This window comes from Rattus rattus, chromosome 8 (assembly GCF_011064425.1).
Source record: "Rattus rattus isolate New Zealand chromosome 8, Rrattus_CSIRO_v1, whole genome shotgun sequence".
NCBI lineage: Eukaryota > Metazoa > Chordata > Mammalia > Rodentia > Muridae > Rattus > Rattus rattus.
Window position 1 is genome coordinate 33,650,736 of NC_046161.1, and position 69,392 is coordinate 33,720,127.

Genomic DNA, 69,392 nt, shown 5'->3' on the forward strand with positions numbered 1-69,392 from the left:
TCCCAGAGGACCCAGGCTTTGTTATTGGCACCTATGTCAGACAGCTCATAACTACACATAACTCCAGCTCCAGAGAGCCCCTGGGATCTACATGGTGGACAGAGAGAACAAGTTGCCCTCTGACTTCTGCACAAGCACTGTAATCTCATGCTCCCCCCTTCAATAAATAAAAAAAATATTAAAAAAATAAATCGATTCTTCCCTGTGTGCTGGTGGAATGCCTAGCGAAAGAGTATGTTGGAATTGCTGCTCAATAATTTGATGTATGTGTGTCATGCTGTGCTCTACTATTTATCACCTACCCATTGGATTTGTGTCGTTTAAGTGGCACAAAGATAATACTTTTTTCTGACAAAATGTTTATCTTCGTTAGCAGTTGAAGAAACACAAATGAAGTAACGAAACACTATTTCTAACCTTTCAATTTGCAAATAATTTAAAATGATAGCAGCGTAAGCGTGAATTCTCTTTATTATTCAGCAAATAAAAGAAGAGATTTCCATTTCTAAAACATTTCATTATACTGATTTGACAATGCTAACTCAGAAATAAAAGGTAATGAACTCCCTGGAGGTGGTGGCAAGAGACTGACAAGGGGGTTGTGGGATTGGTATATTTCTCCGCAATGCTAAATGGGATGTAAACTGGAAGAAAATGTCTATAGAAAAAATTTGACAAATATCAAAATCTTCAAAAACATAAGAACCCGACATTCTTCTTCTAAAAATGTGTACTAGGAAAAGATCACACTGGAAGATTTAGTTACGAGATGTCTAATCCTACATGAACAAGGTTGCCTTCTGCATAATTATTACCATATTGCGTTCTGGAAAAGGCAATCTATGGAGACAGAGAAGGCTGGTGAGGTGGTAAAAGTGCTTGCTGTCAAGCCTGAGGACCTCAGTTCCATCCCTGGGTACACCTGTGGATGTTTGAGGACAAGTCGTCAAAATCATTTCTCTCTTTCCACCGTACAGATCTCCAGGATTGAACTCAAGTCATTAGGCTAGACAGCAAGTGCTTTTACTCACTGAACCAACTTGCTGGCCCCAGAACAGCTTACAAACAGTAGTTCTACGGAGGTAGAACTAGCACACAAGGAGCTGAAACTATTTAAAGTTTGTAATTGGGGCTGGGGAGATGGTTCAGAGGTTAAGAGCACTGTCTGCTCTTCCAGAGGTCCTGAGTTCAATTCCCAGCAACCACATGGTGGCTCACAACCATCTATAATCAGGTCTGGTGCCCTCTTCTGGCCTGCAGGCATACATGCAGGCAGAAAGCTGTGTGATGTATACATAATAAATAAATAAATGTTAAAAAAAAATACAGATAAAGTTTGTAATGTGAACATTTCTTTAAATGTCTGTGCCCATGAGTAGAGGTGTGCTCACCCCTCTCTGGGTGCCCCATGCTTGCCTTTTGAGTGGGCTAAAAATTTCATTCTATCTTCTAGCACAATGAAGCCCCGTCATCAGGGAGGAAGTCTCTAGCTCAGTTCCAGCTTGAATTCTCTATATCCTGCAAACCAAGCCTGTGTTGTTTTAAGCAGTAGTGTCTGACCGTCTAGTTCTGGTGGACAGCCAGCAGCAATAGCAAGTCTGAACTATTTTCAAGGTTTCTGGACCTCCTGCCCAATAACTCCTAGGGATGTAGACCAATCTTGGCACAGACTTCATTCAGTAACCTAAGGCTTTGGGCAGGAATTGGGGGGAGGGGGTGAGTGGGTGAGTGGGTGGGGTAGGGGTGGACTGACAGGGATGGGACCACATGATACTGGATGACCAGACTCTTTATCAACAAAGATAGGTTGAAAATGTATTACGTAACAAAGCTGACCTTACATTGAGCTCTTGCCTCTTCTGCCTCTGTCTCCTACGTGCTGGGCTTATAGGCATTTCCTACCACACCACACTGCATACTACTGAGACACCAAATCTTCTAAGTTCAGATTCCATTTTAGAGAACCTGACCTGAATTCAGGTAAACTAACAGGCTGGTACCTAGCATTAGTCTCCAAGTAACCTCCCAACAAAGCCAGAGCCTAGCTCCAGTCTCTAGGCTAACCCCCAAGAAGACCATCATCTCCAGGTTATTCCCGCCACAAATCTGCACCCCCCAGGTTACAAGCCCTTCCCCTGCTTAACAACCACCAATGCATAGGGAAGGAGAAATTAAGTTTATGATATGACTCCCAGCACCGGCCAATGCTAAAGGCCATGGTAGCTCTCCAATTAGATGCACACGTACCTTCCCCACCTCCCCTCCCCCACTTGTAGCTTTCTATGAAGTCTTGCCTCAATGGATATTCAGTGTTCCTTACCACCAAAACTGTCCTTGGTGATGACAGTCCGCCGAGAGGCCCAAGCTAGCTCGAATAAAATAGAAAGGCCTTATTGCGATTGCACCGGATTGGCTCTGTCTGTTTTTTGCGGGATCACTAATATTTTTCTGGCACAACACTATCACGTTGTATATGAGAGACCTGAGTGTACTGTGGAGGTCCTAGAATCAATGCCCCATGGTTGTTCAGGGAAGATTGTTATAAGAAGAGGTAGGTTGTATTAGATGAAGGACTTCTGTCCAACTTTTGCTTCAGGAAAGTCTTTGTCGTTTACACTTAAGAAAAGATGTGCCTATGCTCCTGTGTGAACAACCTGGTGTCATGGCGAATAACCCGAGGGAGTCGATTATCTCCTTCTACTTGTTGGTCTGGGAGGTCAACCTCAGGTGGTCAGCCTAGGCAACAAGTACCTTTACCTGTTGGATTATCTCACCAGCCTGAGGAAGTCTTTAGGAAAGACTGGTAAAGGCTGGATAGATCACGCAGCAGTTAAGAGCATTTGCTGCTCTTGCAGAGGACCTGGGATCAGTTGCCAACACCCATAGGGCAACTTACAACCTCTAGAATTCCAGTTGCAGGTATTCAAGGCTCTTTTGGGTTCCCAGGGCACCAGACACATGCAGGGCACACATCCATGAAATATTTATCTCTTTAAATTGTTGGATATTTCCACCAAAAGACATGGGAGGTGGGAACTGAGGTAAAAGCCTGCTCATAATAAAGTGAGGTAACTTTATTTTCCTAGTTATATACAAAATATCTATTTACAGGCCAGATTCTACAACTAGCTCTTTAGAAATCTCTATCTGTGTCATTGTGCTGAGGTAGCCCACAGTTCTCTTGAGCTCCTCCAAAGCCAAGAGGGCTCCCCAGCTCTCTTTCCTAGAATACTATTTTACTTGTGTCCTGTTCGCTGCTTCTCTGTTGTTGCTGCAAGCCCAAAGAGGAAAGTCCCTATCTTCTGCTCTGGGCTCAATCCATAAGGCTCTTCTAAGCTAAAAGACAAGAGCTCTCAAAAGTCCAGGCAGGGGCCATAAAAGAAGTTTCTATAGGCTGAACCACGTCACTGTAATGGTGGTGAGACTCTAAGCCAAGTCCGTAGGGATAGAACCATTTCACCTTAAAGGTGGTGCAGCTCAAGGCCATCCATCTGACTTTGCCTCCGGTCATAAGGCAAAGACCACAAGAACTGTCCTAAGCAATCTGCCTTAAAATTGACAGGAACCTCACATTCTCTAGCTTTAACTAAGGAAGCTTTTAGAGGCACACCCAAACTCCCTCTCTACAGGACACACCTCAATGCCTCTGACAAATGCATTATCCTTCTAAGCTTGGATATTTTGCAATTAGGTCTTCTATGAACAATCATTAAATATCCTGTAACATACATATAGGAAAGCACTCACACATATACACAAAATAAAAGCAAATTAATATTTAAATTCAGGAAAACATCTGACACAAATTCGGAAGGAAGTGACTGAAAGAATAAAGGGGTAGTCTAAATTAAAGAAAGTAGTCGGATAATGTATATTGTTTTATACTTTTTAAAATTTCATATACTGCCTTACAAGTAGATGTTTATTTACTTACAACTATCATTTGGAGTCACAGTTTTACTTCTTAAGATGCTACTGGAATTTTAATCTTGCTATAGCTTTTTCTTGTTAGGTAGGCTCAAAGGTATGGGAAGGAAGAGGAATAAAACAGAAATAAATAGTAACTGAAGTCTGTGAGAGGGGAGCCCTCTCAGTCTGCTTTACCTAGAAAGGCTTCCTGAGTGAGTGAGACTTGATTTGAGAATCATCCAGAATTAGGCAATAGGAGAAGGGTGGACTGTTGTCTGGCTTACACAGAGAGAAAAATAAATCAGTAATTTAAAAGATCTTTGGATTTTCTCATTTTGTACATGATTTAAGAATGACTCTTCCTTTTTTAAAAAAAAAATATTTACAGATGGTTGTGAGCCACCATATGGTTGCTGGGATTTGAACTCAGGACCTCTGGAAGGGCAGTCAGTGCTGAGCCATCTCTCCTTTCATGTATGCTCAGTACTTTGTATTAAAAACAAAAACCTGGGTCTCACACAATGTTTTCTGTGATCTGATCACTATTTTAAGGTTCTTCCTACATTTACTCATTTAATTCTTAAATAATGCTGTGAGATCTGCCTCACTTCTTAGATGAAGAAATTGTTGCAGGTCACAGAAGTGGAATTTGAAGCCCGGCATTCAGACTTCAGAATCCTTAGCCTTATCCAAGATAGTTGTCTTGCTTTTAGATGAAAGGGAACCACTAGTACAGGAAAGGCGGGGCCAGGCAGATCAGGAATTCAAGGTCATCTTTGGCTATAGTGGAACTTGCCCACTCTGTAACGGTTCTTAGACTTCTTTATACAGCAAACTTAACAAACTATAGTGGGTCTCATTTTGTAGCTCTGGCCTGGAACTATGTAAGACCAGGCTGGTTTTGAACTCACAGAATTTCATCTGCTTTTGCCTCCTGAGCACTGGGATTAGAGCCTGCTACGATGGCATTTTACTGCAACAGATGACGATAGTTCTAATTTTATTACTTAAAGCATAATCCTTTGGCTTTTCAACAACCACATCCATTTTGCAACTGGCTGACTTTATCCTTTTCTTTTCCTTTTAAAACCTCAACATACATTTGTTAGTTAAAAACACTGACAGAGAGAGAGAGACTGCATAATTTATTCATAATATCATTCACTGGTCACCTGCCTCAGTTACAAGACTGCTTTAAAAACAAACAAACAAACAAAATCCTTAAACATCTTTTTGTTTTGTTTTGTTTTTTTAATTATCTTGTGTAGGGGCTGGAGAGATTGCCCAAGAGACCAGAACCGGTGGATGGCTTGCAAGTCTTGTAATCCAGTTCCAAGGGATCTATCTGATGCCCTTTGCTGACTTTTACCAGCACCAGGCAGGCCCCTACACACACACACACACACACACACACAGGCAAACGTTTATACACATAAAACTAAACGAACACATTTTAAAATGAAGTTTAATTTTGTGTGTGTGTAAACGTGGGGACATGGGTGAAGGTCAAAGCACCACACGTGCGAAGGTCAAAGAACAAGTAATGGGAGTTGGCTGTCTTTGGACATCAGGCTTGGCAGCAAACGCCTGTACCTGTTGAGCCATCTCTCCGGTTTCTACTGAGGTTGTAAAGTTAATGAACCAAGATAAACAGGTAGGATTTACAGCTTTAAAGAATATGGAAATTGGGGTTGGGGATCTGGCTCAGTGGTAGAGCCGCCTGCCTAGCGCAAGGTCCTGGGTTCGGTCCCCAGCTCCGAAAAAAAAAAAAAAAAAAAAAAAAGGAAAAAAAAAAAAAGAATATGGAAATTGACCAGGTGATGATGGCAGCACTGGTCTTTAATCCCAATATTCCAGAGGCAGAGGCAGGCGGGAGTTTGAGGCCAGCATGGTCTATAGATCTAGTTCCAGGACAGCCAGGGTTATAGAGAAACCTTGTGTCAAAAAAACAAAATAAAACCATACAAACAAGGATATATCTTATAGCTATATGCCATTTCAGTGTTCGAGACTTTATGGAATTATTCAGGAGTGACCGAGGAGTGCTAACTTATTACTAGGTCACAAGAGCGGCTTCATTTCTTTGCACTTGACTGGAAGATTTTAAACCACTTCCAAATCGCAGCGGATTGAGATACTGGAGTATTCTGCTGGACTCTGCGGCCCTTTCATGCTCCATTATAATCCTGTATAAAAGCAAGAAAGACATCTATTTACTCTGTCGTTGGCAACACCTACTCGGAATAACAGGAAAACAAACCAAGCAAGAAACAGAGGGCTTGTGGGTGTGGCTCAGTGACAGGGTGTTTGCCTAGCAGAACACGCGTGCAATCAGAGTTGCTATAACGGATGAATTTCTTGAAAAGCTAAAGCGTGCAAACTCTAGCTCATATTTGTTCTTGAAAGCCTTGTCCAGAACTACTGTCTGCAGCTTTCGCGCCTTTCTGTCCTCCACATACCCTTTGCAGGGTTTCCTAGTCTCCAACCTGAACACTGGTCTCCGTACCTAAAGGCGGGTTTAGAAGGAGGATAGGCTCAGGGGAGGAGACAGGAAAACAGAAATTGCTAATTCGTCCAAAATTCGATCCCCTCGCGGGCCTCGCCCCTGCTGAGATTGGAGAGGAAGTGGGAAGGCTCCAATCAGTCCCTCACTCCCGCGCCCTCATGCCCCCACCCTTCTCAGCCCGGAGCTCCGGTGCGTCGGGTCCCAGCTTCTCGCCTCCGGAGGGGAGCGGCCAGAGCCAACATGCTGGAGGGGAAAGGCAAAAATTTGCCGGCCGCTTGAGCCAGCCAGACACATCCACCGAGCACTCAGCTTGCTGCGAGCCACTCAGCCCCGAGCCAGGCCCTAGGGTAGCCCCGGAGACCGTGGTGGCCGGATGCGGGGGTGCGTCACTTCCGGGCGGTGCAGCGGCGGCGGCTTGGAAGATGGCTGCGCCCTGTGGCTCGGAGCTGCCCGCCAACTCGCCGCTAAAAATTCCGAAGATGGAGGTGCTCTCCCCGGCTTCTCCTGGCGACCTGAGCGACGGGAACCCATCACTGTCCGACCCTTCCACGCCTCGGGGAGCCTCACCTCTCGGGCCGGGCAGCGCGGCGGGCTCGGGGGCCGCGGCGTCCGGGGGTCTTGGGCTGGGGCTGGGGGGCCGCAGCGCTGCCTCGTCCTCGGTCTCCTTCTCGCCCGGCGGCGGCAGTGGCGGGGCTGCGGCGGCCGCTGCCGCCGCCTGCCGGGGCATGTCGTGGACGCCGGCAGAGACGAACGCGCTCATCGCTGTGTGGGGCAACGAGCGGCTGGTGGAGGCGCGGTACCAGCAGCTGGAGGGAGCCGGCACGGTATTCGGCAGCAAGGCCCCTGGGCCGGCCATGTACGAGCGCGTGTCCCGGGCCCTGGCCGAGCTGGGCTACGAGCGGACCCCGTCCCAATGCCGGGAGCGCATCAAGGTAACCGGCCGCTCTGCCCGGGGCAGCGAACCAGAGGCAGAGAAGGCGGGGAAGCGGGCCTGGGGGCGGGGGCCGGGCCGAGCACGGGGCTCCCCTCCCGGGCCCCGGGTACCCCTTGTGTCTGCTCCGCCTCTTTCTTCTCTCCCTGGGAAGGGGCGCTTCTTTCCAGATGGCCGCCAGCCCGTAGGTTTCCTGAGTTTGAAGTTGGGCGTGTCTGCCGCCGCCCCTCTTTCTTGCCAATTGAGGATGTCCCTGCGCTCTGAAGTTGGTAGTTTCTCTTTTTGTGCGCGGGGCCGCACTGTCGCGGGTGCTATCGCCCGCACTGCTTTGTTCCCAGATAGAGGGGCTCCCAGGCTGAAGCTTTCCAGCTGGGATGAAATTGAGGAAGGGCAGCAGGGGGCCGGATGAGCGCCCAGTGTAAGATTTTTCTTTTAAGTGCTGGAGTTTTTAAGACAAGAGCATTGGGACGGCTGGCCTTTTGTGCCAGTCGCATTGCTTGTCAGTTGAGGTGGTAAAAGGACTAGCAAGATTTGAGGTGCTTTTGGAGAGTTGTAAAGGCTTAATGACAGAAAGGTCGTGTATTGTTATCGTGGAGGTAGAAGACAGTAGAGGACACCTTGAACGTTAGTCTGCTTGAGGGTTCTTTTGGAATGTGGACTGGATATCTTTTCAGAGTTAGGTTGCCTTGAGAGTCAGGAGGCTTCTATTTCTGAGGAAGCCCTTTCTTGACACCCAGTATTTATTTATTTATTTATTTATTTATTTATTTATTTATTTATTTATTTATTCTGCTTCAAGATGCCGGATGTGGACAAGTACAGCCAAGTGTGCATCTGGCCGTCCTTATGCATCTGCATGTTTAAATGCGGAGGCTTAATTTTACTATCAGCCTGCATATCGGTTTACGGTTTCTAATGATTTGTCTAGGCGTTCGTATCTGCCTTTGCCGACTAGGTGCTGTACTTAGTTAAGTTCTGTCCTCTTTCTAGTGTCTGCTCAAAGTTTCTCCCAGTTTTCATTGAAAACTTTACATTGTGTTCACAAGTGTTCATTTCTGATAGTGAAGAGTACTTTTTCTGGGGAGTGGAAAACTACTAAGGACTAACTGACAATGTCACATTAGCTAACAACCATAAAATTTAGTAAGAACAGTTGTTTAAGTAAGGGTGATCACACTGAGTTGGGGGAGATTGTGACAGAGTTCATGAGACCTTGGCTCCAAAGATGTTCATTTGGAGACATTGTTACTTAGAAAATTTGGTTCAGAAACGCTTATTACCAACTGTTTGATTAATTTAACACCCATTGGAAAGCTAACTTAGGTTATTTGATTATGTGTATTTGATGATTCTTACTGAATTCCTTTGTTAAGAATGTCACTGAAATAATATGTAACAGTGAAAAACTACTGTTCTTTGGGTTTCATTCATTGTTCTATTCAGGGTCCTTCATATTAAATTTGGGGCAGTTTCTTTGAGATGTCCTGGATAGCATCCACCCACAGACTTTTCTGGAGTTCTGAGAGTGCCTTAGGCATTTGTAAATTATGCCTGTTTTCTTGATTTTTATTCATAGGATTTTCAAACTGTGCTATCAAAACCTTGCTGAATGTAAATCTCTCCATAAAATTGTTTCTCAAACAACCAGGGAATATCTAGTTGGAATGCTTCATTGTCCAGTTTTGAGAAGGAAATCTAAAGCAAAGAAAGGAGATTGAGCCTCTGAAGAATTTAGAGGATCAGTTTACCTGTTTTCAGACAGGTAAGACCAAGTTGACCTCAAACTTTTAGTCTTTTGAGATTATGAGATGATGGTGGGTTCTCTGATACACCTTAGAGGCTAACAGACAAGGAGGGCTATAAATGTTTGCTTTTGTGAAATGCTTGGCTCAGAATGATCTGGATCAAGAAACTTGACTCTTGTTAATGCTACTTCCTGCCAGAATTAAAAAGTAAGGACAAGTTCTGGTCTGTCTTGTCCCTAGACAAATCGGCATTCAGTAGGCACTAAATAAATACTTCGTTCATCTAAGAAAGTTTAGAAAGAATTTTGGAAGTTATCCTTTTTTCTTTTTCACTTTTTGTTGCTGTGATAAAACACTGACCAAGGCCAGTGTGGAGAGGAAAGGGTTTGTTCGGCTAACAGCTTATAGCCTATTATTTAGGGAAGCCACATATCTTAGTTTACTACTGCTGGGAAGAGACACCATGACCGAGGCAACTATTAAAGACAGCATTCAATTGCAGGCTTGTTTACAGTTTCAGAGGGTGAGCCTTGGAACAAGACCATCATGCTGGTCCAAGCCTAGGGCAGGCATGGTGCTGGAGCAGTAGCAAAGAGTCCTCGAACCTGATTCTCAAGCAGGATGCAGAGAGGAAGAGATTGAGCTTTTGAAATCTCAAAGTTTAACCCCCGAGGGATACATCTCATTCCTCAAGGCCATACATACTTTCTAATCCTTTCCCAAACACCAACTAGGGACCAAGCATTTAAATATATGAGTCTGTGAAGGCCATTTTAATTCAAACAGTCTCACCAGGCGGGAGTTCAAGGAAGGAATCTGTAGGTAGGAACTGAAGCAGAGACCACATAGGAACACCACATACTGGCTTGCTTGCCTTGGCTTGCTCTGCTACCGTTCTTTCATACTCCAGGCATGCTCCCAGGGATGGACCCGGGCCCGCTTATATCGATTAGCAATTAAGAGAATGCCTTACTGTCCAGGCCACGACTAGTCTGATAGAGGCATTTCCTCTACTGTTTTCCTCTTCCCAGGTATGTATCTAGGGTTTGTGTCAAGTTGATACAAACTGTGACTGAATGTATAAAAGTTTATAGTAGTGTTATTAAAAATTAAAAAAAATAAAGACTTTGGGACCCAAGTTCAAAAATACTGCTTTAAAGCTAAGTCTCAGAAGGCTGTGGAGCTAGCTCTGTGGTAGAGTGCTTGCCTGTTTTCTATAAGGCCTTGGAGTCAATCCCCAGCACTGGGGACAAATAAAAAAAAAAAAACCATGTTAATGACAATTTCCCCAGCTCTGTCCTTTTAGAAAACTGTAAATGTGATCTTTAGCACAGAAGCAAGTGCAGTCACTGAAAACAGAGTCATGAGGTAGCTGCCCAGGGAATAGAGATTATACTCAGGAAAAGTACAACCTTAAGTTGTTACAACCTTTGACCTAAAAGCAAATCTTTAGGTCCCAGTTTTTAGAAGTGGCAGCTTAGAACAGTAATTTGGAAGCCTCATGTCACCATTGATGAGAAATGCAAAAAAGAAATTCGGGGCTGGAGAGCCAACTCAGAGGGCAGTTTACAGCTGCCTGCAATTCCACCTCCAGGGAATCTAATGCCTTTTCTGACTTCTAGATACCCATAGAAACATAGAAGGCTGGTGTACACATGTACATCATAGGCCTGCACTCATGCACATGTATAAAGCAAATCTGAAGAAAAAATCAGTCAGAATGAAGACCAGAAAGTTGTTTGTTTTTTTTTTTAATAAAGATTTTTCTATCTTTTTCGGGGGTGGAAGTGGGAGGTTTGGAGACGGGGTTTCTCTGTGTAGCCCTGTCTGTTCTGGAACTTGTTCGATAGACCAGACTAGTTTTGAACTCAGAGATCTGCTTGCCTCTGCTTCCAGAATGCTGGGATGAAAGGATGGGATTAAAGCCGTCGCCACCTGGCTGTTTTGGCTATTTATTTTATCTTAAGTGAGTGTTTTGCCTACAAGTGTGTGAGTACACCATGCGGGTGTCTGGTGCATGCAGAGGTCAGATGAAAGCATTTGATCCCCTGGACCTGGAGTGCTGGATGATTGTGAGCTATCAAGTGGGTGGGTGCTGGGAACTGAACCCTGGGTCCACAGCAAGAGCAGCAAGTGCTTATTACTGTCATCTTACTACTTACCATCTCTCCAGTCCCCAAGCCAGGACATGCTTGTGTAGAGCAGTGTAGCTTATTTAAATATATGCTCAGGGATAGGATGTCAGTGTTAAGCATGTGGTCAGTATATGGAATTGCCCTGGGTTCAATTCTCAGCATTGTAGAGCAAACCAAACACCTTAACAGGATGTAGGCAGTACTGCATATACTGCCCAATCTATTGCTAATGTGCAGTGTTCATTCATAGTATCCACATGTAGGCTCACAAACTTCTCATTCCAGGAAATCTGGTGTCCTCTGACTCCCCGGGCACCAGCTACACAGTGATAATAGGGCATATATACATGCAGGCAAAATACATGGACATGTTAAACAGGGGTGTGGGGTGTAGATAGAGACACATACCAGTACACTTTTCACTTTTTTGAGTTAGGGTTTCATGTAGTATAGGCTGGCTTTGAACTTGATACGCAGTTGAGGCTGGTCATAAACTTCTGACAAGGTACAAGAGGTTGTACCTTGTGAGTACTGGCATTATAGGAAAGTGCCACCATGCTCACCTCTAAAATTAATTTTGTCTTGATTTGAAAAGATGAGTAGTGATGAGTTTTTCCATTTAGATGGTCTCTAAAATGGAGTGAGTGGCCTTCCTCCTAAGGCACTGGAAAGCTGACTCCTGTCAGCCCCTCACCCAACCGCCTGTCTTAAAGCACATCACTTCTCTGGACTGTACTTGTTACTTATAAAACAAAATATTAAGATTATTAGTATTAATAACGCTTGGGTTTTGTTACCGAAGTTCAACTTTTTAATATTGTTCGTAACTATGTTTCTAAGCTACAATGTTTTACTTGAAAATCAGACACAAATATTGTTTAGAGTTTCATTTGGTATCTGCCATGATGCTGGCATTTGTTCTGTCTTTGGGATAAATAGATGTGTTTAAAACTGCTGTACCACACAGATTGTTTATTCTGAAATTTTCTTGTGTTTTTGTTTGCCAGAAGAAAATGTGTTTGCTAACTGTTCCAGCTCAACTTTGGAGTCAGATAAACAAAGAAAGAGGGGCTATCCCCCTTTTTCTTTTTGTGTTGTTTTGTGTACATCATATGATTTTTTTTCCTTATGAAACTTTTCTTCACAAGTTCACCTACCAAGTGAACCGTGAGTGCTTGTTATTTGTGGGGCTGTCTGCTAGACAGACGATGGTAGAATGCAAACCCCTCTTCAGTATGGACCCTGTAATGTTGCAAACCCCTGTTCAATCAGGACCCTGTAATGTTGTGAGCGCCTTTACTCAGCTGCAGCTCGTACGCACGGGAGAGTTGAGAAGAGTATGAGACAACTCCAGTGATCGTATGCAGCGCAGTACTTGATAAAGTGGCATAGGCGTAAAGCAGATTGTAAGTGATAACTTCAAAGGGGAGCCCTCAGTAGCTGAACGATCTGTCTTGATTTAGGATTCATGAAAGCATTCACTTCTGAGCCAGATGCCACATTCACACTTCAGTCAGTTAATCTGATGCACTGAAAACTTCATTCTCAAGTCACATATTTATGGGTATTTGCCAAAAATTTGCCTCTTGAGAGTTGGCTTTATGTCTCTGAACAGATGTATATGTCTAGCTTTGCCTGAAGTTGAAGGGCAAGGTATTGTGTGTGACCTAACAAACTTGCCTTCACTGTGTCTGTCCCATGCTGGTTAGCTATCAGCATCTGTCTAGCACACAGAACGATTTTGTTGGGACACTGCTTACATTTGGTCATCAGGTGTCATTATGTTGGAATTACATTTGTCATTTAGCACCCACATTACAGCACAATGTATTTATTTTAGCTGTGCTTTCTGTTTGTGAGAACCAATAGATCTGAAATAGTTTGGAACCAAAAGATGCCTTTCTCCTTGTACAAACCTTTTAATGGACTGCCCATCCTTGAGGATTTTCCTTTGGTGTTTGTAGATAATACTTTTCTTCTTTGTGTTGAAATGTTGTAAGCCACACAAGTAGACCAGTGAGGTCTTTCTCACTTGTTACATATTCCGGTTCTCTTGTCTTCATCTTACTGTCACTGGAGAGCATGTTTGTTACTTGAAAGTTACGTGCTTGGCGTTGGGAGTGTGATTAACACTTACAGCATTGTAAGGCCTTGTTACAGCACTGTTAGAAACAAAAACAACCCATAAAATCTGTGTTCTTTCAGTAGAGTATGGTGGCAAAAACCAATAATCCCAACATTAGGGAGATTGAGCAAAAGGTTAAAAGCCAGCCTGGCTCTATCAGAGGTCAAGGTTATCCTGGTTATCAGAGCTGTCTCATGGAACTTACACTTGGCTTTCAGCTTTAAACATACAAGAAGCTCCCACTAGAACTGTGAGTGAATGAGACTCTCAATTGTTTCTTCGCTTTTTTTTTTTTTTTTTTTTTATTTAAAGTTACTGAAGAATGTATCTGGGTCTGGTGGCTTACATTTGTAATTCCAGCACTCATGAGGCAGAGGCAGGAGGAGTGCAAATTCAAGGTTGGCATGTGCTGCATTGAAAAGTGCCAAGCAAATATGGGATACAAAGAGAGACTCTGTATTACTGTTTCTCTTGCTGTAACAAAATGTTGTACAAATCAGCTTGTGGAAGGAAGGGTATGTGTTGGCCACAGTTTGCAGATGCAGTCCATGTGTCAGGGACGTCATGGCAGCAGGCGCTGCAGGCAGCTGTGAAGGAAGAAGATACTGTCTTCACAATAAGGGAGCAGAGAGAGGAATGCTGTTGTTCAGCTTACCATCTGGCTTTTCTTCAGCCTGAGACCTCATCCCATTGGAGAACAGCATGTAGCATGTAGCATGTAGCATGTAGTTGACCTCAGACCTCTTTGGAAACACTCTTGCAGATACATCTATAGTTGTGTTTCTATCAGTGAGTCTAAATTTGGTCTTAACCATCACAAAATACAAATAAGAAAAGGAAGAGAAAAACATTTAGAAAGTGTAAGGATATAGCTGGGCATGTAGCTGTGGTAGAAATACTTGCCCGTCATGGGTAAGCATTGGGTTCCTTCCCCAGGACAGCAGAGGGCAGGGTAGAACAGTAGAGTCTCAACAATTGGGAGGTGGGGGCAGGACGATCAGGAGCTCAAGGTCACTTATTCTTGGCCATATAGAGAAGTTGGCTTGGGTTACATCAGTGCCTGTCTAAAAACCCAAAAAAGGAAAAATACGAAACAAGCCATGTAGTATAAACATTGCCATCCAATAAAATTTATGTGATGATGGGAATGTTTGTAACTCTTAGTTCAGTGTGATTGCTACCAGGTACATGTGACTACTAGCCCTCAGAATGTGACTAGTGTGCCCAAGCAACTGCATTTTAAGTTATATTTAGTTCCAATTAAGTTACTTCAAACTTTTAAATAGCCACTTTAAAATGGCTACTATGTTGAATGTTGTGGAGTATTAAAGCACTCTTTAAAACGATTCTTTTGGCCAAGCTCAAGACCTCTAAGGGAGGTCAGAATTCTTTTCATTTGTCATACCATTCTATTTCTCTACAGGGACAGCTTTGAAGTGGTTCTCTGGTCGAAGTGGTGGAGAGTTTAGGCCAAGAACTAAAAGTATTCTAAGCTGACTGGGACAAGTATTAAGTTCTTGGTTTTTTTTTTTTTTGGCACATAAGGTCCAGGAGGCCTTTCTGTGACGTAATAGGAAGGCTTTGTATCTGCACAGCCACAGGTGCTGTGAGTAACTGGAATGGTACCAGAGGGACTACAGCTGGTTGTTTTAATTTAACTTAAAGTGGATAGCTGCATGTCTCTGTGCTGTTATATTGGCCAGAGCAACTCTGAAATTAATGGTCTTCAAGCTTTTCTGCTGTGTAGTCCCCAGAGACTTTGGACTTCATGTACCCTCTAAAACATTTTTAGGTAAGTAGTAAAAATGTAAATTCGGGGCTGGGGAAATGGCTCAGCAGTTAGGAACATTTGTTGTGCTAATAAAGGACCTCGGATTAGTTTCCAGCAACACCATAGTGGCTCACAGCTATTCTGTAGCTCCAGTTTCAGGGATTTTGATACCCTCTCTGACTCCATGGGCACTGGGTAAGAACGTGGTGCACATACATAAATAAATCTAAAAACATTTACAGTTTTATACGAATTACTAGGATATATAAAATACCCTGGTTTGGGATGAGTAAGACAAAAATGGGTGTAAAATTTATGAATAATGTACTCTGAATCTGAGACTCCTTGTAATATCCTTGTTGGTGTTGGCTGACTTAGGGAGTAGGAGATAATTCTCATTACATTTGAAGGGAGCAATGTCTCGGACCCATCGTTGCTTTGGTCATTCCAAATTCACAGGTTAAACTTGATTCCTAAAAAATAGGGTGGATTACCCCAATCTTCAAGGATTTTAGGTCCCTGATCAGTCAGCAGAGGAAATACATAGCCCTGGTTATCTTTTGGATATCTTTCTTACCTAATACACTGGGACTCAATCCTTGAGATCCAGGCTTTCTTTAAGTAATAAGGTCTGAAATAGAGACGTTAAAGCTTCATTACTTACAGTAGTTGAGAGGTACAGTGGTGAGCCTTTACCTGAAGGAGATAGACGCTGTAGAACTTGTTGCTCTGTAGTGAAGTTTGTGTGGTTGTGTTGCTGTTGATACCAAGTTCATTGGGCACTATGGTTGTGCTTCAAGAGCATGTTACCCTCGGCTTCCAGGCTTTACCTGAGGGTAGCATGTTTAGTTGGGCAGAAGGCAGTAGAGCAGATGAGTTGTTGGTGTGGAGCTCAGGAGCAGTGTAACCCGGATTCTTCTAAATAGTGAAATTGTTCCAAAAATTTTAAGTGATTTAAAAAGCAGTGCCTTTTAATTGAACAATTTGCTGTGTAGTATATGGTGAAGGTGTGGTTTAGAATCGGTGAATGATTGCTTGGTAGTGTCATAGAGAACCATCTGAGCGTAAACTGGTAGTTTCAGGATGGCATTTGAGTGAGTGTGCCAGTTCTAGGTTACGGTTTTGATTATTAGCATATTTTTGTATTGAATTGTAGTTGTGTAAATATCTATAATGCATTGCATTCTTTAATTTTGATTTTAAGAAAACCCAGTTGTACGTTTTTATTTGGCTATCACACACAAGAATATATTTTACTTTGGGGACTAGGACATTACTATAACATGTACATATAATAGAAATAAATTTTACCAAATAATAACGATAGCTTGCACTAGGTAATGTAGCATCGAGCACATGCCACAGACTGTTCCATGTGCTTTACAGACACTAACTTGCTGACACTGCACTTTACTCCAGTAGGTTCTCTCCTGTTTGAATATGGGCAGGCCAGCTTTGGAACCTCTTTAACGCTATGGATGTGGAAACTCCTAACACAGACTTATACCCTCTTTGTTGTCCCTGGCATCACACCCATTTTCCTTCTTCCCAGTCTTTGCCAGTGTTGCTTCCCCAGTAAGCCCCCCTGAGGCACCACTTACCCTTCTTGTCTGTAGCTCAGTCTCAGTGGTCTCCAGACATTCTGCACCTAAAACTGGTATAGGGAACTGAGAGGAAGGAGGACACATAACTGAGGGTCACATTGTCCCTACATTGCTATTCTCAGGGGATGGCAGAATAGAAGAGCTATAGGAACAGAGGAAGGGAAGACAGCTTAAAGCTCACTCGAGGAACTCATCCTCGATGTTCCACTTCCCAAGGTTTACATTTGGAGGAGATGCTTGCCCGACTTCCCTGTTTCTGTGAGTGCTTCTCACTAAGGGTTTGTGGCTGTGGTTCTTTGCTCTTTTGCACATTGATAGAGCAGCAATAGGTGGTAATCTTCACCTTGGAAAGTCTTCAGTAGCAGGGAGCCATTACCGGGGTCATGAAGTAGGCCAGAGATACTTGAGGCCCCTTTGATAAGTTTTGCTATAGGGTAGCACTGTAGGGGCCAGGATAGCTCCTGTTACTCAGTGCCCATAGGCTCAGCCCTTCTTCTTCTCAGACTTGGTCTTCTTCATGTGTCCCTTACTTGACATCCATCCTTCTGACCTAAGCTAGCTCCTGTTCAACCATCTTACCAGGCACCCTCTTGCATCACTAGGACCCCCTCCCTCCATGTTCCTCTTCTACCCCCACCCTCAGCCCCTTGTTGCTCCTGTTTCAGGCAGGGAGACAAGGTTTTGCTTTGTAGCTTAGACTGACTTAGAACTAACTATGTGGCTCAGGTTGGTCCTGAACTCATGATCTTCCTGCCTCAGCAACCTGTAATGCTGAGACTACAGCCTGGTACCAGTGATGTCCTTACTAGGGCAGTTTTTATTTTCCAGTGGGCGATGTCTCTTTAGTTCCTATGTGGGCAGTTGTCACAGGCACTAAAATTGACTTCTGAACCCATCTTTAATTAGATATAAGTTGACTGAGCTGAGCTAATAGAGGTAGGAAGATTACCCTGGCCTACATGACTGAGACCCCATCTCACCTGCCCCTGCCCCTCCCCCAAAGAAAAAGACCTGGGTGATACAGAGGTAATATCAGAATTTCTCAATCTGCTCTTTTTGAAAATTTTATTAATTTATTTATTGTGTTATGGTGTCTATGTGTGTATTTTCTTGGGTATTCGAGTGCAAGTCAGTACAACAGCTTTGGGGGATTGGTTTTTTTCCTTTTACCAGTTGGACCTCAGAGATTGAACTCAGGTCTGTCAGGTTTGGTGGCAAACACCTTTACTTTACACTCTCAGCTTTGTGCTCGTGTTAAAAGTTTTTATTTTATATTTAAAATTGTTTATTTTCTATGTATGGGCATCTTGCCTGCATTACATCTGTGCATCATGTGTGTGCCTGGTGGCTGTAGAGGCCAGAAGATGGTGTGTTTCAAGGATCAGACTTAGGTCAGCTGACCCAGAAACAAGAGCCATCGCCTGCCTACTCTACACTCCTGTAGAGTTATTCCAAGATGGCCTGAAATTCCAGATTCTTCAGTGGAACACCTGGTAGAGCGAAGGGTCAAGGAGAGTAGGTAGAAAGACGAAAGGAGACTACTGACAATCAGGAGGGGAGTGGGGCTTTATCCTTAGCCAGCAAAGCATTTTAAGTCACCAAGAGGCATGGTTAGTCTTCATTTTATAGCAGTCACTGGTGGTGGTGTGGATGAATAGGAAGGGTAAGAGTGGAGGCACGGAGGCCATTTTAAAATCATTCTTGCAGTGAGTTGGGCAGACAGTGAGAGCAGCTGCAGTGGCAGCTTGGGAGAGAATAGTCCATGCATACCTGGCACAGTTCCTGAGGGACTCATTTGTTGGTCTTAACTTGTTCTGGAATGGCCTATCTACCCTTGACATTTTTTTGCTGTGATCACAGATGACCTTTATGGGACTTCATGGCTAAGTGTTAGGCTTCATTATTCACAACCCAGTGAGGTAGACATAGAACACCATGTTAGGACATCCCTGCACTATGGCCTGGAAGATACATTCTCTTAGTCTCTAGTCTGTCCAGTTTGGACAGATGTGGACAGAAGTGATTATCCTGCCTTCTTCTCTAGCTCTTTTTCTTTGCCAGAGGATAAGAACTAAAATTCAGATCTAAGATTTCAGTTAAAAAAAAAATTAAAGTATTTTGAGACAAGATAGTCCTGGCAGGTCTAGTCCTCACCAGGTAGATTGGGTTAGCTGTGAAGTTGTCCTCCTGTCTCCACCTATGGAAGGCTTAGATTATAAGACTATGCTGCCATGTTGGGCCAGATTTTATATGTTATCATACAAGTGTGCTTTTATCACTAGGCTAAGATATATTAGCACAGTGGTTCTCAACCTAGGGTCAGGACCCCTTTGGAGGTAGAATGACCATTTCTCACACATCACATATCAGATACTTACATCACAAGTCATAACAGTAACAAAACTAGTTACGAAGTAGCAACAAAATAATATTATGGTCTGGAGTTATCCTAACATGAGGAGCTATATTAAAGGGTCACAGTATTAGGAAGGTTGTGACCACTGCATTAGCAGTATTTTCCCTTGGTGGGAAAGGACACCCCTCAGCCCCTGCCACTATGGAAAACAATGTTTAGAAAATGAAATAAAATGGGAAAGAGCTCAAAGTTACAAAAACAGCCAGCAAGTACTATTAATGCAATTCATTCATCTATCCATTCATTCATTTATGAGTGATTCTGAGGCAGTGTCTCACTGTGTAGTCCTGTCTGTCCTGGAACTCACTCTGTAGACCAGGTGGGCCTCAAACTCACAGAGACCCACCTGGCTCTGCTTCCCAAGTGCTGAGGTTAAAGTCATGCACCAACAAACCTGGCAATGTTTTAGATTTTAAGCAATTTTTATGGTCATAGGGATAAGAACGTACTTCTTAACTTTTTCATCATGGGGGGGGTTATGTATCATGCTTTTATTCTGCCTGCTTTTGGCATTACAGACATTTCTGAATGTATTTAAAATGGATGTTTAATGAACCAGAACCTCTTATGCATATGCCACAGTTACCTGGAATTTATGATCTGTGCTGAGCCTCTCCACTGTTCTGAGTACTGGATGAATGATGTTGGCACTTGGAAAAAGACATGTATTTAACTCTTTGTAGTTACCACGTGTTTGTGGTTTAGAGTTCCTGAGAGCCTGTGGAACACTTCTGTGTTCCTTGGCGCTAATCACTTAGCTCACTTAGGATGTGCTGTTAAGCCTTACTGAAATAAAGACCTGTGTCTGTTCTCAGGAATTCTAGGACAGCAGTCATCACTTTGGTTTTCTTTCTGTGTTCTCAGCTGCGTTAATGAAAATCGTATTTTGAATTAGCAAATATTATTGATTCGCTGTATTTGATAGAGTAGATAGGAAGTTGTGTACTTCTGTGTTGCTAGTTGCAGTTCCTCTGTGAGACTGTTTCGCTGTAATAGCTCAAACTTTTGAAACTTACAGTACCTTTTCTTTTTAGATGACTTCATTTATTTGAATAAGCCAATTATGTTTGTAAGTTGATATTAATTAAAAATAAAAGTTCATATAATCAAAACCTGCTTTTATTATTTATTTAATTTATAAATATTATTCTCTACATGGAAAGAAAGATTGGGTTGTAACTTATAAAGAAGAATGTGTTAAGTCAACCTTGTATGTGGTATCTGAACTGCCCAGACATAATGTTAAAGAATTTTTAATCACTCACCCATCAAAAATTTGTGACTCCGTTTTCATATGCCAGGCATTGAAGGGGATATATCAATGAAAAGAAACTTTAAGACAGCATCTCCAGCTCAGTTTGTCCTCACTGTGTAACTCACTATGTAACTGACGGCTATGAACTTCTATTGGCCCACCCTTGTCTCTCAGATTCTAGGATTACAGGTCTGCATGATCACACCTGCCTACAAAACTGATTCAAAACAAAGCAAAACCATAGATCCAATATTTTGATAGAAAATAATGATATTTATGTTCGTATAATGTTGAGGATTGAGCCTGGTAGGCACCCTCTCATGTTCTCACATGAGAAAATAGGTATATTTAAATAGCTAATTCAAACTGTGTTTTACTCCTGTAATTCCAGCACCTGACAGCAGGAGGCAGAAGAGTTTGAGCCCAGCTTGGCTGTATAGTGGTAACTTGCTTCAAAATAAGAACAGTTAGCTCAGGACAAAAGCACCTCATTTGTGGTATCTCTGATAGAAGCTTATTGGCCTCAGTTTGAAAACCATACTCTGCATCTTTATTTACATAAGGAATGGGGTGATTGGCTTTTGTTTTTGTTGAGAATATTTTTCATGCTTTCTAAAAATTCTTTTACATTGTGCACATCCAAGTGATGCCTTCCTAAGCAGCAACAAAGTGCTGTTACTGTTGTCAGTGCTTAGCTCAGAGCACCCCTCTCCTCCTGATGCAGCTTGAGCAGTCCTGAGCCAAAGTACTTAATTTTCTTCTCTTGCTGAAATTAGGAAACAGCACTTGGGCTCACTGAGGTCAGTGTTGTGCTCATTTCATTTTTCCTTTAAGTAATGTATCCATATTACTACACTCAGAAAATGGAAGAAGTTTTAAGTTCTTTACTCAAGCATAACCACATATCCCCAAAATGTTTCTATTTCAACAAGACTGCTAAACCTGCTTGTAATTTCAGTACATTTCCATGAGGCAAAACTAGGAACTAGATGGCTTTCTTTATTCTACCAAACTCCAAGAAAATGTGTGGGTCATTCATGCACCTAATTTCATTGTTGGTATTAAGTTTTCACTTGCACTGGCTTCTTGTGAATAGGTTGCCAGTGAGTGGGGCTTAGTTCTCTGGGTAGGAGCAAGACTGTTTTTCCTTCTTTGTTTATATGTCAGTATGTTAATTACATGTTACAGTCATGCTAAGCCTAAAATTGTTGGACTCAGTTGACAAAGCTAGATGTTTCCAAAATTTGATTCTGGGTAAAAGATAACAGAAATGTCACAAACCTTCATCTAGGTATGAAGTCCTATTGTGTGTTGAGCTTATGTTACCAAACAAAATCATCTTAAAATCATAAATACTAAATGGGAGAAAGTCAAGGTAGCCTTTCTGTAACATGTTGAATGGTGTGGGTTAGTTGAGACTCTTGATCGTTTTTTCCCTACATGACTTCTTTGTTTGGGGTTTTGGGTTTTTTTTTGGGGGGGGTTGTTTTGTTTTGTTTGTTGTTGTTAGGGTTTTGTTGTTGTTGTTTCTTGAGACAGGATTTCTCTGTATAGTCCTGGCTGTCCAGAAATTCATTCTGTAGACCAGGCTAGCCTCAATCTCAGCTCTGCCTGGCTCTGCCTCCCTGCCTCCTAGTGCTGGAGTTAAAGGCGTCCACTAGTGCTGCCCATGTTGATTGCTGCAGTAAGGGTCTTTTATAGAGATAGGTGGAGGTGTGTTGTAATTGAGTCTTTGATGTAGTCCTGACATAGGTTCATTTGAAGGTGTCATTCACACTTTATGCTCACTGCGTGCCTTTGATATAACACTTTAATTTCCTGCTTTGCTCTACTCCAGCTTACCTTTATCCATGAGCCTTTCAGTGCACACACACACCGTGCTTGTGTCATTTTGTAACAGTCATAATAGCTAACATTTACTGAATGAAAGCAGTTAGGTATATCACTTTAAATGTTCTACTTCCCATTTAATACTCACAACAGATCTGTGTTGGGAGCACTGTCCTTAACGCTGCTTTACAGATGGAAAAGTTAAGGCACAGAGAGATTAATTTGGATAATGTCACAAAGCTAGCAGGTGGTGACAATAGAGAAGCATTCTTGTTCCAGATCCTGTGTTTATAACAACTTGGTTTATTTCCTCCTACAGATCACCAGCCCACTTTCTTTAAATTTTGACAACTGCAGTAATGTTTTTGGATCATAAAGCATAAATGTAATACCAAAACCATGTAGTAGGATCCAGATGGACCCACCACTATACATACATATTTTTTCTTCTGTTTTTTCATTTCTGTCTGTTCCCCTACCCCCTACATAGGGTCTCACTTAGCCCAGGCTGGCTTCACACTCAATATATGGCTGAGGAGGATGGCTTTGAACTTCTGATCTTTCTGTCTCTTTAGTGTTGGTATTACAGACATTTGCCACCACGCCTCATTTACGTAATCCTGGGGATCAGACCTAGGACTTACATGCATGCTAGGCAAGCACTCTACCAGCTGAACTCTGTGTTCGGCCCTCTTACTATTCCCCCCACCCCACTCCACTCCACCCTCTCTGTCTCTCTGTCTGTCTCTCTCTGTGTGTGTGTGTGTGTGTGTGTATGATTAAGCTCTGTTCCTTTTATATACTGGACAAATGTATATTTTTCTCAGAGTTAATTTTCTTCATTCAATTTATGGGATCTAACAGCTTGCTGTATTCTTATTTTGATGCTAAGTCATCTGTCTCAGTTGAAATTATCTATTGATTGCAAATGTTGTATGCTTGAACAGAGAATACAGTTACGGTTACCGCTTTAGACTCATTTGGTTTTGAGTTCCTCAAAAACTCTTGTAAAATGAAAACTGGCACCACATTGCTAGGGAATGTTTGAATCTAAGACTGCTTTTTGGAAAGCTGTCACAGTTGGACATTAAAGTCACAAAGTGTTTACAACGAAACCTGTAAAGATTGAATGTGACAAAACACTGCCTGGTGTATTGAACATCCGTCTATAGAGAGACATCAGCTGCAGATGTGTCAGGACAGATGTGTCCAAGCCTTAAGAAAGGGGCACATTCTATCTATCACATGGAAAGTGGACTGCTGAGCCATTACATCCCAGTTTCTCATCACTCATGCTTTCAAACCATCAACTTAAACATTTTATTTTATGAATATTTTACCTGCACATATCTTTCTGTGCATCATATGTATGCAGTGCTAGAGGAGACCAGAAGGTGGCATCAGATCCTCTGGAACTTAAGGACTATTGGGAGTTGCCATGTGGATGCTGGGAATTGAACCTGGGTCCTCTGGAAGAACAGCCAGTGCTCTTAACAGCTAAGCCATCTTCCCAGACCTCCATAAACTTTTTATTTTTAGGTCCATCCTTATTATCAATATATTCCTTCTCACAGTGAACATTGAGCTTTGCGTTATAAAAGAGGACTTAACAAAAAACACCAGTTCTGCTTTGGAAAGTTTTAAGGAAGAGTTTAAAACACATGTGAAGATACAATTTATTGTACACGATTCATTGGCATTCGTTCACATCTCCAGTAGATGGTGGTGGTTCTTAGGCTGTCAACCCCTCTTAAAGAGGGTGACCTTGAATTAAAGCAGAAGAAACATCTTCGAGGCACAATTATTTTTCGACAGTAAAAACAGGTAAGTATGGGGCTTACTTGCCAAGAGATGTTATAGATTATGGCCATTCCCTCGTGTTTCTATTACTTACTGCATGAGTAAAGGGTCAGGGACTTTGCCACCTTAGAGATAACAGCAGGGATGATGAATACAAGTTGTGTTGCACACGATGGAATTTTTGTGAATAATGAACCTGTACAAAGGCAGTCGTGTCATTCCCTCTTTCTTTAGTACATATGGCCAAAAGCAATCTGAGGAGGGAAGGGTTTACTTCATTTTTTACAGCTTGCAGTCCATCATGAAGAGAAGTCAGGGCCTGGACTCATTTAGGAACCTGAAGGCAAGGCCTGGACAGAGACCATGGAGGAGGAACACTGCTTACTGGCTTGCTCCCTCTGGCTTTCTCAGCTTGCTTTATTATACCACTCAGGACCACCTGTCCAGCTGTGATGCCAACCATAGTGGTCATTAATCAAGAAGATGCCCCATAGACTTGCCCACAGACCATTTGATACAGACTTTCCCTCCCCCCAATTTAGGTTCCCTCTTGCCAAATGACTCTAGCTTATGGCCAGTTGACAAAAAGTAACAGGGAAGACTGATAAAGGAGGATTTCCATGAGTTTCAGGATAGCCTGAGGTACAGAGCGAGACTGTCTAACAAAACACGAAGCAGCAATAGGAAAAAGTCACACAGTGGCACATGTAAGTGTGGACGGTGCATGTATAACACTTGAAGGTGACAGCGAGTTGCTGCTGGTAGTTTAGGTGCTTACCTGTCATTAGTACATAGTGTATCGACTTAAGTCATTACTGTAATCGGAATGCTTTGCTACGGTGGCTGCCCTGCTTACACTGGTTAAGAAGCCACGAATGTGCAATGACACACTCATACCGATTAAGTTTGGGCCAATGCAGTATAATTTCTGCTTGTGACAAAACTCAATAACACATTTTCCCCCTGAGATGGAATCTCATGTACCTCAGGCTGCCTTGAAACTGACTGTGTAACAGGATTATGGTGGATGAATGATGTCCCAGCCTCTGCCCCCCAGTGCTGGGATTATAGGGGTATACCCACTCTGTCCTATCCTGATCATCTACATTTTCTTCCAACGTCCTAAACAAGTTTAGGTTTCTTTAAGGCCGAGACTTAGAGTAAACTTAAAGTTGCTTACCACTTAAGTTTTCATAAAAACTGTAAGAGAGCTTATACAGTTGTGGCTTATACTTTATACCATGTAAATGCAAAAAATACTTTACATTTTTAGAACTAGCTAAATCTTTTTTTTTAAAGATGTATTTATTATATATAAGTCGCTGTCTTCAAACACACCAGAAGAGGGCATCAGATCCCATTACAGATGGTTGTGAGCCACCATGTGGTTGCTGGGATTTGAACTCAGGACCTCTGGAAGAGCAGTCGGTGCTCTTAACCACTGAGCCATCTCTCCAGCCCAGAACTAGCTAGATCTTGATTCAATGTTTGGACCTAGAATTTTTTTTTCCTTGAATGAATGTTTTGGCTGTATGTATGTCTGCACCACGTATGTGCTGGTTGTCTTCAGAGGTCAGAAGACATCAGATCTCGGGGATTAGAATTATAAACAGTAGTAAACCGCCTTGTGGGTGCTGGGAATTGAACTAGGGTCCTCTACAAGGTCACCCAGTGCCCTTCACTGCTGAGCCATTGCTCATGGAGGGTTTCTAGTAGCTTTAGTTTTCAGATGAGCTATTGTGGATGTCAGGATTGATCTCCTAAATGCAAAGGTTACGAATGAAAACACTCGGTGTGCTCGATGCTAGTTTACAGCAAGAAAACTAGTACAAACTAAGATAGTCACATGGCCAGCATATGACAGGGATAAAGTGGCCTGCTATTTAGGTTCCTTTTTAAAAATTATCTCAGAGGCGTGCCCCACAGTGTGTGTGTGGATGCCAGAGGCCGTCTTTGTGCAGTCGTCTCTCTACCCACCACTGTAAGGGTTCTAGGGCCCTCAGGTCGCCAGCCCATTCAGCAAGCTCCTCTACCCACCGAACCTTCTCTCTGACCCACTTGTTTCACTTTTAAACTGTGAATGATTTGGATTTCAGCAGCAAGGTAATGTTATCACTATAAAAGCCTGTCAGGGTTTTCGTTGTTACTTGGGCATTGTTGTTAGGGGAGTGGTCTCAATTTGGGGGCATGATTGATTGTGAAATAATTAGTTCATAGTTTGTATGGGGACTTATTTTTTAAATAACTTGTTATTACTCATGTGTGTCTGTCTGTCTGTCTGTCTGATGAAGTCAAATGGGTGTCTGATCCCTTGCAGCTGGAGGAGTTACAGCTTTCTGATGTGGGTGCTGAGAATTGAACTCAGGTCCTCTTCAAAAACAACCAACACATGGTCTTAACGTGGAGCCATCTCTTCAGTCCCATGCAGGGACTTTTAAAAGGGGAGGAATGGCCCCCTCTGCCATTGCCAGAAGTATATTTGTGTATGCGCTTTTCCCCTCGTTATCACCTTTTAATAAATTAATGACAATGTTATCTGACTAACACTTGGAGTCAGAGCCCCAAAGTGTGAAGTAGTGAGAAAACAAAAACAAGACCAGACAAAAGCCTGGAAAAGATGCTGACAGACAACCTTAAAGGGGTGCTTTTTCTGCAATACCATCCTGTATGGAAATCACCCTGTTGAACATTTCCGCCCACGTTGGGCTCTGTTGTAAGTGTGTCCCCAGCATGCCTAGGGTCCATTTTCAGTTTGTCGTTTGTATCACTTGCCAAACATTTCCATGGTACCTGCCACTTTCGTTGGAGTCATTCTGTTTTGTTTTGAAACGGGGTAGCCCAGAATGAAGTTTTTAAATATTGCTATTGTCGCTTCAGAAAAAAACAGTTTTTTTTAATCACATAAAAAACATGCTCTTTGTGTGGTAGTGCACATCTTTAATCCCAGCACTCAGGAGATAGAGGCAGGTAGATCTCTTGAGTTTGAGGCCAGCCTGGTCTACAGGGTGAGTTCCAGGACAGCCAGGGCTACACAGAGAAACCATGTCCATAACAAAATAAATATATAAATAAGCAGTTTATAAGGATTATTTATGGTGCCTTTACCTGCTAAGCCATCTTGCTGGCCCTCATTGGGCCAGGCTTTAGAACCTTGTCTGAAGTCTGTCATACAAATTAAGTCTACCTATCTTAGATTTCCGAATACAGCTCTCATTCTTTCCTGGAGAGAGGCCTCTGTGCCACAGAGCAGGCTTTAGAACAGATGGCTGCTCAGGGAGATTGAGGAGTTTGTGATGTGTGCCTTTTTCCCAGGAAGGGGTCCATGGTCGTCACAGGTGTGGACTTCTGCATAAGGAGAGGAAAAGCAAAATGTCTAGAATTAGATTTTTGCTCTTCTCTAACATGCAGAGCCAGGCGAGTGTGAAATAAACTCCTGTATTTTTTTCTTTGTCTTTTCTTTTTCTTTCTTTTTCCTTTTAGTTGGTTTTAGAGGATTTAGTCTGTTTACCAGAAAACCCAGTATGATAATACTAAGAGTTTTGCCCAGTTGGTTTTGTTTTAGGTACTTTCTACCCCAGAGTTACAGTTATATGTCAAAAGATGTGAATTTATGCAGTTTTATTTTTCTTTTTTGAGTCAGACCTCTTTATTTAGCTGTGGCTGTCTTGGAACTCTAGTAGATCAGGCTGACTTGGAGTTCACAGAAATCCTCCTACCTCTGCCGCCCAGTGTTGGGATTACAGACATGCGCCACCTGCTGTTAGCGTGTTAGGAAAGCACTCTACTAATTGAGCCATAGCCTCAGGCTGTGTTTGGGGGGCTGGGGGGCTGGGGAGGAGGGGGAGGTGTTACTTAAGATTGTACCCAGGGCCTACTACTAGGCAAGCATTGCACTGAGCTGTGTCCTCAGACCTTTTCAGTTTTTCTTAAACTTATTTTGTTGCCTCAGGTAATAACTGTAATAGGAGTTTAAAGGAAAAGGATCTATTCTGCAGAGACTACTCATTTGTCTTAGTCAGAGGTATTTGTTTAGTGGGGTTATTTGTTTTCTAGAGACAAGGCCTCACCAGGCCGGCCTTAAACTTGCAGCAGTCTTTCTGCACGGTGTTCTGGTATTACAGAACTGAACCGCCATGTCCAGCTTGAGGTGTTATTTGGGCACTTCTGTAAGAAAAATAGTTACTGGAGATTTATATCCTGATTGCCCCACTTTCTTGGTGGAGTACATGATTTTTGAAAACTTGCCTTACTTAGTCATTTGAGTGAGAGGACTTTTGGTTTTGTCGCATTCAGTTGGCTGCTGGGGTAAACATGCATGTTTAGTGTGGCCAGTTTATAACAGCTCCATCTGAAACGCTGTGTTACTGTTTTTTCTTATAACATTGTTTCCTGCTATTATACCTAAGCTGTCCTCCCCTCAGGGTCACTTCACTTCTCATCTGACATCTTAGACCAGTGAAGCCAGTGTTTTCTAAGCCGCACGTTTACATAGCTGTTACGCCTTATTTCTGCTCCTCCTCATTGTATGCTCTGTCCACTTGTTGCCAATTTTGTTAAAGCCGTGGTTTTGTCATGGTGACTGTTGTATTATACGGAGTGGGTAAGTTGCCAGTCGCAGTTTTCTTGGCCTATGCCTACATGAGCTATTTAGTTTGCCTCCTGTCTTCCCAAACCAGGGAAGAACTAACTAGCTCTTCCCGCCTTCCAAACGCAAGAGCAGGAATTGGAGGACTGTGAAGAGAAAAGCCTAAATCTCACCCTTAGAGAACTTAACAATGTCAGAAAGGCCTTTGAGATCACTGGCCCTGCTTTGTAGACCTTATTTTCCAAGCCTTTCATTATTTTATTTGCCCTTTTCTGAACTCTACAATTTCCCTCTCTTGTAGCTGGTTCGATGCCCAGACCTGAATGCTGTGCTCCAGCTGTGGCCTCACCGGTGCTGAATAGAGAGGAAGAGCCACCTTCATAGCTTACATGTGATTCCTCTGCTTACACAACCCAATACTGGATTTACTTACTTTGGCAAGATAGCTGCATTGTGCACTGTATTTAATGTTACGTGTACTGTAACCCTGGGTCTTTCTCTGCATTGCTGCCGTCAAGCCCTCAATCCTGCCAATCTAAACCTCCTGCCTTTGTTTACCTGCCCTCCTCCCTTAGACTCCCTATGCATTCATGCACAATGAATGTCATCTTTTTATCCTCTGATTCCCTTACTTTATTCTTAAACTCTGGCAAGACTTTCACTCTGTCCTATAGATTTTCAATGGTCAGCCAACCCTCCGCCCCCTGCTTTGGTAAGGGAGCATCCCTCAAGCCTTTTCTCGGGTTCTTTTCCATTCGTAGCCCAGAAGCCTAAGCACTTGGTGTGGTGGATTGAGTAAGCATTCACCTGGCATTTCTGAAACACCACAACTCTGGTTCGGCCCCTTAAAGTTGTTACCTTGCTCAGCTGAACCTAGTTCAGTTTAGATTTCCTTGACTCTTTATGACCTCTGTCTTGGTGGATAGTTTAGTCCTACAGCCCCTCCTCCAGGGAGGCGAAAATGTACCATCAACATCAGTGTACCGGAGAGATTTCTCACAGTAAGGAAGTTAACTGTTATCTTCAGAAGAGTAGCCGTTAGTACTCGTAGAGTTCTCCAGTTGGAGGTGAGCTCGCTGGATGTTTCTGAGGTGAGTGAGGTGAGTGAAGCAAGGCTGGCTGCTCAAGTGGAGTGCACATCACCAAGCAAGCCAGCTGGTGGGCCTTGTCGGATTTCGTAGCTGACTCAAATGGGAGCTGCAGCCTCATCTTTCCTGGACTCGGGAGCATCGTGATCTCTGATTTAGAGAGGGTTTTAGTTGGTTTGTTTAGGATTGTTGATACAGCCGCCCAGTCTTTTAATGATATGCTTTGATTAAGCATTCGGAGGCTAATGTATTGTACAATCTTTTCTGTGGGTGGTAAGAATTGGAAGGTCTCCAGTGTCCTTTTTATCTACGTGTAAGCTCTCTAGTGAATCCTAGTGGGTCTAAGAGTAGCAGTTAAGCCGGTGTTTGAGCACCCCGCCCCCATCTTAGTGGATATATGTGCCCTGTATACAGACTGCCCTTGAATTTGTGGTATTTATTAGACCTACAAAGTACTGCTTACGTGTATTTCTATCTTGAAGGAGAGAAAGGCGGTTTGGAAATCTTTTTAATGCAATTTCAGTATATCAAGTTAGACATTACCGAACACCTGGTAGATGTCAGCACGTTGTGCTAATTTTAAACATGTGTTACAGGTGTATACTTCAAGTAAAAGGTGTTTATAGCTGTCAGAGATGGCTGGTTTCAGTATTCACAGTTACATAACCAAAGAAAATTGTAAGCTCAATTTGGTGGCTTTGAAAAAAATGTCTTTTCTCTGGTTTCTCCCTATGTATATTATAAGAACTTGGTGAACCTATTTTTCATGAGAATAAATGTTTGCAAATGTAGGAAGAAAATGGTAGAGTTGCTGTGCCCTGGTCACTTTCTTGTAAGGATGACACCCTTCTTGGAAGGGAATGTTAGTTTGGTTCCTTGGCTTCTGGGGTAACTCTCAGTGACCGAACTGAGTGGACTTTGCTGTTGTAGGAAGCCAATGAGTGGCGAGAAGGGCGATGGTTTCCATCTCCATTTATGGTCTCAGGAGGGGAAATGGTCAGGGCTGGGACTCTGTATTTACAGTCTTGGAGGAGTCAGGAGTGGTTGGGGTGTTCTTGGAGGCAGAAACTAGACATCGTAAGATAAAAATAAATTGTCAGAGGCTGTTTGCAATTCAAATTCCGATCTCTGAGGAGGGGGAAGGGCGCTGGGAGAGGGGAGTTCGAAGTCAAATGATATTTGCAGCGCTTGTCTCTTTCCATTGGGAGATTTGACCGTGACACATATTTCCCAAGTTTTTGTTTCTGATTGTTTAAGAAAAGTTTTGTCCTATGGGGTCAAAATTCTCTGTTACAAAAGAAAGCCGAGATGAGTTTTAGAGAGTTTATGCGAAGCCTCAGTTTTCTGTAAGGATTGTTTGAGGTGGTGGGAGAGATTCTGTGAAAGGGAAGGTGGGTAGGTGCTCCTGTGGGGGTCCAAGCTGCAGGTGGGTGACTGTGTCAGGAGACCTTGTGGCTCATGCTCTTATTATTCTGTTTGCCTATTTGGATTTCAGGCCTCAGGGAACAGAGTTTTAAAGAGTCCTTGAGGAAGTGTCTTGTAGATTGTCAGTTGTGATTTAAAGATCCTGCACCTCACGGAGATCCGTAAAGTTCCAGACTTGTTTTAGTTTGGTGAGAATAGGTCATATGTTGGCTGATGGAAGGTAATCTCTCCTTTAGGAAAGTCTTATAGTCTTGACAATGCTTATACATTAGGTTACAGATAAACTAGTTTTAGCAGCTAAATTAGAAAATATTTAGGAGCCATTAGGGAAAGGGGGTTTTGTCTCAAGCAAATTGTCAGTGAAACCGTGTGATGGGGAAGAGTGATTAGAAGGAAAGGAAAGCAAACAGGCAGACATCGCACAGCCTGAATGTGGCTGGGTTCAAGTTGAGACTGAGTCCTTGGTGTCCTTTTGATGTATCTGGTAAGATAGCATGAGGTGTACTATTAATTTCAGGAACTGGGCCAGTCCGAAATACATAGTAGAAATAAAGACCATAGAAAACAAGAGAGAGGAACAAGGCAGAAGTTACCCAGGTTTTGTTTAAGCTTGTATAATGCATTTACCTGCTGTGCCGGGTGATGAGATGGCTCCCTTCCTCACCCACCCTGAGAAGGACGTCAGCCTTGTTGGTTGGTTTGTTGATTTGTTTAGCTGGCGTGTGAGTTGGTAGATTAGTAAAATGTAGGTATTAGTGTGCTATTATTGGTCATTGTGTCTGAGACTAGGGGCTTGTGACAGGCATTTGGTTTGATTGCTGCTCCAGTTGTAGACGTGTTTGCCATGACAGAGTAGTTAGTAAGGAACAGACTCTGTAAGTGATCTGTTTCGTTAGCTACTTGGTCTAGACAGCTATTTTCCCCTGTTCTTAACTAAGACTAAGGACGATGTTTTCCACTTGGGGAAATTCTTCTTTCTGTCCTCTTTCCCTCACGTTTTCCAAATTCTGGGCACCATAGCAGCTCTCTCTCCTGTGGCAGGTGTGCATCCTATTGGCTGGCTGGTGTTTCTTTTTTTCCTCCCCCTTATCCTTTTTAAATGGGGGAGGGGGCATAAAATATGTATATTGGGTACATGCAATAATGTTGTAATGTTTCTTGTTGTTTTAATTGATAATTGCAAAATAATTGTTTGAATTATAACATGTTTGAGTAAATGCTAAACTAGTATTTTTCTAATATAATAATGAATTTGAAATAGCATTCCTGTAACAATGTGTCTGTTTGTCTGTCTGTGTCTGTCTGATAGTAATTAATATCTGTGGTCCGTATCTGGAGGAGGAAGTACAGCTTTAAAGGAATAACAAAAGACTTTGTGTCTTAGACCCTTCGCAGGTGTTACAGTCGGGTGAAAGAACATGGTGTTGGGAAAAGAAAGAGCAGTTACACATTTGAACAGTTGGAACAGGTGTTTGGTCAGGGAGGATGGGATGCTCAGCCCTGCCAGCCTGTACTTATTAACAGTAGTGGCTTGTACCAGGAGCTGGAGTCAGACGGCAGCACTATGGAGGACTATTCACAGGAGGACTGGGGAAACCACAGTCAGGATCTCCATGGCTATCCAACAGATCAGGAATTGGGTAAGAAAACACTGTGTGTGTGTGTGTGTGTGTGTGTGTGTGTGTGTGTGTGTGTGTGTGTGTGTGTGTGTGTCTGTCTGTCTGTCTGTCTGTCTGTCTGTCTGTCTGTCTACCTGGTAGTGCAATGGTATTTACCATCTGTAATGACTTCTAGTGCTATCAGCACAAGGCATATTGCCAAACTGTTTGAGTCAACATGAGCATCCTTGGTTTAGCATCAAACCATTAAGTTGTGCTTGCTATTGGCTACTTGGTGACTTGGGTACTGTTAATTTCCCCAAAGATAGAAGACTTCCTAACCTAAGTCACAGAAGGAGGTTCACTGTCAGAACTTTACGAAATTCAAAATACCCCTGCTCTTTGTAGCACTAAGACTTCCTGCTAAGAGCACTGACTCTTGGCCCAACTACTTTAAGTCTACATGTATGTGGTCCAGTTAAGAGGCTACATGCAGTTTTTGTTTGCGTGTATCACTGTATGTCAGGTGCTCCGGGTTTGACTTTCGTATTTGGGAACTGATCAGGTTTTAGCTATAGCCTGTGTACATCGGCAGCTAGTTGTGTAATGAGTGTGTTAGTAGGAAATGCCCTTCTGCCGAGGGAAGTGCTCAGGTGACTCTGAGAAAGTGCAGGCAGGGTTGGCAGTATAAATTTGTTTCCCTTGCTTAAGGAAAAAAAAAAACAAAAAAACAGAAATCTTGATGATGATAGAGAAATAAAGGAAAGGAGTGAACTATTGTTGTGTTTTCTATTGATGCAATTTTAATTTCTCCCAAATGTTGGAAGGGAAAAAGGAAAGAGGCTCCAAATTGTTAAGATTATTAGCCATATGTAAAAGAATGTGAAGATCTGAAGACTATGAATGGATGTTAAATGATCTTGTCTCTTCATCTCACAAGAACAATAAGGCCTGAGCCACTGCAGCATATCATAACCCTGTTTGCTGTGAAGAGTTAAGTCACCAGGCCCCAAGGAGTGCAGACTATGCTGATCCTCGTATTGGGGGATAATTACTTACCCTGTAAAACCTACACAGAAAACCTAAATAGAGCAGAGTCATTTCCATTCTTGTTCTTTTAAAATCATGTTGGCAGCAAAATTAAGCTTTAAGCTCCTTGCTTGAAATCTACTGGTGACCTTGAGGAGCTTTATGCGTGTGGAGCCTGGTTTCTGATCTTGCATATAAATGTTCGCATCTCATTATATAAAGTTACATTTTTAAATCTGGTGTGGGACAGTGTTAGACTCCAGGATAAAGAAAGTACAGAACAGGCAGTAAACAGAGCTACTTAACTCACGTAAATGTATACCACTACTCAGGAAAATATAATTTGCTTTAAAATTCTTTGTTTTTTAGATGATATGCCAGTTTCAAAGAGAACGTTAAAAATAAAACAAGAGTCTTCTGAAGAGGCACAGTAAGTAGATGCTTCATTTTTTTTTTTTTTTAACCAATGTGTTGTGTAAGTTTAGTGACCTGGGAGGATCATGGGTACCTAGGCATGGTACAGACCACGACAGCTTCTACTCATTCATTCCTCAGTCTACCGCTGGGGACCTGAACTGACGGATTTTCTGTGCAGGAAGAAGAAACAATTGTCACATGCATTTTTCCGTGTGTAGTTGTGCATTTCACATGCTTACTAAGAGCCACAGGGACTGATTTCAAATGGGGCTGAGTGAAATGGTAGGAGGGCTGAGGGGACATTTAAATTCTTTCATTACAGTTTGAGAATCAGAAAGAAAGCTCTTAGGTGACCTACTTACACATGTAGAAAACAGCGCTTGGAGGACAGACTGAGAAGGTTCAGGATAGAGCCTGTCACTGGCCCAACTGTTCTCCCTCCAAGAGTTAACACCATCTGTTAAATTCACAGTTCTTTTTAGTGGCTTTAAATGAGTTCCTTATCAACAAAAAAATAAAGTTCGGGACTAAATGAAGAGCGCCACTCGTTTTCTTCCTGGTAACACTGAATTCATAGCAGCCATGGCTTGTGTGAAGCACCCCACATTGTGATCTTGAAATCTGATAGAAACGCGAGTCAGCAGCTCAGCCAGCCCCCCACGTGCAGTTGTTAGACTGACAGAGTCCCCAGTGCTCTCTGATTGACTGTGCCTGGGGAAGGGTGAGCGAGCATTCAGGAATTTGAGTCTCCCCCAGTCCTCTTCAGGAGCAGGATGACACACTAATCCGGAAACCCAAGCCATCTCCTACTGAGAAGTGGTTACCTTTCTGAGATCATAACATCTAAGTAGAAAGAGAGAAAACTGTTAGCTTAACTTACTAATTCTCGTTGCACACGCATGTATGTGTATGGCACATGATGGATACAGTGATTTATGGGGGTCAGAGGCTCTCTCACCTTTACATGGGGCCCATGGGTTGAACTCGAGAGTTATCTGGTGTACACAGCAAGGGCTTTACCCTCTGAGCCATCTCACTAGCCCTGGCAAATGAATTTTAAAATGAGATACTATAAATCCATACTTTTAAATCCCGCACTCCCCAAAAATGCCACTGCTTTGTAGCTGACATGCCGTGTGTCTCCCAAATATCCACTTGGGGCCTTCAGGAGATGGTCTTTTGACGTGACTAGGTGTAGGCCCGTCACAGAGCTGCCACCAGCCTCAAACCCTGGGACTTTTTTGGCACTGGATCTTAAGAACCCAGGAAGTGGGCAGTTCTCAGGAACTACTCAAATAAGCGTGGTGCCAAATTGCTCGAACCTTCTGAAACATAAGGACTTCTGGCCCATAAGGACTCGGGTGTGCTCCTTCTCTAGGGCCAGCTCACTGAGGAGCGGGAGGGCCTGAAGAGCTTCCAGCCGGCCCGTTTGCTTCTCAGGCTGGCTTCTGAGATTCTCCGCAGTGTCTGACTTGCTCAGAACATGAAGTATTGAATACAGTACAGATGTCTTGATCTGACTAGTGGGTTGGGTTTCGTTTGTTTTTCTTCTTCCTCCTCTCCCCCTCTCCCTCTCAGCATCTGTGTGGTTAATTTACTGACTATTCCATGCTTCGCACAGATTTGTCTCTAATTTCATTACCTTTTGTTTTCTAAATGTCTGTTGTATGCAAGGCGTTAAAGTATGTCAGTGAGCAAAGTGAGCCAGTCTGCCTGCGCTCTCCTCCATCTCCTCAGTGGGCTTGAGATCAGTAAAACATGGAGGGATGCCTTAGTGCTAAGAGCCCCTCCTGTAAAAGCATGCGAATATGAGTTCAGATCCCAGTACCTCTGTGAAAAAGCTGACCGTGTGCTGTTCACACCTGTAATGCTAGTGCTGAAGGATTGGAACCAGGAGGACCTTTGGGTCAGTGGCTGCCTACCCAGCCGGAAAATGAAAGCCCCAGAGTCAGTGAGAGACACTGCCTCAGAAGAACACAGCTGAGGGTAGTGGTGGAGGAGGGTACTTCATCCCTCTTCAGGCTTGTGCACGTGCAGATACACACAGCTGTGCATATACCAAACGCATACACACATACAACATTTTAAGAGAAGGAAATTTGAAGGAACAATTTGATGGTTATAAAAGACAGTCGTCTTTGAACTCTTGTCCCACTCAAAAACATGTGTGCCTCACAAAGTGTCACAGGCGAATGTTGTGACCGAGTGAGCACCTTCACATTTCCTTAGCCGAGAGCGCTTCCCTGCAGGTGCTTACTTGAGAAGAGTGTAAGTCAGACTCATGGCGCTCTTAGGGTCCTAAGAAGCAGCTGGTAACACAGTGTCAGCTCTTTGCATCTTGCGCAGATAGACCAGGGTAATAAGAGGAAAGACAGTGGCTTTGTGAGGCCTCTCCAGAATGTTTTAAAGTCCTTCTCCTGGAGATAGAAGATTTTAAAGCGAAAGTCTGAAGACCAGCGCCTCTTTTCAAGATGCTCTTAGCAGAGGGCTGGAGACAAAGCTCAGCGACTAAGAGCGTGCTCGGTGCTCTTGCAGAGGCCTCAGGTTGAGATTCCAGCGTCAGTCCAGAGGCTCACAACCGTGCCTGCAGCAGCACTTGCATACACTGCCCCCACTCAAATAGTAACTAAAACAAACCAAACACACCCCCCCCAGCACTCTTAGCAAATCTGCTTTTCTTGATTGTGAGTAAGTAAGCGATTTTGAAGTTAAACTTTGTTAATTTTTTAAAAATGTAACTTGATTTCCAAGATAATATCTAATAAGCCACTCCCCCTCTCCCCCCTGCATAGCCCTGGTTGTCCTGGAACTCACCATGTAGATCATGCTGGCCTTGAACTCTGAGATCTACCTGTCTCAGCCTTGTAAGTGCTGGAATCAAAGGTGTGCACCATCATCTCCAGCAAGAAACAACTTATAATTGCATTTATGTAAACTACATGAAGGGTCAGTCAGTACATTATTTAAGTCGCCTGTGGAACAGGAATTACATAGCCTGTTCTCTCTTAGTCTGCTAATTATGCAAGTCATAATTGAAACATTTCTGGAATATCACCTTTAATGTTCATTGGAATGGCATAGTGTTCTTGTATTAGGTACAATAATACAAGTCATAATCATGTACTTATTTTCCTCCAAAACATGTGTGAAAAAATTATCCTGTGTTAAAAATTAAGGTATTGTTTGAGGCAGCACTGTTGTTTTGTGTTAAAGTATTCTTTGCCTTTTGAAACTTTGTTCTGAAGACCACTGTAAAGGGCTATGGTAGCCACTTACAAAATCCACGGTCCACTGGCAGTGGTGGCACAACCTTTAATTCCAGCACTGTGGAGGCAAAGGCAGGTGGATCTTTGAGTTCATGGCCAGCCTGGCCTACAGAGCAAGTCCCAGGACAGCCAGAGCTACACACAGAGAGACTCTGTCTTGAAAACACAAACAAGTCATGATCCTGGTGTGGGTCAGTGACATGGCTTACTGGGTACAGTGCTTGTTCAAGCCTGAGAGCCCGAGTTCAGACCCCAGAATGCATGGGAAATCTGAGGGACAAAAGTAAATCCAGAGTTTTCCTCTGATCTCCATACAGATGCCACAGCACATGTATACACACAATAATAATTTTCTAAAAGTTTGTGGTCCATGAAATCCTAGGAGCATAAGTATTTATTAAAATTGATCTGAAACTATGAAAAGCTGTTTGTAATTCTAGGAACCTTTGGAGGTATTTCTGACATTTAATGCAGTCAGTGATCTTCCAGCATGGAAGTCTTTCTGAGGTGTGGGTATTTAAATTTAACCTTTCATTCCCAATGACTGTATTTTAAATTCTAGTGGCTCCTGTAATGGGCACTCTAGGTGTCGAACATTTCTAGCATCATAGGAAATTCTGTTAGACGTTGCTGCTCTAGACACTTGATGACTTTGACTGTTAACTTCTCTTTCTAGGAAGCGAGACACCATGCAGAATATTGTACAGATTTTGGAGTCGGTGCAGTTGAAATGGGAACTGTTTCAGAGCTGGACAGACTTTTCAAGGCTCCATCTTTCCAACAAATTGGCCATTTTTGGAATTGGCTATAACACCCGCTGGAAAGAGGATATCCGTTACCATTATGCTGAGATCAGCTCACAGGTGCCCCTTGGCAAGCGTCTTCGGGAGTACTTCAACTCTGAGAAGCCTGAGGGACGGATCATTATGACCCGGGTGCAAAAAATGAACTGGAAAAATGTTTACTACAAATTTTTAGAGATCACCATCAGTGAAGCGAGGTGCCTAGAGCTGCACATGGAGATTGACTGGATACCCATCGCTCACTCCAAGCCGACCGGGGGCAACGTTGTTCAGTATTTACTGCCAGGAGGGATTCCTAAAAGCCCAGGCCTTTATGCCATTGGCTATGAAGAATGTATCGAAAGGCCGCTCTCACCAGATGTGGACCCAGGGAAGGAGGGCCGTGCTGACCTGGAAACCCTCTCCGCACAAGCCTCGTTACAGGTGGAAGTGGAACCCGCCCGGATCGTCTACTGCTACCTCGGCATTGCTGAAGTCAGGACTCTGCAGCAATGCTTGTTCTTACACTTCCAAGCAAATACCAAAACCTTCAGTAAGGATTGGGCTGGCATTAATGGGTTTTTGTCTCAGAACTGTATTGTGGATCCTGGAGTTTCCCCCAAATCCATCTATATCAAATTTGTAGAAGTAGAGAGGGATTTTCTTTCTGCAGGCTCATTAGTTGAGTGTCTGGAAAAAGCCATTGGTTATCCCTTAAAATTTAACAACTGAGTGTCATCCTTCATAAGGATTTGGGCTTGTGCATTCTTGTCCCTCCTTCCCCTTACCCAGACTACCCTACACACATCCAGATGCTGCCGTCGGACTCTTCCTGGGAGCTCTTTCCACGATGAGACCAGTACAACCTCTAAGAAATCATAGTAGCCTCTGGGCAGAAAAAGCAGACCTCACCTGAAATGCTCATTTTGAGCAAGCAGGTCTTGCATGGTGGGTCAGTTCTTTTTTACAAAAAGAAAACATCGATTTTGAAAGTGCTTTTAGAGCCTTGGTGTAAACAAATGTAGGTACATTCCATATTGGACAAAACTTATACTTTGAGTTTCATATGAAATTGAAAATTGTATTTTTTTCACTATGTTTCATTTTTACACATCTCTATAAGTATTATTTACAACCTTGAATAAATAAGCAATAGATAATGGCAAGTAAATGGAGTCACAGTGAATAAAACTGTTTTTTGAAGATTCCCTTTAGCTACTATTGTATATAATTTAGAGTCCATTTTTTCACCAACCAAGTGTTTTACTATTTCCAATCAGTGTTGCCTGCAAAGACTTTTGTTTATGTGATGTACCAACTTTTATGGTTGTGTTGCCATTTAAACTTAAAAAAAAAAAAAAAATTAAAGGAATTCCTAACTTCGTGGGTGTGCTAGTTGAGCCTTTTGTAACGGAGTGTGGCTGCACTGTTTGTGGGTAATGTCCAGCTTTGCTGTAAGAATGAACTGTATGTGGCCAGTGCTGGGTGCTCGTCCAGATGTACACGGCCCTGTACTGGAAAGGAAAGGAAGGACCAGAACCCCCTCCCCAGCCCCACAAATGCACTGGTTTCTCTGTGTATCAACAATGAAGATAGTAATTTCTTGTCAGCTCCAGAGGTCACTAGAAATCACATTGTATTTCTCTCTAGAAAAATGTTGTGCTGTGCTTCTGACTGCAGCAGTATACATTTGTACGGCACTTGAATTTCTCATCCTTTTCACTTACTAACTGGGGTAAGTCTCCTAAGTAGTGGAAGGACAAACTTGATGCCATCTTGCTGTGTCTAAAGAAAAGAAAATGAGGATCCAATAGAAATACAACACTAATGCCTTTGAAGAGTGGTCCTTGACAGAAGAAATCGGAAGGTGCAGCCCATTAGGCAATGACTCACGCATAGTCCTTTTTTGAGACTCCAGTGGGTCACAGGTGCCACTCCACTTGGAGGTTAGAACCCTTGGCTGAGAATAGTCCCGGGTAGTCAGGGATCACAGGAACTTGGGTTACTTATCTTCAGAGGTTCCTCAACAACACTCACGTGTTCTTCTTTAAACGGGCAGCAGGTCCAGATGAGAACTGTAAGTTCTGATTTTCCGTGCTGTTGAAAATCACAAGCCAGGAGGTAATGGTTGTCGTTTAGTCCCAGCTTTTGAGAGACAGAGGCTGGCAGATCTCTTTGAGTTTGAGGATAGACTGGTCTACAGTCCCAGGACAGCCAGGGATACAGAGAGAGACCTTGTCTCAAAAAAAACTAAAAATTGCATGTTCCCAAAAAAATCCTTTCCCACAACCCTCAAAATGTATGGCGAATCAGTGAATCCCCTCCCCCTCCTCATTTTGATACCATTTGGATAACTGATGCTTATATGTTTTTTAGTCATTTTAACCACTGGGATGGCCTATTTGAATCTGGGCATAAGGAGTTCCCCTTTTTTCTAACATAAGCTGCTAAAAATAGGTGCCACTTCAGAGAGTCTAAATACCCTGGGATTGTTGGCGCAGTGCCTGATCTCTGTGTGCAGCATTCGTATGTAGGGGCCGTAGGAGATTCTTATGGGTTTATACTTTGGCTCTCAGGCAAGGGTGCACTGATGGTCGTACAGCAGTCATCATAGTCACCAGTGCTGAACTGGTGGAACAAACATAACCAGGAACACCGCATGGCCCCTCCAGTGTGACCACTGACTAATTGAGAACTATCGCTAATAGTTACGGAACTCGGCTCTATCCCTCTCCTTGGCTGGTAGTTACTAGATGGGGCAGGACAGTTTAGGAATAGTTGGTGAGGACTTTCTATCCCTGCTTAACTGGGACCGTGGCATTGTTAGACTCCTGTGACCAAGTTGGAGGGCAAAGATAAGATCGAGCCTGATTTCCTGAGTTTCCTGTGTGGCTTGAAATGGGTTGAAGGTCAGGGAAGAGGACAAAAAAACAGCTTTGGAAAATGGAGGCTCGTGAGGACAGTGACTTGCTGATAGGAGTATCCTATCCGACCAGAGATGTCTAGAAAGGAAGACAACAGGCTGTCAGGTTAACTGAGCATTGCTCCAAACAAGGGGACTAATTAAGGCCCTAAGTAAGCCTTTTATCTGGTCCAGGAGGGATAGAAGCCTTTTATATGTGTATGAGTATTTTGCCTCCATGTATGTGTATGTACCTACCACATGTGTGTTTGGAGGTCAGAAGCATCTGATTCCCTGGTATTGGAGTTATGGATGGTTGTAAACCTCCACGTGGACACTGTGGCTTGTACCTTTGTCCCTTGCAACAGCTACTCTTAACTGATGAGACATCTTTCCAGACCAAATTATAAATTCTTCGTAAGATGTTGGGTGAGAAAGCTTATGGGGTTTGATTGCATCTGCTCACGTTGCAGCTCAAAATCGACTGTCAACTCCAGTTCCAGGGGATCCGATACCCTCTTCTGGCCTCTACAGGCACTGCACGCATGTGGTGCAGACATTTTTTAAAAAAATATTTTTAGTATTCTCAAATCTAGAAAAATCAGATAGGCAAGGAAAGCCAAGACAGCCCATCCCCCCCTTTGACAGTCCAAAGTTTGAAGGTCTCTGCCTCTTGGCTGGCTTGCCAAGAGGCGGATTCCATAGATGTCAGAAGCAGTCTAGTGTTTGTATAGGCATTTCGTAGAGCCACTGCATGACTGGTATTTGAAGAGGAGCCAGGCTGGCTGCACTAGGAAGAAGCCGCAGGGGCTCTACAGGTAGGAAAAACCATGGCACGATGCTGGAGCTGATGGGGTGTGTACAGATGGGGAGGCCCGGCTGGCTGCCTCTACTACCTGACAGTTCTGCCTCCTCCGAGCAGGCTCCGCCAGACATCCGTGGCTAGCCTTCTACCCTGCGCAGCGAAGCAGCCCTGCCCGAGTACTTGAGCATGTTTTTATTTATTGGCTGTTAGGCTAGAACCGGTGCGTTCCCTATTAAAGCAGCATTGGCCATTAGGGGGCGCAGAGGTGCCCCACCATTGAATAACTCGGGAGGGGCGTGGGGTTGAAATTAAATTCACGGCGGAAAGATCTAGACCTGGGAATTAAAGGATCAGAGCTGGCCTAAGCCGTTCACTACAAGGATGGGTGACTGCGAAGGCACCAGTGGCTGTACAGAAGGAAAGGAAATTTATAGCCCGTCCTCCTGCAGCTGCTCCCTGCTCCCTGCTCAGCATTAAGCCTGTGAACGGTTCACGGATGAGGAGCAGAGGACCGTTGCCTCAGTTTCCTGCTCATCTACCTTGTATCAAGTCTTCCGTGGTGTTCGCAGCAGTGAGGCAAAGGTCCGAGACTCCCCCTCGGGCCTCGGGTTCTGGAATTCTGGAGAGTCGGCCCTTTTCTGTCCTTAGGAGAAGAAAGGCCTGTGGCGTCGGGGCCAGATGTCCTCCCCAGAAGCCTTGGGCCTGGGCCGGGCGGAGTCTGGGATAGTGTTTGAATCCACTTCTCAGCGGCTGCGGCTGACCCACCTTGAACCCACACCACACAACCGGGGCTCCCCTCTTCCTTCGAGAAGGCCGCCCTGCTTTGACTCTGCAAGCGGCATGCCAAGCTTGGAGCGGGCCATTCTGGCCGCAGAAACAGGGCTTTTATTGTCGGGTCTTAGATTTAGGTTAGTCCCCCATTCCTCCCTTTTCACCCCCAAAGAACGACACCTGCGCGGGAGGTATGACTCGGGATAGTGGTTCCTTCTTACTCCCAGGGCTGGTTCACGAAGGACCACGACTTCTCCGACCCCAATCTGAAGAGTAACCGGGTAGAGGCCGCCGGATCCGGCTGTTCGAGCCCGGGGAGAGCTCTCCTCCCTCCCCCTGCTGCGGGTCACTTGCGCGCCGCGCCCGGCAGGACGGTGACCTCTCCACCCCTTTGAATGCCCCGCCTCCTGTCCAGTCGGTCTCCACCCCACCTCCCCATCCGCACACCCGCTGACTTGGGTTGGAGCCACCCTTGTCAGTAGCCTGGTTCCTGTGCACATTCGGGTTGCCGCCGCTCACCCATAGCACCTGTAGACACTGTGTGCCCAACTGTCCCTGAGTGCTTCGGGCCAAGGAGGGCCATGATTCTTCCGGCCAGAACCCCCGAGACCAGCTTGCTGCGGGTTTTGTTCCTGGGACTGAGTACCCTTGGTGAGTCAAACACCGGGTCTGGAGGGGCTTTGATCAGGTAAATCCGATCCTAGGGGGGACTTTAGGGAGTGGGTCTGAAGGGACTTTTGCTCGACATTCTTGTCTTTCCTCATTACTCTCCACTTCTGGGCATCACTGGTTGGTGCTACACTTTCTCCCTTCTATGGCTAGAACAGCTTTTAGCTTTGGTGTGGTGTGTGGTGTTGGGGAGGGGGGACAAAGGCATCTCCAGGCAAGACCTTTGGGGTGAGTTAAGTTATTCCTGTCTACTCTCCACCCCCACTCATCACAGCTGGATAAGCTGAGGCACTGGATGAGACAGTGACTAAAGAGCTTAAGGACTTAGTTCCAGTCCCCCCACCCCACCCCACATTCAAGCTGATGTGAAAGATCCCTGGGGGAAATGCCTGGTCCTCAGCCTTGACGCAAGTGCTTCAAGCAGTACTTCACGTCCCAGCGTTTCCCGCACCAAGTTCCTTTCTTTCCCTCCTGCTTCCTGCCCTGGAAATCAAAGGGAATGCCCCCAAAGCCTGACCATGAGGTCATTTGGACACAGGAAATTCGGGAAGAGGTCAGTTGCTCAGACTAGTCATACAGTGCATTTTCAGGTCTGCCATGATCGTACCTTTTCTTAGATCCAAAGGAACAAGGAAAGCAGGGAGAGGGTACCAAAGGGTCCAAGAGGAAGGAACCCTCTGGAAGCAAGTGCTTGGGTGAGCTGCCCAGGACAACTAGCTTGAGCAGGAGCTGAAGGTGGTCCAGTACCGTACCTGGAGGGAAATAACTCAGTAGGAACTTAGTCCATTATAAGCTGTTCCCCCGGGGCTGTTTTACTGTCTGGGTTGGGAAGCTTCTGCTTTAATTCCTTCCTTGGGCTAGAGGATGTCAGAGCAAGTAAGACCTGGAAGAATGTAGAGGAAATTCAGTGGCATTGATGGGGCTTTCCTTGCTCGGTTGCATGCACCGGTCGCTTTCAGCTTGGTCTGTGCCCGAGTGAAACCTTAAGGTTCCCAGATATGAGTCTCATGAGCTTCCGCCCTTTGCTCCAACGCCTGGAGTGTTTCCTGCTCCTTCAGTTTCTTCAACCTCAGCTTCTGTTTCTTTTCTGCATTCTTCCTCAACTTGACCCTTACTGGGTTGGAAAGGGCAGTGTCAGCCTCCAAGCAAGGGAGGAAAACCTGAGCATCACGGGCTGCCTGAGCATCACGGGCGTCCTCCGCACCTCACCTTTGGCCCCTTCCTTTTTCCCTCCCAGTTTTGAGTTTGATTTTGTCATATTAAAGATCCAGAGCCTGAGATGCTACCGATGCCATGGAGGTTGCCCTTCTTGGCCTCTGGAGGGTTAAATGCGTTCGCTTGCTGCTCTAGGGGAAGGCACAATGCAGCAAGGCCCTACTGCTCCAAGTGCTCTTTCGTGGCTCAGAACTGCCCCTGGAGCGTGAGAAGCCCACAAGGGGAGTTTCTCAGAGAAAGAGGGAGACTAAAAATAGTAGCCCTGGGGAGCAGGGCCCATTCGCTCTGCTTAGGCCCTTGGCCTGCTCTCTCCCTTTGGTCTCAGATTGGGCCAAATGATGCTATTCTTGAGCAGATCCCGAGTCCTTCATTGGAACCCAGCAACTCCCCATTTTTCTTCTTGCAGCATCCAATCACAAAAAGATCTGATCAGTTAGGGGGTTCTTCTGTTCTGAGTGACGCCAGAGCAGAGGGCTAGGAAATCTCAGGAGCCCCTTGCCCACCTCGAAGCAAGTGTGTCCCTCGCTGCATCTCACTTCCCACTCCCAGCCCCTGCCCCTCACTTTGCAAACTGCGAGTGCAAAACCTGCAAGAGGCAGCTAGGGCGCCCTTGGGGAGCGAAGCTTGAGTCTGGCTGATGATAGACACGTTCTCCTCCTTACCGGCCTTTCAACGAGAAGGCTGGGGAGCGCGGCAGCTGCCTGGAGGCTCCAGACGCGCCTGGCGGTAGCGGAACAACCTGCGGGAGGAGTCCCTGGTGGGAGGAGGACCTTCTCAAGGCGGGGTTATTTTTGCCAGCAGAGCCTCCGGTCTAGCTGCCCTGGCTTCATTGTCTTCTGCCTTATCGGCGGGCGCAAGTTTCCTGCTCCGACTGCAGGGACCTACCAGGAAATATCAGGGGTGGGGGATGCCACGAAGGACAAGGAAAAGGGGTGGGGGCCTTGGTTAAGACGTGGCCGGGAAACGAAGGGGGAGTCGTGCATCCTGGCTCAATAGAGTTCTAAGTCTCCCCGCCTTCCTCCTGGCTTTGCGGGCGCAGATAGTCTGGGGCCTCCGAGCCTCGGCTGCTCGCTCGCCCTCCTCAAGGTGGTAGCTTGTCCTGAGTGCAGAGTGCTATAACACGGGAAGAGCAAGACTCAGGAAGAGAGCTACCGGTGTTCCCAGGCTCGGCTCTGTACTAACCCAAAGTTATTTTCCCAAAAGGCTTTCACTGCATGACCTCTCGCTTCTCCGAAGGGCAGAAAGCAAGTGTTCGGGGCACTGTAGTGTCATCACTGTCCCACTTCCTCCTCCTCAACGCGCGTTGGGGAAGTTTTGTACTTATGGGAAGATTACCTCTCATCCTGAAACGTCCTGCAACCCAGAGGCATTTCACTGTAATAGCCAGGACGCCCCCAAAAGGGTTCTTGAGGGTTAGATTGGGACTCAGGCAAGTGTTTTCCTAGGGGAGCCGACTCAGTGCGACTAGGATTCCTCAGGTCACCAGCAGGAGCGGGAGGCGGCTCTCTCGGAGTTCTGAACGAGCAGCGAAGTTAATGAGTAACTGCTTCTCGCTCTGCCATCCGGTTGCGAGCTCGGGCGTCATGTGGGTTGGCATCTTCATTCTTCCTTGCCTTTCACCAAGGAGACTGGAGGAGCAAGCGTGTGGCGTGAGGGTGTGGGTCAGAAGCAGGTCTGCTTTCCTTCTGGAGTTGTCCTTTTCTGGAGGTGAATTTGCTCAGACTCTGTACCTCAGGATTAGAATGAATACATAGAAATGTGGTCCCATCCCTACTCTAGACACAAGACGTCGGAGTGAGCAGAAGCAGGACCCTGGGAAAGAGGTCTCCCGGCACGTCCCAGGCTTTGTCCTCGTGAGACATGTTTTCTCCTCGAGCGACGGAAGTTAGGGCGGCTCCATCGGCTGACCAGGGAGCCCACCCTAGGAGCTAACAGTCTTCTATGCTCTGTGTTTCAGCTGCCTTCTCACTGGCTCAGATGGAGCTGCACGTGCCCCCTGGCCTCAACAAATTGGAGGCGGTAGAGGGGGAAGAAGTGGTGCTCCCCGCCTGGTACACGATGGCACGGGAGGAGTCTTCATCCCACCCCTGGGAGGCGCCCTTCCTGATTTGGTTCTTGGAACAAGAAGGGAAGGAACCAAAGCAGGTGAGGGGAAAATCTTAGCCAATGACAACCTAAGGGTGTAGGGATGAGCTGGCAGAGAATGTGGATGGAGGACAATGTTACAGGGAAGAGAAGACGGGCTCACAGTATCCATGTTGGCTCTCATTGTGAAACCCAGGATACAAAACTGTGGTAAAAGTACCTGTGGGAAAAGCACAGAGGCACAGGGCTTGGGGGTGGGGTGGGGTTCCGGGGGTGGGGCTGAGGATAGAAGAGACACGTCGTGAATAAAACACAACCTTTTCCTTGTTGGTCTCATCCTGTGTACCCGGCTGGCCTCAAAACTCAGAGGTCTGCCTGCCTCTGCTTCCTGAGTGCTGAGATTAAAGGCAGGGGGCGCCATGCCCGGCTCACCAATTTCAAAAGCTCCACATGCTGTGTGCTGACATTTTCTGGGCTTGAGGTTATCAAATACAGGCCACATCTCTTCCTGGATCCATCTGCCTTCCAGGCAATACTCCTTTGCTTTTAAACAGAATTTCTCATCTGTCGCCACCCTCCTCGTTATCAATCTCCAGCAACATGGTGTTTGTGTAGAGTGGGTTTGTACAGGCCGTGGTGCTAGTGCGGAGGTCAGGCTTAAACTTTCAGGAGTCAGTTCTTCCCTTCTATCTCTATGTGACTTTCAGGGATTGAACTCAGATCATTAGCCTTGGTCCTTGATGGTATGCTTCCCCCCAGCCCCCACAGAGAGCCATCTTGCCAACCCCAAACCCCTTAATTTTTTTATGTCTGTAAAAGACAGTATGGCCTCCTTCCATCCCTTGGTGTCTCCGTTCCTCCACTCAGTGGTGCTTTTTTTTTTTTTTTTTTTTTTTTTCCGGAGCTGGGGACCCAACCCAGGGCCTTTGCGTTTGCTAGGCAAGTGCTCTACCACTGAGCTAACTCCCCAACCCCTCAGTGGTGCTTTTATCCGGAAGCTAATGAAACCATTTTCAGATTCTTTCACTGTACAGATTCCTTGCATGATCTTGGAAAATGTATTCAGGGAAGTCATTTAATCTAATCATCTTGGGTTTTAGGTTTGATTTTCTCCTTCCTTCCTTCCTTCCTTCCTTCCTTCCTTCCTTTCTTCCTTCCTTTCTTTCTTTTTCTATCTTTCTCCCTCCCTCTTCCTCCCTCCCTCCTTCCCTCCCTCCTTTCTTTCTTTCTTTCTTTCTTTCTTTCTTTCTTTCTTTCTTTCTTTCTTTCTTTCTTTCTTTCTCTTTCTTTCTTGTCATCATCTCTCTCTATAGTCCTGGCTGACCTGGAATTCATTACATAGACCAGGCCGGCCTCGAACTCCCAGAATCTGCCTACCTGCCTCTGCTTCTGCCTCCCAAGTGCTGGGATTGCTGGAAATGGAACCTAGAAATTCCTCAATACACCAGGGCAAAGCAGGCACTCTTGATCAATCCCCATTTAAATTTGTGTGTGTGTGTGTACGTGCATGTTTGGATGTGTATGCATGTTGATGTATTTGTGTGTGTGTGTGTGTGTGTGTGTGTGTGTGTGTGCACGCTCATTCGCAGGACAGAAGTCAACCTTTGTGGGTGTCATTCTTCAGGCACTATCTATCTTGGTTTTGAGACAGGGTCTCACATTAATAGCCCCGAAGCTCACCCACTGGGTTATGCTAGCTCACCAGCAAGTCCCAGAGTCTACTTGTTTGTGACTTTCCAGCTTCAGAGTTATATGTGTCCCACCTCTATGATCCCATATCAACTTCTAGAATATTTGTCAGGAAGGAAAAAGTAAAACAACACTGGCCAGTACAGACTTTGGAGATATAGGAAGGGGTTGAGGAGAAAGTCAGTTCTTAGAGCAAAATAGCCTTGAAGGGGAGATGCTTTACGGGCTCAATAGCGGAGAAACTGGAAGTGTTTTAGTCTTTTTCGAATGTAGCTGTTTTTCTCATTCTGTCTTTTCCATTTCAACACGCTCGGTGTGCTAGGTACTGTACTGACCCCGTGGAAGACGTTTGTGAGGAGTGTGTGGGACGTTTGTGAGGAGTGTGTGGTGTTCCTTCCAACCTGTCAGATGCTGAATATGACTTTGCTGTTCCAATCCTGTCCCAACTGTATCAGACACTACTATACTTGAATGGTGAAGAAACTGCACGGTGCTGTGAAAAAAAATGTTCCACGATGTTGAGATTTTGTTTGTTTTGATTTTTAAACATGAGTTCTGAGGTCAGAGACCGAGCTATCTTCCCAGCTATACCTTATTCTATTACGGGGTTGAGGGGGGGGGGTCTGGTTTGTTTGTTTGTTTGTTTTTTTAATGTGACTTTGAAAGGTAGAAGAACCTTTAGGTTCTTAAGAGACGCTCCACAGTCCACGTGGGAACTGCTTGGAGGTGTGCATGGGTGGGTCAGAAGACAGGTTAATGAAAGGTGGTTCAGGTCAGAAGGCTGTGTTCAAGTGAGGAAGCAGTGAAGGAGTCCATTCTGGAGGGGGAAGACACGCTGAGCCTGACACCTGGCAACAGATGCTGACAATAATGACAGCTGCATTGGAGGCTACTAACCGATCTCTTGTCCCCACTAGGTCTTGTCTTATTTCAAGGGTTCCCTGTCAAATAAACCTGGAGTAACCCTGGTCCACTCCATCTCCACACGGAATGTGTCGCTGCACCTGGAGGCCCTCCAGGAGGGAGACTCTGGGACCTACCGCTGTTCTGTCAATGCGTACGACAGTGACGGCAAAAATATAGGCCACAGCATCAAAACGATAGAGCTCAAAGTGCTGGGTGAGTAAGAAGGGCACATCTCGGGATGCTTTTCCTTGCCAGGACAGGGAGGTGAAGCAGGGCTCCCTCTCAAGTAACTGAGCCTAAGACTTGGGGATGAAATGTGGAATGTTGAGCTGGAGAGACGGCTCAGTGGTTAAGAGCACTGACTGCTCTTCCAGAGGTCCTGAGTTCAAGTCCCAGCAACCACATGGTGGCTCACAACTATCTGTAGCCCTCTGGTGTGTCTGAAGACAGCGACAGTATACTCACATACATGAAATATATAAATCTTAAAAAAAAAAGAAGAAATGTGGAATGTTTAAAGAGATTAGGGGAGTGGAGTGGAACCTGTGGGTCCTTAGAGTATGGATTTTAACCTGCCTTCCCTTCTCTAGTTCCTCCAGCTCCTCCATCCTGTAGTTTACAGGGTGTACCCTATGTGGGGACCAATGTGACCCTGAACTGCAAGTCCCCAAGGAGTAAACCTACTGCTCAATACCAGTGGGAGAGGCTGGCGCCATCCTCCCAGGTCTTCTTTGGACCAGCCTTAGGTAAGGAAGTTCCTGGAGGTCTCTGAAATGGTGGCTGAAGATGAGGAAGGATGAGAGGTACCTCACAGACTGGACTGATGGGAACAGGCTCTACAGAAAGGGACATGGAGAGATGACATGTTAGCAGGTGCTACGCTCAATGCTTCAAGAAATGTGTATATATACTCTTACTGAGGTCTGGGACTGAACGTCCTGATTCAAGTTCCTGTCCTGCAGCTCAGTAACTTGGTGACTCTTTTCCCCCATTCTCTTGCTTGTAAAATGAGATTTATACACTCCAGCTATAAAAAATAAATTGGGAGGGATTTTGTGTGTGTGTGTGTGTGTGTGTGTGTGTGTGTGTGTGTGTGTGTGTGTGTGTGTGTGTGTGTGATGTGGTGTGAGATACTGGCAAATTTAACTCAAGATCTTGGACATGAAAGGGAGGCACTCGGGCTGGAGAGATGGCTCAGCGGTTAAGAGCACTGACTGCTCTTCCAGAGGTCCTGAGTTCAATTCCCAGCAACCACATGGTGGCTCACAACCATCTGTAATGGGATCTGATGCCCTCTTCTGTTGTTTCTAAAGACAGCTACAGTGACTTATATATAATAAATAAATAAATCTTAAAAAAAAAAAAAAGAAAGGGAGGCACTCTACCACTGAGTCACACCCCAAGATTCCTTGGTTTTTTGAAACAGACTCTTAATATATATATATATATATATATATATATATATATATATATATATATATATATATATATATATAAAAAATGCTGGCCTCAAACTAATGATCCTTCTGCCTCAGCTTCCTGAGTTTTAGGAATATAGACTGTGTTCAGCTACTGGAATATTTGAAATATGAGTCATTAGATGACTTTAAGGAGGTCATTATTAATTGCTGAGGCTTTGCAATGGTATTTTGACTGTATAAAATAACAAGTAATTTTTTGTTGCTTTTTTTTTTATTGCTTTGTTTTTGAGACAGGGTCTCATGTCTCTTCTATGGCTGTTCTAGAACTTAAAATGTAGACCAGACTTACTTTAAACTCACCGAAATTTGACTGCCTCTGTCTCCCAAGTGCTGGATTAAATGTGCACAACACTACACCCAGCTTCATGGATAGTGTTTTTGAAGATACATTTTGAAGTATCATTTTAAATACTTTAAGCAAGTTTATTATTATTATTATTATTATTATTATTATTATTATTATTATTATTGTGTGTGCACATGGCAGGTGTGTATGTGTGCCATGCTTGAGGACAACTTTGTGGAGCTTGTTTTCTCCTCTCACTTTGGTGTGGGTTTCAGGGGATTATAAACGCATGTGGCCAGGCGCAGGTGGCAAGTAACTTCCTCACTGAAGCATCTCACTGGCCCCAGAGTATTATTTTAAAACGTCAGTGGGGGGAAGAGGGATAACTAAAAGAAGTACAGCAAAATGGTAACCACTACTGGGTGTCGGTGGTGGATATAAATATTTTTATTTTTCCCCTTTCTACTTTCCACTGGACCATTTTATTTTATTGGTGCTGTAGATAGAATGCAGGGTCTTGCACTAAACTTCAATTTTACTACTGAACTAAACCCCTGGGACCCATTTGACTCCTTCCCTCCAATGTAGGCTGAGTGTAGATGCTTGAGGTGTGTGGAGGCCAGCTGTCACCCTTGAGACAGGAGCTGTCTACCTTGCCTTGTGAGAAAGGGTCTCTCCCTGAGATCTATGCTTATTGATTTAGCTATGGTGGCTGGCCAGCATTTACTGAACTATTTCCCTAGCCCCTAATCCGAGCACTTTAATAATTATATAACAATTTTTAAAGGGGCTCAATGAATAGGTTTCTTGTGGAGGAAAAGTAGGTACAGAGCTTAGGTCAGGCTCAGCAAAGAGTCAACAGCCAAACGGTCAACATACATAGTCTGTCCATACTTCTCAACCCCAGTGGCTGAAGAGTATTATCCCCAATTTGTAGGTGAAGGAGTGGGGACCCACAAGGGTCACATGGGCATTTGGGATAACAGCTCTTCCAGTTTTTAGTCAAATGTTCTTTCTGTCTGATCATCCTCCTACGTGGCCTTCCAGAAACAAATGTCAGAATGATGATTTGGTTTTTCTACATAACAACTTTTGTTCAGAGATCAGTTGGGACCGTTGAGGAATAGAAACAGAGCAGGCATTGAGCTAGCCTGTCTGCAGAGCCCAGGGTGCTGCCAGATTCTTCCTGCCCATAAAGCCAGAGAGGCCATTCCAGAACTGGGGCATGATATATATGTTTGGGTTTTGTTGGTTTGTTTGTTTAATGGAAAAGGCAACCCTTGGATTGACAGCTAACTTGGTTCCATAGATACCGTCCGTGGATCTTTGAAGCTCACCAACATTTCCACTGCCATGTCTGGAGTCTATGTCTGCAAGGCCCAAAACAGAGTGGGCTTTGCCCAGTGCAACGTGACCTTGGATGTGATGACAGGTCAGTAAGGGGTAAGTGTGGTGAGGCAGTTTGGTCAGTGGGTGGCTTTGCAGGAAAGAAGAGGTCTGTCTTCTGTGGCTTCAGCTGTTCAGTCAGTGTCTAGCCATTTTCTACTTGGCAGCCAGCCAAAAGGGCAGAATGTCATGGTGATAGCTGAGTAGTGGAACTTGAGTGAATAGGGAACAGATAAATGTCCCCTTTCTGACACTAATGCTTTTTCAGGGTCCAAGGCTGCTGTGGTCGCTGGAGCAGTGGTGGGCACTTTTGTTGGGTTGGTGCTGATAGCTGGTCTGGTCCTGTTGTACCAACGCCGCAGCAAGACCCTGGAAGAGCTGGCCAACGATATCAAGTAGGTGTCCCTGACCCTTGAGGAGGTGACAACTCTTCAGACTTTTCTCTGGCGTCTGGGAATCCAAACCACTCCCATTTTTAATAGAGAGATGGGCAGTGGGCGTAACAATATTCTTACGGGAAGATTTAAAGGGAGGGGGAGAGAGAGGAGGAGTTGTGAGGAGGAACAGTAAGGCAGGCATGTAGAAACTCTTCTCCCGTTTCTCCTTTTGGCTTCTGATGTGTTACTTATTTGATGACCAGGGAAGATGCCATTGCTCCCCGGACCTTGCCTTGGACCAAAGGCTCAGACACAATCTCCAAGAATGGGACACTTTCCTCAGTCACCTCAGCACGAGCTCTGCGGCCACCCAAAGCTGCTCCTCCAAGACCTGGCACGTTTACTCCCACACCCAGTGTCTCTAGCCAGGCCCTGTCCTCACCCAGACTGCCTAGGACGGATGGGCCGCCACCTCAGGCAGTGTCCCTGACCCCAGGTGGAGTTTCTTCTTCTACTCTGAACCGCATGGGTGCCGTGCCCGTGATGGTACCTGCACAGAGTCAGGCCGGGTCTCTCGTGTGATAGCCCAGGCACTCGTTAGCTACATCTGGTATCTCACCTCTCTGGAAAGGTCTCCTGTGGCACAGAGGACTGAATCTTGGGAAGATACCCACGCTCTAGACCTCCAGTCCTTTGCCCCTACCTACTCCTATTGTTGGAACACTGGGCCTCACTAAGACCAAAATCTGGGTCAAAGGACACAAGGAGGAAACGGAACTGAGGTTGGGGGTTGGGGGTGAGGAGGCTTCACTTCCTCCCTGCTTCTCTCTATGAAGCCAGATGAATGCTGCTGAGATTGGCTACCCTCCAAGGGCTCTGGAGGAGACTGCCGGTCAGTGATGCCCCTGGCTCTGTGATCTCTACAGCACCCTTATCTAACTCGTCCTTCGCCATTCACTTCATCTCCCTGTATTAATGTAACCTGTCCTGCTGGCTTGGCTGGGTTTTGTTGGAGCAGGGGATAGGGAAGACATTTTAAACCTGACTTGAAATTGATGTTTTTGTTTTCGTTTTGCAAGTTTCAATAAAGATACATCGAATTTACATGGACAAGTAATCAAATCCCTTTTTTTTTTTTTGGACAACTAGGACCTCTCCGAGTTGAGTTACAGGAGGCTATGAAATAGATCCTACCTATTCAGGTTGTGCGTCCAGGAGGCTTTACACAACCACAGGACTTACTAGCTTGTAGCTCTTCTGCAGTCTGTAGAAGGGCCATTCATTGTCATATGGAAAGAGAAGGCACAGAGAGCCTGAGGCTAAGGAGCCCCTAACCTATTCTGAGCAACGAGGAGGTGGTGCTGAATGGGGTGGGGGTGCTTGCTGCTGGAACTCTGGGACCCTGGGCTTGGGCCTCCGCACACTTCATGGTGTCTTCCTCTCCAGGATGGAGGAGAGGGACCTCCCCCATGTTTCCTACCTTGAGCCATTGGATCCTTAATTAGCATACCTTCCCACCCTTTGGTAGCAGGCCCCTTTTTCATTTGAAGAAAGACATCAGATGCTGTGTAGGTTGATGTCCTAACCTGTTCTTTCCTACCAAGGGTGGGGTCTTCAGATCTCAGTTTCTCTGTCCCTAGTGCCTCTGGGAGTGGAGAAGTGGGTATAGTTTTCCTGGAGAGACTCATACCCCAGGCAAGTGGTGGGAAGAGGATCTCTGAGAAGTCCAGGACAACTCCTGGGGCACATGCTTACTGCCTCTGGACATCATTATCGGCCAGTCAGCATCAGAATGCCTCTCTCCTGCTAAAGACAATTTCCTTGCAAAGTGCCGGTTCTGAATCCTTGTCTTTAGGGTGCCCACCCCAAGCCCAGCACCTTCCCTAGGGTCTGATAGCTTTAGAGGTTGGGTGTGGGGGAGGAAAAAATTATCCTAGAATCAGGCTCGGAGGAGGGAGGAGCATTTTTCTTACCGCCTCTGCCCTTGTTTGCTCTGAGATAGCCAGTCTCTCTCCAGCCCAATACGAGGCGGTTGCCCTTCGGGCTTTTCTAGACCCAACCCCTTACATCCTTCAGACAATAGAGGACAGGACCCTGAGACAGCTGTGGCTATGGCCTGGCCCCTGGTGGGGGCTTTCCTTTGTGGGCACTTGCTGGGCTTCCTGTGCTTGAGCGGTGAGGAGAGGCTGGGTGGGCAGGATCAAGGAGAGAGCTGGGAGCAGGGCAGGACTTCCCAGGTTTGCTCAGTTCCTGCAGCCCGGAACTACTGTGCCAGGCTGGGAAGGAGGCATTGAAGGCTGGGAGGGGAAGACGGAGGCAAACTAATGAGTTTGGACCCTCTCAACATCTGAGGATTTACCATTGCAGGAACTTTTCTTGTTTCCTTTTCTGCCAATACATCCTCATACCTGGCCTAATCTTGGACCTTTTACCCACAAAAAACCGGGTTGGTCTGTGGGCTCCTCCCTCCCGGAAACCTCAAGTTTCAGGAGTGAAAGGGTTGAAGAGGGGGGGTTGTGCTGTGGCAAAGGAGGCCCCAGCCTCCAAAAAGCCACAGTAGCGTGGGACAGACCCTCCAGATCTGTGTCGTTGGGGTCCTCGGTGCCAGGGCTAGCTGTGGAGGTGACTGTACCCGCCGAGCCAGTGAGCATGCCAATGGGCAAGACGGCCGAGCTGAGCTGCAGTTACAGCACGTCGGTGGGCGATAACTTTGCCTTGGAGTGGAGCTTTGTGCAACCTGGGAAGCCCATCTCTGCATCTGCGCCTGTAAGTTGAGGGCAGGGTGCCTTCTGGGGTTGGCCAGGGACAGAGGGTTCACCCAATCTGAAGGAAGGGGAGGACTTCAGCCATTTTGGCCTTACATTTTCTCTTCCTCTTCTACATAGCTCATGAGTTCCAACTCTTCTAGGCAAATGTAGCCTGGTTCAGCCACTAACTTGACTGAACACGATGGTGTGGTTGATAGTATACTGTTGTCTTTTGCTGCCTGGCAGAAAAGGGGTCTTATATACCTTGGGCCTCTTCTTAGATTCTATACTTCACCAACGGCCACCTGTATCCCACTGGCTCTAAAGCAGATCGGGCCAACCTTCTCCACAACCCGCCCACAGGAGGACTGGCTACCCTGAAACTGACTGACCTCCGCCCCTCAGACACTGGAACCTACCTCTGCAATGTTAACAACCCACCAGACTTCTACTCCAACGGTTTGGGGTTAATCAACCTTACCGTGCTGGGTAAGGCATACTGTGGATGCACTAGCCACTCTCCTACCCTGACCCTGCCACCCAACCCCCCCCCCACCTCTAGTCTTGATATGCAGGCCAAGCACACAGAGTTGCACTGGGAGCCTCAAGGAAAAAAAAAAAATCACTCTACTCTAGATGGTCACACTGTAACACTACAACTCCACCCCACAGTATCTCCCTTTAGGGCTTAGTATCTGTGTGTGTGTGTGTGTGTGTGTGTGTGTGTGTGTGTGTGTGTGTGTGTGGGAGAGAGAGAGAGAGAGAGAGAGAGAGAGAGAGAGAGAGAGAGAGAGAGAGAGAGAGAGATATTAACCATATATGGGGATGTTGAATCATAACATAGTTCACTAGCTCCATCATTCAAGAACCTCCCACTGGTAGCTCAGATTTGGATTCTGTCCCACCTAATGTCAATGACAGAGAAGAAAAGTGGCCATCAGAGGAACAAAGCCTGGAGAACTGAGTACCGTGTTGTGCTCAGAGCTCCCACCTCACCGTTTATATGAAAAACAAAAGGCCCAAGATGCGGTACATGACCCATGCGTCCAAATATCTGAAGAGCCTTCGTGTGGAGGAGAAATTATAATTTCTCCTTATGGACCCAGATGCCAAGAAGTGGAATCAATCTGTTGACATTATAGTAACAGTGTGCTTGGGCTCGGCATGAGGAAGACCTTTCTAGGACTCAGAATTCCCAGTAGTGGGAAATCACTGAGTGGTAGAGACCACTATTTGACAGAGGTAATGAAAAAGGAAATGTTGAACTCAATAGGTCTGCGGTTAGAGGATTACTGAGGTTCTTCTCTCTCTCTCTCTCTCTCTCTCTCTCTCTCTCTCTCTCTCTCTCTCTCTCTGTGTGTGTGTGTGTGTGTGTGTGTGTGTGTGTGTTTCTTTTTTTGCAGTGCCCCCCAGTCACCCCTTATGCAGCCAAAGTGGGCAAACCTCTGTGGGAGGTTCTGCTGCACTGAGATGCAGCTCTTCTGAGGGAGCACCGAAGCCAGTGTACAACTGGGTACGTCTTGGATCTTCTCCTACACCTCCTCCGGGTAGCATGGTTCAAGGTAAGAGTACAGGGCATTGAGAAGACGAGATTGGAGACTTAAGATCTGGTCTCCATATCCCATTCCCCATATCTGTTATGACTAAGGCTCGTTTCTCCCTCCTTTCTTGTATTGATGTCTTCTTGTCTTCCTGCTGGTGCTTAGGAAACGTTTCTCAAGCTAAATGTCTTCCTAGATAGTATAGAAGAGAGTAGAGGGTGGGGGGCAGGGCAGTCTTACGCTTCCTCCTTGTTTACTTATTATAGATTTGTTCAGGGTCACAAGTTTCTTCCAAACTTCCTAGAGAGACAACTACAGTAGCTTGGACTGGTTCAAACATCTGGTGGGGTTCTTTGGAGGCGTAGATCTAGAAGGCTTAGCTTCCTTTTGTTGGTCGCAAATGCCCTGTTTCCTTGTGTAGTTACAGTCCCAGTGAACCGCTCTATCCAGCAAATCTCCTCCCTGAGATCATTTCCTGATGTGTTCTCTGCCTTCCAAGGCAGAAGAGTTGAGAAAAGCAGTTGCCTCAGCTTAGATCTATTCTAGAGGATGAATGTTTAGTCATTAAGACTTTCACTGCCACTCAGGATCTGAGCTCATTCGGTAAGTGAATGCTCCACTATCCATTATCACCTCCCAGGATATGCAGCCCCTCCTCTGAGAAGGCAGAAGTGCTGGGTGGCAAGGACGCACAAGAGGCAGGGACTTTGGAGTTCCTCTCTGGGTCTTCTCAAATTACTTCCTTTCTGAGCCAGGATTCTGACCAATGAGGTTAAACCTTTCTTGGTAGATTGTTTTAAGGACTAAATGCATTGAGCTTTTGTGGTATTAGGATGGACTCATTGTGAGTTGAATACACGGTAGCACACGTCCTTCTCACTCTCTAGATGAAGTGTCTGGCCGGCTCATTCTCACCAATCTCTCCCTGACCTCCTCTGGCACCTACCGATGTGTAGCCAGCAACCAGATGGGCAGTGCCTCCTGTGAGCTGAACCTCTCTGTGACTGGTAGGGGAGGCTGGGCAGAAGCCTGACCAAGGGCTTGGCGGGGGGGGGGGGGAGATTATATGAGGCTATCTGAAGGTGGGCAAAAACTTCTACAACTCTGAGGGTCTTTTCTCCCTAGACTCATCTGAAGGCCGAGTGGCTGGGACTCTGATTGGGGTGCTCCTGGGTGTGCTGCTGCTGTCGGTCGCTGCATTCTGCCTGATCAGGTTCCAGAAAGACAGAAAAAAGGAGCCCAAGGAGACATATGGGGGTAGTGACCTTCGGTGAGCAGGAGATCTGGGGGTGGTGCAGAGAGGGAAATGAAAAAGATGGAGCTCCAAGTGGATGTCTTCAGACTTTGATGTTGTTAAAAGCCTCCAAGGGGAGGGAGTTCCTGCTTAGCCCTGGCACAGGAAGGAGGGATTGATTCATAAGCTGGGATAGGGGGATAGGGATGGCTCAGTTTGTTGGACTCTGTGTGTGTGTGTGTGTGTGTGTGTGTGTGTGTGTGTGTTGGGATATCTCACTTAATGCATTTAAATACATATCACCTAATGCATTTAACTATAGACCACTTACCTAATACATTTAGGTATATACGTCTCACACAGAGACAATGGGGGAGGTGTATGGGGGATGCCAGGGGTTTCATTTGTCTTGAGATTATTCAGAATGGGGCAAACACAAAAGGCCAAAGCTCTCTTTGTTATAGATTTGACACATTAGCTGCAAGGCAGGGCATAGCTCAGTGTAGAGATTGGTGTGATATTTCTCTTTCTTTCCTTAGATAGGGTCTCATTAGGTAGCCTTGGCTGGCCTGGAACTCTCTGTGTAGACTAGGCTGGCCTATAAGGATTAAAGGTATGCACCACCATACCTGATCATTTCTGTGTGTGTGTCTGTGTGTGTGTGTGTGTGTGTGTGTATGCATGTACACATATGTACATGCACATATATGCTTGTGTAGGTTGAGTGTTCAAGTATCTGGTCAGAGTATAACCTTTTTAGGAAGGCTGTCTCTCTTATTTTTACTTATTGTCATTTATTACTATTGAGTGTTTATACTGGACGTGTGTGAAAGGGTGTGTGTGCTCTGTCACCCATGTGGAAATAAGAGGGCAACCTTCTGAAGTCATTTTTCACTGATCTGGAGCTGGCCAAGCCAATCCCAGAGATCCACCTGTTTCTACCTCTCCAGCTCTGAGATTACAGGCTTCTGTCTGATTTATTTTATGATAATTCTTGGGGTTGGATTTAAGGTCTTCCTGCTTAGAAATGAAGCACTTTACCCACTGTCTTAAAATGTGGCCTTCAGATGATTAGACAAACCCACCAGGAACTTGTTTAAATACTCTGATTTAGGCCATTTTCTATGCCTCACAAAGTGTGTGTGTGTGTGTGTGTGTGTGTGTCAGTGGAGATGGGGGGCCTGGATTTCCTTCACTTAAAACAAAGTTCACCAGATGAGTCTCAGGTCAGCAAAATTTAAATGTCCCCGAGTTAGAGGACGACAGTTGCCTGAGGGATGTTTCTAGCCTCTGTATGACTTTGCTTGTATCCTTCAGGGAGGATGCCACCGCTCCTGGGGTTTCTGAGGAAGCTTCTGTGAGAGCAGACTGTAGCAAAGGGCTCCTGGAGAAGTCTCCGGCTGCCAGCACTGTGACCACCACCAAATCCAAACTCTCTATGGTTGTCTGATTTCTGATCGCTGACGGTGGTGAGGGGGAATGTTAATAATTAAAGCCTTTAGGTACCGTGCTGCCTCGTTCTCCTTTCTAGTGGTGAATTCCTCTTCGGGGGGGCCCAAAGAGTACTATCAGTAAAGGAAGGAAGGACGGAATTTGAAATCCCAGAGATGGTGCTGCAAATAGGAAGTTCCGGCTGGGTCAAAGGGAGAGGCTTCAACCTAGATGTCTTTGTATCGCTCCCACCCTTTTAACCCTCGCCCGCCCCCACCCTGTCTCTGAGTTTTGGCTTGATTAAATGAGATTTGTTCTGGTTTCTGCTAGTGCCTTATGCAAACCGCTGCTCCTCTCACTTCCCACTCCCTCCCGCCCCCCACCCTGCACCCTCTGAACACTTAGACATTCCTCTTTATTGTTCACATTCCAACCCAGTATGGTAACATGCACACGCAGAGATTAAAAACCTTCCAGCCACAACCCCAGGAGCCCAACGGGATAGAGGCTATAGGGTCAGGGCTGCGGAAGACTCCTCCTGCGGGAGCCAGCCTCCCAGCGCTCCGGAGGCTTTTGCATAAACAAAGGAGAGCGGGAGGGGCTGCTCTCAGGGCTCGTTCTCAAGAGAAAAGGGGTGACAGGCAGGTGTGGGATAGGACTTCACTTCCCATTAGAGCAAGGGACGTCGTCAGGTAACCATGAAAAACACTTCCCCTCTTTCCTAGCCCCAGGTTTAGGAGGTTGAGGTTAGGTTAGGGTGCAAAGGCGCGGGGCTCCCCCTTTCGTTGCCCACAGAACGAAAGGACTTGGTGGTTGCTTTTCTTTTTTTTCTTTTTTTTTTTTTTTTTTTTTTTTTTTTGAGAGTACTTGGGCGACGCATTGGGCGCCCTCTGCAGTACGCGCAGCGAAGCGCACCGAGGCTGCGGAGGCAGAGCTGCATGCTGGGCGCGTGGACAGGTGGGCGTGAAGCAAAAGGACATTTTTGGGAGTATGGGGTTTGGGACGAGGGTGGAGAGAAAAGGCGAAAGGAGACCACGTTAGACTGAGGAGCTAAAAAGGGCACGGACTTGGCTACGCCACGACGAAGCCAGCCTGGGAGAGGGGAATCTCTGGGACGCGGCGGGGAGAGGGGAGGGCTCCTGAAGCTGGCTGGTTGGTGGGAAGGAGGGGCTCACAAACACAGTAGGGAAGTCTTGTCACTGCGAAGGGGACGCGGCATCCGACTCTCCTCTGGAACTGAGGAAAGAGAAGGTCTGAGAATCTGCTTTCTGCTGGCACCAATTTCCCCCTCCCTTTCGGGGAGTGTCACCCAGACCCCCGCCCCGCCCCAGCTCACTGAGCTGAAGTGAGCCTTAGGGGCAGCTATTTGAGTGAGCCTCCCTGTGCTTATGGCCGTCGGCCGCGCTTGTGCAGTCAAATGAGGGTGACTGATTGTGAGTACGTGTTGGTCCAGGTGTGTCACTGCCCCAGCCTCAGGCGTCTGGACATACCAGAGGCCTTCGCAGTTTTGTTCCTTGGCACGGAGGGGTTCAGGGTAGCAGAGAGAAGGACTAGGGGCCTGGGTCATTTCTACCACCCAGCATACTCCCCTGCAAACTCTGCCCTTTGGTTACCTTCTAAAACGTTCAGTTCTTCGGTCCAAGGTGAGGCAGACGAGAGGGAGGGAGAAACAGGTTAGCTCTTGGCATATCACCATCCTTGGCTTCCTACCCACCTGTGTTGGTGTTCTAGGTCCCCACCCTTAACTCCCTTCACCATCTTCTCCACTCCCAGCCCAACCTTAGACTTCCCAGCTCTTTCCTGCTTGGAAGCCTCCCACCTCTGAAGCACTCCAGCCAGCCTCACCTGGCTTAATCTCCGCTGGGGCCGCCGCCCGCGCCTCCCCGGGCGCCCCCAGCTCCGCCTGGTCCCCCGGGACCGGGTCCCTTCCGGCCACACTCTCCACTCTTTATCTTCTTCCTTGCCATGTGGCCCCGAAAACTCGCCTGGATTTTGGCTGCAGCGGCGTTGGCTCCGGGATCATCCAACGGGATGTCTAGAATATCGTCGTCTGGCTTGGAGCAGGCGCTCTCCTGAGGATGGGGCAGGTTTTTTTGTTTTTAAAAATGGCGATAAAGCCCAGACACCGAGGGGATGGGGATGATAAAAACCAGACTCCCAGGAAATGGGGTAGGCCTAGGGCCCTGTTGGATTGGGGAGGACTTGGAGGGTGGCGGTGGGAGTAGTAGAGAGGGAAGCCTCTGAGGGCTAGCACACCTCCGAGGGCTAGCAGCCACCAAGAAGGTTCTAGGCTAGTCGGACACAGGAAGAAGTGCATGGGAGGATGGAGAAAAGAAAGCCAGCTAGCCCCGTTCCAAAGTAGCCTTTAGGTTCAGGGGTCAGCCCGAGTTGAGTAAAAGTTGAGTCAGGAAGAGCAGAGAAAAAGCAGCAGGCATTCCTGGAAGTGACCACCCTTTGCTCTTAGATGATGGCGGACAGCTCAGAAGGACCTCTTTTTGTACAGGATTCCTCAGGGAATGCACACACATATCTGCGACAGAGCAGTTTTCTCCAGAGCAGAACTGCACCAGAGCTCAGTTCAGGAGAAGATGGGGCCACAGCTCCTGGAGTCAGCCAGAGGCCCAGATGTGGTGTTCCCATTGGGCCCGCTATTTCCTATTGTCTCCCAGGTTGGACTCAAACACCCCAAAGAGGTAAAACAACGGTAACTGAAAAGGAAGCAGAAGTCAAGAAGTTCTTTCCTCGTGTCCTTATGAGAAGAAAAGAAGACCAATGGCTACCGTTTAAGCTTTTCCCTTGCCCCAGGTGCAAGAGCTCTGTTTTCCAAGCATTTTAATTCTCCCTCAACAATAAAGATGGGGCACCCTTTCATTCTTTCTTCAGTTTACCATGGTAAAAACTGATAATTAGGAATGTAAAAAAAAAAAACAAAACACCCTAGCTGGGGTCTCAGACAATTATCGATAGCTGATAGATTTGAACCTTATTATGCCAAGTTCCGGAGTTTATTTTAATGCCTAAGAAAGGAAACGTAACCAGCTAACCAGCTCAGCTGTACTCTTGGAAGGACTGTGTGGTCTTGGGAGCTTATGTGAGCTTTTCCAGTCTTAGTCTTCCATCTGAAAAAAAAATCACGATGATAGTATTTGCCTCTATGGGTTCTGGAGAAGAATAAATTGAATGGCTCCTTGAAAGTTTCTGGCATACTCTAGTTGATTAGCAAACAGTAGCTAAGCTTCGATTGCCTTGTAAAACAATGAGGCTATGTAAAATGGTTGATTCTGTAAGCCGAAAGTGGTCCTATAACAACGATCTCACACAGATCATCCTAATAACACGTCACGTGCCACAATATGTTTAACCAATGACACAACACATACGTGATGGCAGTCCCCAATTATATTGATGATTACCACTGTAGCCGTTTTACATTACATACATACCATGTAATATTGGAACCATTAGGAAGTCGGCTAATGACAGACACATCCCTCAAAACATACTTCCGTCACTAAGGTGGTTTGATATCATCAAAGCCACCTCTATGGCCCAGGGTTCCTTCCTTTCCCTTCCTTTCATTTACTCTTACTCCTGCTGTTTCTGAGTGCTGGGGATTAAATCTACGGCCTTGTGCGTGATGAGCAAATGGTCTACCATTGAGCTGCATCCCTAGACAGAAGGCTACCTGTACTCCAGCAAGCCGTAAGCTCATGAGAAGAAAAGAAGAAGGCTGATGGCTACCGTTCTTATTCCCTCTACCTACAGGTCGCTGCGGGCATATTTTCACGTCCAGCTTCTGTTCCTCTGTCACCCTGCTCTAGGTGAGAGTAGAAAAGATTGGGGCCAGGTACGGTGGTAGATTTCTGTATGCTCATTCCTATGGAGTGTTGGAGTTTGAGGAAGGGAGATCAGGTGTTTGAGGCCACCCTGGGCTACATGAGATCTTTTCTCAAACACACCACCACCACCACCACCACCACCACCACTATCACCAGCACCAGCACCACACCACTACAAACAAAAATAAAGAAAGGATTTGGAAGCTGATGGAATCAATTTTCAGAGGCTTCAGATTGTGGAGGGGATGTTGTTGCTATGAGGCCAGAGGGCCTAGAAGAAACCTCCTATGGTTTCTGGGATTTTTGTCATTTTTTGACCATGAAAAGTTCACTGTCTTTCTCTTCTTTCCTGAGGTGGCCAGGATCTCACATTGTCAGTTAGCTTTTCTTCTGCCTCACTCTGGCCATCAGCTACCTTCTTGTCAGAAACGGGCAGGATGTGAGTGAGGATTCAGTCATCTGTCTCTGACAGGGTCACCCCAGGGGCATAGTTTTTTTTTTTTTTAATGAGTATGCCTGTCTTTTTAAAGATTTAGTTTATTTATTATGTATAAGGACAGTGTAGCTGTCTTCAGACACACCAGAAGAGGGCATCAGATCCCATTACAGATGGTTGTGAGCCACCATGTGGTTGCTGGGATTTGAACTCAGGACCTCTGGAAGAGCAATTGGTGCTCTTAACCACTGAGTCATCTCTCCAGCCGGGGGGCGGGGCATAGTTTTTAAGTGTAATCTTTTTTTTTTTGAGTCAGAGACTCATCATGAAGCCATGGGTGGCAGTCAATTTGCTGTGTAGACCAGGGTGGGCTTGAATTTCCCACAGTTCTCTTGCTTCTACCTCCGGAGTGTTGGGAATACAGGTGTGGCCGTCCATGCCCAGCCTGTAAGCATAGCTTTCTATTCCAGAAGCCCAAGGCAAAGTTTACAAAAGACTCCCCCTCATCGTGTTTCCCCAGCTGCTCTCATTTCCTGGGCCTCAGAGTTCCTTAATTTGTGCTCAAGATGCTTCTGGATTGATTTAAACACCATCTCAGGGAGTGTAGATGGATAGGCCTAAAACACCCTCTGTCTTCTTGTCCTTCTTTGTTAGCTCCGTGGCTCTTTCTGACATACTTCACGTAAGATTCAGATCAACCCCTTTGGGTTTTCTGATTCTCCGAGTGCAATTCTCTCTTTGGGATGATACCCTCAGGAAGTAGGTTTTTTAGAAAGAGGACAGCGGGTACAAAAACCCATTACAGATCCCGGATGCCCTCTCCTTGGTCTTGCCACTGTTAGAGGATGCGGTGGTTTGGGTGGTTGGTATTTTTCTCCAACCACCCTAAGACCTGACCTCATCACCACCCACCACAGATGATGCAGAGATACAAAGCCTGGCGAGACAAACAGGGCCACCCCCAACATGGCCTAGCATAGGGCCGTGCTCTTCTGTCCTGCTCTTCTCTTGAGTCTATTCCATGCCCCTCTGGCTGATACCTTAGGTCAGGCTGCTCATGGCTGCCCATAGGCAGAACTGGAGGCAAAAGCAATCGGAATCTGGGAGAAGCCCATTGGTTTTGGGGCTTGGGCAGCTGCCTCTTAAAGCCAAGACTGATGGTCCTTTGTGCCGAGGGGCTCTGAATGAACTGGGGATGTCTGGGAGTGGGGGGATGTACTTGTCCAAAAAGGAGGAGACATGGATGGCTACCCTTTGCCTCTGAGAATCTCATCTTCTTCACGGCCAAGCAGAACTTAGCTCAGGTGAGCAGTATCCTCCAGCTGCCCAAATCCTAATCGCTTGAAGAACTATGCCTGTCAGCTGCCTGCACTAAGTGCTTGGGACATTTTATGCTATGAAATCCCCATTTTAGACGTCAAGAAACAACCCCAGAGACATTTTGTAACTCCCCCAGGTTGCGTGAGATGGCCTGCTTCAGAATTTGTACTCTAACCCTCCCCCTCAGGGCAAGTGGCTACTTCTCCCCTGATAACTGGCGTGCAGTCACTAGACCACAAAGAAGAAAGGAGTGGGCTATCCAAACAGTTTCCTTTCCCTTTCCCTGTTATACAAAGGCAGGAAAGTCATGTATGTTTGCTACGTCAATCAGCCACTGGAACAGCAAATAACAGCTCCTTTAAGAACATCCCCTGATCTGCTTTCTTCTTCCTCGTTTCTCTCTAAGCTTGCTTACGGAGGGGGGAAGAAGCACGCAAGGCAAGACTAGATTCTCCCCAAACACCAGGTAGGTTGGTCACAGACAAGAATCCCAGAGTACCAGACGAGGAGGCATACCGTTCCTTCCACAGCACAGGGTTGCCTGGTAGCAGCCCTGCCCTATCCCAGTCCTCCACCCTTGTTGCCCCCCTTTGCCTTCCTTCTGCCTCCCTCCAACTGCACAGACCTCGACTGATGCTGACTATCGTCTGGCCCTTTGGTCCAGTGGACTTGGGACATGAAAACGGAAGACTGTGTCAGGGCCCAGGGGAGGAGGTGCCCCTGGACATTCAATACCTCTGCTAGCCCTACTGGGTGGGTAGTCCCTCTTCCTCTAGGGGACACTGATTCCAAACACATCAACCACACCCTCAGCTACCATCTATCAGCATCAGTTATGTGTGTGTCACCACGCACCCCCAATGGCTTCCTGGGTACTCATAAGCACGAGTCAGGAGAGACAAGGCTGGGACCCCACATCTCCCTCTCTTCATCCTTCTCCTGTTTCCTAGAGTCTTCGCCCATTCCTGTCTTCCCCACTGGCCACTTCTCCAGATTCCTTTCCTCATCCTTCTTGGCTTCTCACCCTTTTCTTTCCTGCCTAACAGTTACCCTCCTCCCCTGTTGACTCATATCTTATAATCTGCCATCTATTTATCTATCTTTTTTTTTTTTTTTATTTAATGCAACACTGCTGGGGATAAGGGGCTCTTCCTCAGTTGAGATTGAAGACCTGCACCTCCCCTTCCTAGCCAAAAAGTGATTCTTGGGCTCAGCCTGTAGCTCAGAAGCAAAGTGCATATTTAGCAGACATAAAGTCCAGAGTTCAATCCGCAGCACCCAAAATAAGTAAGTAAACAAGCAAATAAGCAAACAGACGGTTCCCCGGAGAATAACAAACAGCTTCCTTGGACCAAGCCCTAGTCAGTGTTCTTCAAAGGGCGGGGACTGTATGTGATTGGCATGCTTCTTTTTACATATTTTCCCCCTGGTTTGTACATTTACTGCTGTGAGCATTTACGGTAATGAAAACCAGCGTGCTTCAAAGAGGGATTGGAGGGCAGTCTTTTGAGAGAACAGGGCTCCACACTTGTCAAAGGTGCCTATTTGGGGGGGGGGACCACATCTCTAAACCCCCGTTTGTACAACTGTAAAAGACCTATGTACCTGGGGTGATCGGGCACACTGACAGCTATTATTGATTTAATAAGAGTTAAAATGTCAACAGTGGCTTGCCCCTAAGTTCTTACTGCCTCCTGGCACTCAGACATCAGGAAGTGTCACCTCTTAAGAGAAATGGGTTACTCCTTCCTTCCAAACTTATTTATTTATTTATTTTGCATATTGTGGGAGAAAGGTGGGGTTTCTGCTGTGGTTAAGTAACCTCTGGCGTCTTTAGCCAGACCGACAGAAAGGGAACACCAGGAGTTTGGAATAAGTAGTCTTTTCCCGGAAGATGGGAGGCTAATAATGAGCAAACACATTTTATATAGGTCTGGGTCACTCAAATCCTTTAGCCAGCTAGGAGCGAGTCCTATGCCGGATGCCTTCATACAAGAGCTTTTAACACGATCTGCTTTGGCTATAGGCACTAGCAGCATCCAATTTCCGTGTAGGTGCTGACACAAATACTTCCTCCCCTTGCGCACAGGGCCCTCTTCACGGTCACTCACCCAGCACCCTCCAAAGGAGAAGGTCCTTCTCAGAACCATACTGACTAGGCTTTTTGCTGCCCATCACCACCACCAAGACCAGGGTGGATTTTCCCCGCCATCGCCACATAAGGGCTTAGACGATCATCTGAGGGTCCTGAAGATCTTGCCACAGTCCGCGACCGCAGTAGTGGGATAGGAGATCGTGTGGGGGCCAAAAAAATACCAAGGGAAAGGACTAGCACACCGCAACTTTCCAGTGTCTCCATGGGGGAAGTTCCACCTCTCGTCTAAGCAGCAGCTTTCCTGCACGAAAGCTCTGTTCAGCTCCGGATCCAACCTAGATTGTCTGGCCCCTGGGCTCTCAGACGCCCCCGCGAGCTGGGGAGCATTTTCCCTAGGGCTTGGCTCAGATCAGGCAGGTGCCTTCCACCATCCAATATATCTCAAAACCATCCTTCCCCACACAGCTCCTAGGTCTTCCGCACCTACTTCCATCCCTCCCTCACCCCCAGGGGTTCTCGGGCGCCCCTTGCCCCAGACCAAGCTGAGTTCAAGTATGGACTCACCGTGCAGCAGTCCATTGCCGGTGTTGAGGGTCCTTGGCTGGGGTGGAGCCTGGCTCAGAGTGGGGGTGGGTTTGTACGATGCTGGGTGGTAGCTCAGGGGCTGTCGGGCACTCCCGGACCAGCACAGAATCGGTGCAGAACCAGCCTCTCTCCTCTTGGGTCCGGTCTCCCGCGCTCCGCAACTCTTGCGAATGTAACCTGAGCCCTGCGGCCTCAAAGCCAATCAGGAGACACTTTCTGTAGGGTGGGCGGGGAGAACTGGAGCGAGGACCACTCCCTCTCTCGACTCTCTCCGCCTCGCTCGCTTTGGTGCCCCAACCTCTCCACCTACACACTTCCATCCATTCCTCCTACACACCCCATCTCCCAAATTCAACCCCCCCTGCTTTCTAAATCGCAGACTGCCAGGCAGATGTACGTCGGAGTAGGCACAAGGCCCCCAACATCTAGGGCACAAATACACATCTGGGCGCAGCACTCCCTACCGCCCATAGATAGAAAACCACGCACCGCACCCACCTCCCTATACTTTCACAGCCCAGAGTCCCAAACATTACTTCCTCTATCTCCCCTCTCTGCAAAGAGGTGCCCTCCTCACTCTAGCTCCAGAGAAAACTGATGATATGCAGCCTACATGATGGGCACATAGTGACACAGACGCTGTGCTCCAAGTCTCGTGCATCCATATATATTCCCAGGCTGAGTGGTGTGGCTATCTTCCCACATACAGACACTGCAGACACAATAGGCAAAAACAACTACACGGGCCGGGTACACACACCCTGCCAAGCACAGGTAAATTGTAGCCCTCCTGTTCGTTAGCACATAGATAAAATTGCCTGCGTTCTCCCGGCTGGCAATGTCTGCCTTAAGTGCTTTCTTTTTAAAATTTTTACCGAAAACACTGTACTAGCACATATTGATTCCACATAATTATTGGTTTAATCGTGACCTATTTGTGCCCTTTAAATAATGTTCACCTGGTTACCCTCTTTTGCCCCCTCCCACTCCTGACAACCCCCATTCTTGCCACAAGTATCTCTTTTACTGTCATGTCTTTTTTGCGGGGAAGGGAAGGAAACTATTGAATTTTATTAGTGTTGTTTACAGGAGCACAGGTAAGGGCTTGTTTACAGCATCATAGGCTATAATAGTAGTGACTACACCACTGAAGCAAATGTCTCTCCCTACCTCAACAACCCTTAACTGTATATAGATCTTCAGGGTGGGGTGGGACCTCATAAGCCCCTCCTCTTTCCACGACAGAGTGTTGATGGGCCCAATCCTGTGCAGATCCTTGGGCAGGTGATCCAGCTGTTGTGAACTCAAGAATACTATCACCAAGTCATGACTGGAAGTCATAATTCCATACCTCACCTCCCTTCTGGTTCTTAAA

General features: G+C 45.8%; 4 protein-coding genes across 11 annotated transcripts; 3 read left to right on the forward strand and 1 right to left on the reverse strand.

Annotated features, from left to right (window-relative positions):
* Positions 1-6,409: 6,409 nt before the first annotated feature.
* Msantd2 (Myb/SANT DNA binding domain containing 2) lies at positions 6,410-39,601 on the forward strand. Of its 7 annotated transcripts, none has more exons than XM_032909253.1 (4): positions 6,458-7,347; positions 32,666-32,765; positions 34,122-34,182; positions 38,112-39,601. In XM_032909253.1, exons 1-4 carry the CDS (start codon positions 6,574-6,576, stop codon positions 38,947-38,949), a joined length of 1,773 nt encoding a protein of 590 aa, XP_032765144.1. In that variant the 5' UTR covers positions 6,458-6,573; the 3' UTR covers positions 38,950-39,601. The 7 variants fall into 7 exon arrangements, 6 of the variants coding, with proteins under 6 accessions (XP_032765148.1, XP_032765147.1, XP_032765144.1 ...); XM_032909252.1 differs by having other exon boundaries at positions 6,459-7,347; positions 32,510-32,765; XM_032909254.1 differs by lacking the exon at positions 6,458-7,347 and adding an exon at positions 7,388-9,108 and having other exon boundaries at positions 28,914-32,765.
* A 3,560-nt stretch (positions 39,602-43,161) lies between these two features.
* On the forward strand, positions 43,162-53,906 carry Esam (endothelial cell adhesion molecule). Of its 2 annotated transcripts, none has more exons than XM_032910438.1 (7): positions 43,162-43,346; positions 46,537-46,724; positions 49,271-49,472; positions 49,850-50,005; positions 52,336-52,458; positions 52,681-52,807; positions 53,053-53,906. In XM_032910438.1, the coding sequence occupies exons 1-7, from the start codon at positions 43,277-43,279 to the stop codon at positions 53,369-53,371; spliced, it is 1,185 nt and encodes a 394-aa protein (XP_032766329.1). In that variant the 5' UTR covers positions 43,162-43,276; the 3' UTR covers positions 53,372-53,906. The 2 variants fall into 2 exon arrangements, with proteins under 2 accessions (XP_032766329.1, XP_032766330.1); XM_032910439.1 differs by lacking the exon at positions 43,162-43,346 and adding an exon at positions 46,034-46,251.
* An 868-nt stretch (positions 53,907-54,774) lies between these two features.
* Positions 54,775-60,064, forward strand: Vsig2 (V-set and immunoglobulin domain containing 2). The gene is made up of 7 exons (XM_032909898.1): positions 54,775-54,964; positions 55,398-55,555; positions 55,818-56,025; positions 56,940-57,098; positions 57,965-58,084; positions 58,203-58,347; positions 59,629-60,064. The coding sequence occupies exons 1-7, from the start codon at positions 54,901-54,903 to the stop codon at positions 59,759-59,761; spliced, it is 987 nt and encodes a 328-aa protein (XP_032765789.1). The 5' UTR covers positions 54,775-54,900; the 3' UTR covers positions 59,762-60,064.
* A 72-nt stretch (positions 60,065-60,136) lies between these two features.
* Nrgn (neurogranin) lies at positions 60,137-68,216 on the reverse strand. The gene is made up of 4 exons (XM_032909899.1): positions 67,997-68,216; positions 61,588-61,814; positions 61,356-61,373; positions 60,137-60,978 (listed from the first exon to the last, which is right to left on the reverse strand). The coding sequence occupies exons 1-2, from the start codon at positions 68,009-68,011 to the stop codon at positions 61,593-61,595; spliced, it is 237 nt and encodes a 78-aa protein (XP_032765790.1). The 5' UTR covers positions 68,012-68,216; the 3' UTR covers positions 60,137-60,978; positions 61,356-61,373; positions 61,588-61,592.
* Positions 68,217-69,392: the final 1,176 nt, after the last annotated feature.

What these genes read in the sequence shown, in the direction of transcription:
- Vsig2 (XM_032909898.1), top strand. Translation starts at nt 54,901, where the DNA reads ATGGCCTGGCCCCTGGTGGGGGCTTTCCTTTGTGGGCACTTGCTGGGC. An exon ending in CCATCTCTGCATCTGCGCCT is followed by an intron (nt 55,556 to 55,817) that starts GTAAGTTGAGGG and finishes GCCTCTTCTTAG; the next exon opens with ATTCTATACTTCACCAACGG. An exon ending in GCTGAACCTCTCTGTGACTG is followed by an intron (nt 58,085 to 58,202) that starts GTAGGGGAGGCT and finishes TTTTCTCCCTAG; the next exon opens with ACTCATCTGAAGGCCGAGTG.
- Msantd2 (XM_032909252.1), top strand. Translation starts at nt 6,574, where the DNA reads ATGCCCCCACCCTTCTCAGCCCGGAGCTCCGGTGCGTCGGGTCCCAGC. An exon ending in AATGCCGGGAGCGCATCAAG is followed by an intron (nt 7,348 to 32,509) that starts GTAACCGGCCGC and finishes TTTGTGTCTTAG; the next exon opens with ACCCTTCGCAGGTGTTACAG. An exon ending in TCCAACAGATCAGGAATTGG is followed by an intron (nt 32,766 to 34,121) that starts GTAAGAAAACAC and finishes TTTGTTTTTTAG; the next exon opens with ATGATATGCCAGTTTCAAAG.
- Esam (XM_032910438.1), top strand. Translation starts at nt 43,277, where the DNA reads ATGATTCTTCCGGCCAGAACCCCCGAGACCAGCTTGCTGCGGGTTTTG. An exon ending in GATAGAGCTCAAAGTGCTGG is followed by an intron (nt 49,473 to 49,849) that starts GTGAGTAAGAAG and finishes TCCCTTCTCTAG; the next exon opens with TTCCTCCAGCTCCTCCATCC. An exon ending in CTTCTTTGGACCAGCCTTAG is followed by an intron (nt 50,006 to 52,335) that starts GTAAGGAAGTTC and finishes TTGGTTCCATAG; the next exon opens with ATACCGTCCGTGGATCTTTG.